The 72,089-nt window shown below is 42.3% G+C and overlaps 1 protein-coding gene and 1 long non-coding RNA gene across 7 annotated transcripts; one reads left to right on the forward strand and one right to left on the reverse strand.

The window, feature by feature from the left end:
* Window positions 1-24,882: 24,882 nt before the first annotated feature.
* SLITRK2 (SLIT and NTRK like family member 2) lies at window positions 24,883-33,511 on the reverse strand. 4 transcript variants are annotated; one of them, XM_074962641.1, is made up of 2 exons: window positions 33,494-33,511; window positions 24,883-30,192 (listed from the first exon to the last, which is right to left on the reverse strand). In XM_074962641.1, the coding sequence occupies exon 2, from the start codon at window positions 30,145-30,147 to the stop codon at window positions 27,571-27,573; it is 2,577 nt and encodes an 858-aa protein (XP_074818742.1). In that variant the 5' UTR covers window positions 30,148-30,192; window positions 33,494-33,511; the 3' UTR covers window positions 24,883-27,570. The 4 variants fall into 4 exon arrangements, with proteins under 4 accessions (XP_074818742.1, XP_074818743.1, XP_074818741.1 ...); XM_074962642.1 differs by lacking the exon at window positions 33,494-33,511 and adding an exon at window positions 31,338-31,519; XM_074962640.1 differs by lacking the exon at window positions 33,494-33,511 and adding an exon at window positions 31,346-31,456.
* Window positions 31,237-52,553, forward strand: LOC141993215 (uncharacterized). Of its 3 annotated transcripts, none has more exons than XR_012640800.1 (5): window positions 31,237-31,689; window positions 38,994-39,432; window positions 39,697-40,156; window positions 45,455-45,735; window positions 51,279-52,553. It is a non-coding gene; the product is annotated as an uncharacterized LOC141993215 (long non-coding RNA). The 3 variants fall into 3 exon arrangements; XR_012640801.1 differs by having other exon boundaries at window positions 31,239-31,689; window positions 45,573-45,735; window positions 51,279-52,551; XR_012640802.1 differs by having other exon boundaries at window positions 31,240-31,689; window positions 38,994-39,103; window positions 51,279-52,550.
* Window positions 52,554-72,089: the final 19,536 nt, after the last annotated feature.

The raw sequence follows: 72,089 nt of genomic DNA on the forward strand, positions 1-72,089 counted from the left end.
AATGATATTCGCCTTTTTCCCCGTCACATCATATTTTTGACACGTATTCAATTTGTGATCCATTATAACCCCCAGATCCTTTTCAGCAGTACTACTGCCTAGTCAGTTATTCCCCATATTGTAGTGGTGCATTTGATTTTTCCTTCCTAAGTGTAGTACTTTGCACTTATCTTTACTGAATTTCATCTTGTTCAGACCAGTTCTCTAATTTGTCAAGGTTGTTTGCAATTTTACGCCTGTTATCCAAAGCGCTTGCAATCCTTCCCAGCTTGTCACCATCTGCAAATTTTATAAACATACTCTCTGCGCCATTATCCAAGCTATTAATGAAAATATTGAATAGTATCATACCCAGGATAGATCCCTGTGAAACCCCACTAGATGTACTGTCCCCATTTGACAGCGAACCATTGATAGCTACTCTTTGAGTTCAGTCTCAGCCAGTTTTGAACCTGCCTTGTCATAATTTTGTCTAGGCCAAGTTTCCTTAGATGCTCATGAGAATGTCATATGGGAGTGTGTCAAAAGCCTTACTAAGATCAAGATATATCAAACCTACTTCCCTTCCCCATCCACTAGGCCAGTAACATTATCAAAGAAGGAAATTAGGTTGGTTTGCCATGAATTGTTCTTGAAAAAGCCTTGTTGACTATTGCTATAGCCCTATTAGCCTCTAGGTGCTTACAACTTTACCAATGTGATATACGTCATCATGTGCCAGCATGACGAGGGAAACTGGACAGTCTCTCCGTAAAAGAATAAATGGACACAAATCAGACATCAAGAATTATAACATTCAAAAACCAGTCGGAGAACACTTCAATCTCTCTGGTCACTCGATTACAGACCTAAAAGTCACAATATTACAACAACAAAACTTCAAAAACAGACTCCAACGAGAGACTGCTGAATTGGAATTAATTTGCAAACTGGATACAATTAACTTAGGCTTGAATAAAGACTGGGAGTGGATGTGTCATTACACAAAGTAAAACTATTTCCCCATGTTTATCTCCCCCCACCCCCCACTGTTCCTCAGACGTTCTTATCAACTGCTGGAAATGGCCCACCTTGATTATCACTACAAAAGGTTTCACCCCCTCCCCACCCGCCCACTCTCCTGCTGGTAATAGCTCACCTTACCTGATCACTCTCATTACAGTGTGTATGGTAACGCCCATTGTTTCATGTTCTCTGTGTATATAAAATCTCCCCACTGTATTTTCCACTACATGCATCCGATGAAGTGAGCTGTAGCTCACGAAAGCTTATGGTCAAATAAATTTGTTAGTCTCTAAGGTGCCACAAGTACTCCTGTTCTTTTTGCGGATACAGACTAACACGGCTGCTACTCTGAAACCTACAAATTTATTGTTTAATAATTTGTTCCAGTATCTTTCCAGGTAATAAAGTTAAGCTGATTGATCTATGCTATAATTTCCTGGATCTTCTTTATTCCCCTTTTTAAAGCTAGGTACTATGTTTGCCCTTCTCTAGTCCTTTGGGACCTCACCCATCCTCCGTGAGTTCCTGAAGATAATTGCTAATGGTTCTGAGATTGCTTCAGCTAGTAGGATTAATTTCATCAGATCCTGCCAACTTGAATACATCTAACTTTTCCAAATATTCTTTAACTTGTTCTTTCCTTATTTTGGCTTGCATTCCTTCCCCCTTGTTACTATAAATTGTGTTGAGTACCAGGTGATCATTAACCTTTTTAATGAAGGCTGAAGCCAAATAGTCAACTTACTCTCTCTCTCTTCTTTAGAATAACGTATTCTCTCATGGGCTATATATCATAATCAAATAAAAAGTGTTTGTGTGTGTGTGCATGTTTGTGTGTATAAAACCCTATTACAAAGCACACAGTTCCCATGACTTTCAAAATGTCCCTTTTTTGACAAGGGACCTCTAGATTATAAACAGTGGGCCTGAATCTCCTCGGTCTCTGAGACAGGCAGTGAAGACAAGGTTAAAATGTAAATTTTCATCATGGCAACAGGCTAAGAGCTGAGGTCTCAAGGTTCTGTAATAGGCCCTGTGTTGTTTAATATATTTATTAATGACTAGGAAAGTGAGTTAACAAAATTTGCAGATGACACAAAGTTATTGAGGTTAGTCAAGTCCAAAGAAGATGGTGCGGAACTTTGGGGGGTCCTCTCCAAACTAGGTGAATGGAAAACAAGATAGCAAAGGGACTTAAATGTGAACAGATGCAAAATACTTAAATAAATACAAAAATGCAAAGGCTTCTAAGTTAACTATATCAGCTCAAGAAAAGGACCTGAGCATTGTGGTAGAGAGGTCAATGAAGACCTTGGCTGAATGTACATCTGCAGTCAAAAAAAGCAAAATATGTTAGGATGTGTAAGAAATGTTATAATTAAAGTTGGTTGGAAAATTTGAACAAAAACAAAAACTATTTGTTGTCACTGATGCCAAAAGATAAGCATAACTTTAAAAGATATCATCAGAAAGGACATTTATATGTCTCTAACTATGAGGGCTTAAGAGACATAGTATTGAGGGCAGATTAGTTTACATCTGCCTAATGCAAAGTTTGTAGCACTTACCTCTGAAGCATCTTGAACTGGCCACTATCGGATATAGGATACTAGGTCTAGATAGACCTCAGATCCAATCAAGTCTGGCAATTCCTATGTTCCACTCTCTGGTACCTGGGACCTATTGTGTTGCTCAGTGAAGTCAATGGGAAGACTCCGATTTTTGACTTCAGAAGGTTCTGGATCAAGTCCTTCATTCAGTGCTTTGTACTAGTACACAGGGGGGATAAAATGCCATCCATTTTGATCAGCTAGAATTTTACAGCCATTTTGACAGTTCCCCACTTCCATTGGTAAGAATTCCAGCATGGAAAGGACTGTAGGGCTGTGGCTCATATCAAAGGCAGCATGGGGCGGTGGGTGTATGGGTGTGGGGGAGGGAGAGAGGGGTTGAGGAAAACTGAATTCTGGCAGGGAAGATGGACACAGATAAAGACTCTGAAAAATGAATAAAAATATGCAAAAGAATCCCAGGTAAATTTCTGCTGCTTCTCAGAGAAAGAGAAAAGAGCTATTTGAGGGTAAATAATATCTTTAGGATGACGTAAATGTAACGTCAGGACAACATATGAACTCACTGTATGGTGGGAAGAGCTGGGCTGTTTATTTTATTCTGTGCAGAAGAAGTTGTTGAGAAGTGACATATTTTCAGGACGTGATTTGATATCACATTATATGGTGTTCTGCACACAGCTCACACAAAATTGCCCTTTCCAAGAGTTCGCACTGCATGTATGATGGGGGAATTCACAATCCCTTCCCCTCCATAATGTTCTCGGATTCTGCCTTTGTGTAGGAAATAGAGGGGGATAAATTTAATTCCCCCAATCCAGAAACAGGCTTCCATCCCAGTGGGCTGTAATACAGGATGGCATGGCACACGCAAGGCTCCACTTCCCCAGAACTCTGCTCTATGCTAGGATATTTGAAGCCGGCATGGGCCCTTGCTCTATGGCACACAGTGGATGTGTAGGTCTTGTACTCAGCCACTCTACCCGTACCTTCTCCTTGCATGATGAGGCTCCCGAGGCTGAATATCACTCCCTATCTGAGACTCTCGTCCTTTGTATATACCTTTGATTGTTCTAATTAAAAATTAAACCATTTAAAAGATGAGAAGTGTAGACTTAGATGGTAGCTGGTTTTATGGGACTACATTCTAGTACGCTACGAAACATGATGGGGGTAGGACTAGATGACCTCCCGAGACCCCTTCCAAACCTGATATTCTAGGAGTTAAATGATGCCCTACTGATAAGGGCAAGGAACTTTTTTTTTTTAAAGATGGAATAAATGTATGTCCAAGCTACAGGAATTGTGAACTGTTCTTTGCAATAAAAGATTCAGAAATCCACCAAATTTGATGACAAATGTACTGCAGTTGCTAATTTGCACTGCTATGGGCCATTCCCTTTGCCCTTGTAACACTTTTTGTACTAATTTCCCAGAGGAAGAAAATTCAAGTGCGCACAGAATAGACAATACTGCATTTTGTATTGAGACCTTCCACATGACGATGCAGGAAAAAGAGACCAGAAATTCCATGAGTGCGTAGAGAATGCTGCAAGAGACTTGAGTTGTAATGACAATAATCACCCTCATGCTCCAATTCCAAAAGAAATAGAGGGTTTGTGTCCTGCAACATGAAATTAACCACTCGACCAGCATCCTATGGGAGACAATGAAATACTAAGGGCTTTGTGGTGAATCTAATGGTGCAGTCTTTTTTTTCCACTCTTCTCAATCTGTGTCATATGCCTTTGCTCCTATTCTTGCTTCCTATTACTTTTCTCTTCTATTTTCTTTTATTGCACTCACATCATATTTTTTCCTAAGTACTTACCCCATCTATATCCTCTCTTCTTTCACTTTCCCTTCCTTTTATGGCATGAACAAAGTGGGCAGTGGAAGAAACTCCCAATTATCTTAACTGTACCAATATAGCTCCACATGTTGGCAAATTGAGTTCTCCTCATCAGGGCATGTGTCTAATTTCTAGGGGATTTCTCCCTCCCTGAAGTTAGCTTTAATTAATCAACTCTTTGTAGGCGTTTCCTCTGCTTTTGAGTGACATTTGCTGTATAAATTCCAGTTACTGTAACAATCCTAGTAAATTTTTCTTACTCTTCCAAATATACAGAGGAGTCAAAATCATAATGGCCTCATTCTGTCATATTTGCTTGAAATGTGTATTTGTGTATTAGGTGGTTTTACTCTGACTAGATTAAAGTATAAAAATTTAGCTATGGTTCCTCATTGTTCAGACAGCTTCATCCTACTAATACTTAAAAAGAAAAAAACAAATAAAGCGAACAGTGTCAAGAATGGAAATTGCCTCAGACGTATGTTAATATTATTTTCCTTATCGTTCTCTTTAAAAGATATTCTATTTTATTGGCCTAACAATACTTTTTATCCTTCTGTGCTAATGGAATTTTTATAAGGAATGTGAAGTCTTCGAAACGCAACTAAATAAACTGAAAATACCGGAATGGCGGTGCTGACAAATGGCAAACTGCACGTAGCTCGTGGTACTGCTAAGCCATCCAGGACAAGACAGGCTCTGCATACTCCACAGCAGTAGATCAGCCATACCGAAATGCCGCTCCTTGACCTTCAGTGACGGAACATAATGCAGAGGGTTGTGGCCCCCCGTTCAGAAGCCAATGACACAGGATAGATGTACGTTTTGCAGTACAGTATATCCTAACACAAGAGCAACTGTATATTTTTTGAATGAGTCTCTTTGTCATAAAAGACAGGCTTAGTTGTATGTTGAGCGTTGCATGGAAAAATAGGTGGGTAAAAGCATTTAATAGCAACAGGTTATTTAAGAAGTAATATGAGGACATTCAGGTTTTACACACATCCACCCTCACCCCGCCTTCTATCGGTTAAGGTAAACAGAAAATAAATAGTTATTATTCCCTATTTGAAAGACAGGTGCCTTTGGTACCTATCATTCACTCAGACACACGCATTCAATTCCATTCAAATCTAGGAGGCTATGCTTACACAGCCTGCAGCACCAAGCCCCCCAGCCCAGATCAACAGACGTGGGCTTGTGCTACCATGCTAATAGTGTGTAGCATTGTGACTCAGGTTGGAGCGCGGGCTGTGAAGCCCACCCACGCCTCCCTAGGCTTCAGAGCTTCACAGTGCTGTCTGCCCCGCTATTTTTTAGTGTAGTAGTTCAAGCCCCGTGAGCCTGTCGACCTGAGCTAGGAGCTCACGGCCACGGGCTGTGGAGAGATACCCAGAACAGTGTAACAGTCCCCGCTCTGTGTCAGTTTCTAATGGCTTCTTTCTTGTGCACACAGCTGAAGAACAAAAAACTTTCTGTGGCAGAGGGATGCTGGGAAGTGGACGGAGAAGCATCGTTCCAGGAGTGGGGTCTGGAGAACTGATACCCTCGAGAGGCATTAGTGTTTGCTAGATACTAGCAACAACAGCTGCAGCCATTGCTCCCACCAGAGGCACTTTGCTGGCATGATGGTATGGCAGGACAGGGATGGAGCTATACTGAGGAGTCCTGCCCCATGGGAAGTCTGCAGTGGTGGCCCCAGAACAGCTCTGCTGCTGCTGTGTAGCTCGAGAAAGGATTCTGTCCTTTACCTACCTACCTACTCGGGCGGAGGCTTTGCCAAATCAGGGCCCTTGAGCCTGTCAGTGTTGGGGGAAGATTTTCACCTACATGGTTTTCTATGACGCCATCACTGTGTATCTAAGGGCTCGATCCTGCTCCCTTTGAAGTCAGTGGCAAAACTTCCATTGACTTTAATGGTGCAAGTGGGGTTTAAGTGGCTCATGAGCTTGCCCATGGGCTCTCCCCACTGGGTGAATTTCACCCTTTCTGAATAAAGTGCTGGGTGTGAGAAGAACATGACAATGGGCTGATAGGTTTAAAAACAGGGTCTGTCCCTAAATATTGAATATTTGTATGTCTACCATGCAGTCTCAAATAGAGAGTGACTGATGTTAAATCAGAATGGAATAGTGGTAATAAAGTCTTTCTTTTCAGTTCTATAGCACCTCCATTTGGGGTCTCAGGGTTATGTAATGTCTGCCAGGAGATGGAGTTTAATAAATTGTGTAACAACCACACTAGAAGTCAGGCCCTTTTCTGAAAAGAATTGAGTGATTTTTCTAATAAATATGATGTAGATACAAAGCATTTAAAGAAATGTTTCAAGTTATTAACTTTCTATATTTAAGGTCATTGCCATGAGAAGGAAATGAATGGGTTGCATTTTTTGCCCATTTACCAAATTCACTTGCTATTGTTATTTAAAATTCCTGCAAGAACAGAAATCACCCAAGTTATTTTTCTTATAATCCTTCCTATCACACCAATAGAAAAGATCAGATTGTATTGCTCACGGTGAACTGCCATATTTGATCAGTTTGTATCTGAATATGTCCTTCAGGCAGAGCTTTGCTAAACATATAAAACATAAATGTTGTATGTACCAGAAAAATGTAGCATGGAAATATATAACACAGAACAAAAGAGGGACTCAACTAAAACTGTTGAAGGAAACACACTTTATCTCTCTGTCTCCTTAATATAGAACAGGAGTCTAAATATATATATATATAGCTTTATTATTACTTCTAGTGTGTCAACTAATTAAAAAGAATGATTATTTACCTGCTACAGAAACTAATATCACTGGCTTTCTAAACAGATAAAGATTAATCATGTGGGGTCTATGACTAAGATATTAAATAGCTGATTTGGGAAAACACTTTTGTTACATACATTGTATTTCCAAACAGCTGTTCAGTGTGGCTCATTAAGGGTGCGAGCGAACAAGGCAGTTGCTCAGGGCCTCTCGTCAACTCCTGTAGAGCCAGAGCAGGGGGGACCATTGAGAGCCATATGGGCCACAGTTCAGTGGCTCCAGAGGTCCCAAGCCCTTGAGAAGGGGGCTTGGCAGGGATGCGGACTCACAGGTGTGGATCTCCACCCACAGATTGGAAGAAGGGCAACAGAAGGTTGTTATAATCCAACAGCCTTTCCATGGGTTAGGAGGACCCGATTTCCCCCTGGGAAGGTGAATTTCACTGAGAATGCAATTGCAATGCAACCTGACAAATCCCTGTACATTGAGGCTTAAAGAATCTAGTGTGCTTGTGTACAGTCCCTTTCATAAATTTATAACTGAAATGAGAACAGGTCCTTAAATACTGAGGCACAGGAAGGGATCTTTCATTTTTACTTACACGCACAGCCGCAAATCTGGAATCTGTCAAAATACTAAAAGTCATTCATGCCTGGGAAACGTTTAGCCTAATAATAATAAAAAACCTCATTAGAAAAAACCACCACATATTATACTCTCTCATAACTCACTGAGAAAAAAATTAGCTGTTCGTGCTTCGACTGCTAGGGCAAATTAGACAATCAAGAGTCTCTTACAAAGTCCTAACCAAAGCCTGAGGAGATAGTGAATCATTCGTACCCCAAAACGTATTTTCCCTTTTCTGGACTGCTGTCTTAGGGAAGTTCATTGTTCAGCGCACTCAGGCAGACTCCAGCAAGTGTCCTCAACTGATTGGGTTTTTACCTTGTTCCATTTATAGAGAAGCTTGTTAAAAGTGAGGAGTGATTTAGCTATGTGAACAATAGCAAAGTGAGTCTAACCTTTATAAGCACCCCCCTGATAAATCAAAACACAATTGCTGGATAAGCACAATAATGTATATTTTGCCATGTGCTATTGTTGGACGTGGCTGGCATTGGCTCAGTGATTGACATTACAGTATGCATCACACAGTTGCATCTCTCTCTAAGTGCCTGAGCATGAACTGGCAGGGTGGAAGCAAGTTCAGTCCCTTTGTGAAAGCAACTCACAGGGCCTCTTCCAAATGACTTTCTCCCTCTGTCGTCCATCTCATTCAGCAAGTTGAAAATAGAGGAGACACAATCACCAATGCCACTCTAAGCTCTCTGGATCTTTCACTTTGTGCAAGACTGTTCCCAGCACCATCTGTAACAGCTGAAGGGCATGTGGGTCTGTTGCTGCTACCGGGGCATCCTGTGCCACTGAACTGTATCTGGCACATAAAATTATTGTGGGGACTGCAAAGCTCGGCCCATGGGCCCGAAAGAATCCTGAGTTGCCTTCCATGCTGATGGAGCAGGTGATGGCCCCAGTCCTAGTGATCTATGAGGGGTTCAGAACCTTCTCTAGAAAGGTGGCCCATGTTGAGAAGAGGGCTGAGCAGAGGGAGTAAAGTGCATACTGTGGTTGGGAAAGGTGTATCTGGGGACAGGTATCTTCAAGCTGGATGTGTGTATATGGAGGAAACTCAGGGCACATGGGAGTAGGAATGGCCCTTTTACACTGCTGGTGATCTGTGGAGCGCAGGTTCCGTTCTATCATCCCCAAATTCCCTGCTCAGAAAAGGATTACATATAAATAAGGTTATTTCCATCTTCTTTCTGCCAACCCTAATCTGAAAAAGAAAAAAAAAACAATCCCCAAACACAGAGAAACAAGCTGGGGTGAAGGCATGTGGTGTAAATGGACAGCAAGCTCCATGGGACGGTATCTGCCCTTGGGGGTCTTCAAAGATGAGGAAGGAGGATATCTACTGCAGGGAAACTGCAGTGGCTCTTGGCTCCCTGTCACTTGCAGGAGGAAGAGCTAGTGAGAAAGCAGAACAGCCAGGGACAGAGAAATGACGGAAAGGAGAATCTCATTTCCTGGGGATCTCAACTTATTTGTGCTCTTCCCCAAGAATCATGCAACAATTGCAGAACAGGAACACACCCTGCTGCCAATGTCTTGCTCCCCTGACAGGCTTCTTCTCATCCCTCCTCCACAATGGGGTGGCAGCAGCAACTAAGAATCATAACTTAAGAGCTCCTCACCCACCCTAGCTTTGGAGTCGAGGCTGCAGGGTGGACCCTCAGTTGCCTGCGTGAGCTGGCTTTATGGCCTCTTTATGCCTTTGAAGCTGCACAAAGGGACCCAGAATCTTGCCCATAATGGTTAGCAAAGTGTAAGCTATTGGTAGATGAACATAAGGAAGGCTTGCCACAAGCCCAGCTATGAGGAGATGATGGGTCTCTCCACAATAGACACATAACATCTGTCCAGGTCCTGCCAGGACACAGAGCTGTCATACTGTACAGCAGTGGCAATAGTCATCCTTTATTTCTGAGGCTAAGGTCAGGTTTCTGCCATCCACAGCTGCACCTGTGCCTCGGAGCCACAGAACTCATTTCACAAACACAATGAATTCCAAAACCTGATCAATTTCCAGAACCAAAGCACATTGGATAGTTTGGAAGCTCTTTGAGGGATACAATTTCAGAAATTGTTTCTGCAGTTTGCTCCACCCCCTGTAATTATCAGAGGCAGGGGGACATTTTTAATAAAAATGAGGGGGGTCAGGGGAGGGAGAAAATCAGTAAATATTACTTTCTAAGACCTTGATCCTGCAAAGACTTACTCCCACGCGTTACACATTGGGAGCAGCCCTGTTAAAGACAGTAGGTTACTCAGAGTACATAATGCTATATCGGTCTGCAGGCTCCAATCCCAAATAGGCTTAAGAGCATTCTCAAAGACCAAAGCCCCAGCTCCACCAACCAAGCATGTGCACATATACATAGAAACAGCCAAAAATGTGACATGTAAAGAGTTTTGTCATTTGTAAGAACACCGTCTACATACAACTAGCTGAAACGCGTGTCTTTGAAGCACACCTTCAAACATGTACCTCTTGCACCTTCTCTGGGTAGCCACTTTGTAAAGCTGTAATATTTGGGCCAAGCAATCCACAGAACCCCTGCATCACAGAAGAGGAAGGAGGCTGGGAGGATAAGTGGATGTTTGAGATCAGCTGTATTCAGACTCTCTACGGGACACAAACAATCATCCTGCTGCCTTTAGGAGAAGGGGATGGGGGGCACTGGAAAAAGACAAACAGACAAAGAAAAAGTGCCATTGGATATGTCTACACTGCAAAACAAGACCCATGGCAGCAAGTCTGGGAGCCTGGGTCAACTGACTCGGGCTGACACTGTGGGACTAAAAATAGCAGTGTAGACATTGGGGCTGGAGGCCTGGGCTCTGAAACCTGGCAAGGTGGGTGAGCCTCAAAGGCTGAGCTCCAGCCTGAGACTGAACACTAGTTTTAGCCCCATAGTGCAAGATCCGCAAGCCCAAGCCAGTTGCTCCAGGCTCTGCGACGTGCTCCCATGGCTCTTTTTCTGCAGTGTAGACATACCCAATGAAGTCATGTCTACGTTACAAAAAAGGTGTGTTCTTAACGTGGGTGAGCTAATCCATGTGAGCTAACTTGGGTCTAAAACAGCAGCGAAGACACAGCAGCTCAGCTTTTGCCTCAGATTAGTCCTTTGCGTTAAAGCCTATAGGGAACTTGGGTTTCAACTTGAGCTGCTAACTAGAGTTGAGAGCCAAGTTGCTGTGTCTTCACTGCTATTTTATGCCAAGTTAACTAACTCCATTAACACACCTTTTTTTTGCACTCTAGATATATGCTATGAGGCTAACGCTCATGTGTTTGTAGATCACCTTTCATGCAAAAGGCTTGAAAAGAGCTTTAAAAACGTTACTGCTTGCACGATCTTTGTATGTGTATATATCTGTGTGTGGGTAAAGAATGATTTGGCCCCAAACTGAAGTGCAGCCACTTTTATGTAATATATTAACAAATATTTAACAGTACATAGCAACACCATACAACACTTTATGACAGGAGGCGAAGAATAGTTATTTTTTTATCATGTTTGCTACGGTTAGCCAAAAATGTGTATTATAAAGTGTTGTGAAGTTATGCTACCTGAATGTACTATGCTCTCCACACAATTCAGTTCACCCATGTCAAGTATCCCACAACGCTTTGCAAAACTGTACTCGGCTTTAAAATTAGAGAATAGAAAGCCTGTCAAAGTCAAGATATATGAATGATGCATCCTACTACAAGTTGGGATGTACCTCTACGCCCAACTGGTTTGGAATGTAGTATCCAAAACAGAGATAAGAAAAGCAGAGAGCAAAACAAAAAGTTAAGGAACTGTTACAAACTGGTGGGTTGGATTTTAGATACAAAGAGTTTTGTATGTTGTAAAATCATATTATAAATACTACTAATTGAAATGTGTGTCTTTGAAGCACACCTTCTGCATAAGATGAACACACGGTGAGAATCTGCCTTCCAGAATTATTAAGAGGAATTATGTCTCCTTTTCATATTACACTGCTTTGTCTTTAGACAATACATTTGACTAAGTTCAGTTATTTGATCTCTTGAGCATTTTAAAAAGAATGAAATGCGAGTGTAGTCAAACAACTGGCAACATCTTTTAGTCAGCATTATGACAGTGTAAGGGCCAACCAACTGCATGATGGTAGGCACTGTGCTAACATACGAGGCAATCCCTGCCCCAAAGAGCTTACAACCTAAACAGACAGGACAAGCAAAGGTCACTAACTAAATCAAGGGCATCATTTCCTGTAGCACTTACCTTTTCTCTAGAAATAGCCCAGCCAAATATGTGCTCAGCTCAACCTGTGCTTATCTTGGAAGATGGCAGGTTGAGGCATTATTGCATTTGAAGTTGGTTAGGTAAAGCAAACCCTAAATCTGCCTCGTCCTTTTAATAGAACAACCTTCTTTTAGAAGCTCATCCCATTAGCCTTGCTCGGGGGAGGGGGGGGAAGAGTCTGTGGTGTGGTGGAGCTAGTTATCTTAAGAACTATTGTGTTTGCCAGAGGGACTTAAAAAAAACAGATGAAAAGAGGAGGAATGAGAAGAGAAAGGGATAAACTAGTAAGATGAGGGAACAAAGAAAGAAGTCAATGAGTGCAGCCTCCTCTTAATAAACAGATTTAGGAGGCATAGTATGCCACAATGACGTACCACTGGAATTAACGAAGGAGTCCAAATGGATTTAGTTACCCACCTTGCTTAGGTGCCTTTGAAAACCCCACCACTAATGCATATACCCATCGGAGGAAACGCCAGGAAATTCAGCCTTTTGTACATGAGGCTTTAAGACCTATATGGACCCCACTTACTTTCCTACAGTACTATATGAAGTAGCATCTTCCCCTAATGGAGGGGAAGGCAAGCCTGTTTCCAGTTCAATGGCCCAAATATAAGTCTCCCCCTCTTGTTTTAAATTCTTTGTTTAATTTGCCAGGCAAATGAGTCTAACTACATATTGAGAAACAGGTGGGTGACATAATGGACCAACTTTCAAGCTTACACAGAGCTCTTCTTCAGGTCTAAATACAAGGTGGAACAGATTGTTAAGCATAAGGAGCTAACAACATGTTGCAAGAGACCATTCAAAGTTAACATTTCTGCAATTGTGGATAGCAGGTTAGTGTTGTAATGAGCCATAAACCCTGTGCCTTTACTAAGTCCATGTTTTTTAGTGTCCAGCAAAAATGAATTCAAGTTCCCAGAATCATCTTTTGAAGACGGTGTGCAGGTTTCCTTTGAGGATAGGGAATAAGAGGTCAGATATGGAGTGATCACCCACCTTGTCTCTCAAATACCCTGGGACCAACACAGCCACACCACTGACAATCTAACTACATACAGTCAGACATAGATTGGTGGCAGAGACTATTAAAATCAGTCGCAGAATGGCAAAAAAAAAAAAAAAGGAGGAAAGAAACATAACATCCATTGTCTGTGAATGTCTGTATAGGCAGGTAGTCCTTCAATTTTATCTGCCAAATAACCCTTCACTGTAATTGCAATAATCTAATTTTCTTCCTGTTCTGTTCCAAACAGTGTCAAACATTGCCCCATTTGGCCTAGAGAGCTCCATTTCTCTGCTGGAAGCTAAACGGACCATATTATATTAGAGTTATCAAGCACAAGTCAAGCATTGATTCCAGTGGGGAAGCTCTGCTTAAAAATTGATGGTGCAATAAGACCCACTTTATTCCAGGAACAGAAATAGTCCAGAGCTCTCTCCATCATCAGGATGCACTTCAGGAGCCAGAGAGTAAAGAAGACAGAACTCATCTGTTCTTTGAATCTTGTGGTCACCGGGGAGTCTCATCTAAGACTCAGATCTATAGGAATTTCCTGTTCATATATTTGGGACAAATTAGACTTTATCTTACACTAGAAATGCCGGTTCTTTGAGCATTCCCATACTGAGTTCCAGAGACTAGATTTTTTCAGTCTGGCATATTTTTTTTTTAACATAGGTTTTGCATGATATTGAGGGTGATTTGGGGAAATAAAACCACTTTGGTCTAGGACATATCATGCGTGTGAATAAGTCATAAACTAGATACTGCGTCTCTGTTAAACCCTAATCTCCATTCCTCCAGGTGAATTCTTCTGCATGCCTGAACCTAGCCGTCCCCACCTGCAGAAATGGAGTGACATTCTTCCTTCCTTTACTCCCCTCTCAGACATACAACCCAAGTAGCAATCTAGCCCTTACAATAGACACAGGGCCAGAGTTTGCCACCCTTACTCTTGCTAAGTAGTACTTGATTCTATGAGTAGTCGCACTGATTTTCGGGGGGCTACTCACAGAGCAAAATCCGACTCAACATGAGAAATACTGGCAGAACACATTGCAGCACGGACTGTAATCTTACAGCTATTTCTACTGTGGCAAGAGCGGCAGCATCTTGAACGCTCAAGCAAAACAGCAGCACCGGCATTCAAAGTATTGTAAACAGGCGGCTCGTCCTTATCTCAGAGGATCCACCTTTGGACTCCTGCTTAGTGTGCCTAACATTAGGCACCTCTTCTCTCTTGACAGTTTCAACAGTTATCTTAGGGTTGGCCCCTGCAGAAGGGCCTCTTATATTTTACCTTTCCTTCTGTCGTGTTGACTGTCTACGCTGTGTAATAAATGAAATCAGGAAGATGTGGACAGCCTCTTAGTACTCCCTCTGGGTGGGATATCTTGCACTCTTAAGAGTGCTGTTTGAACCTTTTTTCTTTGCTACATACTTACCACTTAGGATGAGGTCCTTAGCCCCATTCTTTTTACCAAGCTATCAGATCTCCAATGAGATTAGCAAAGCCTGAAAAATGTGAGATAGATCATCAGAAGGCATAAATCAGCCTAATTCCATTGAAGACATTCGACTATACTGCCTTACAAGCAGTTGAGAATCTGGCCCTGTGTTTTTTCAGTATTTACGAGTTCATATTTTATGAATGGATACAATTTGCCAAGGACATTATTGAACTGAAATCTCAAACAATAGCAAACAGGCCAGTAATGTTATTCTGAAATCTCACAGTGGTGGGAAATTAGTGATATTCAGCAGTCTCTGTGCAAAGTTCTGCTAATTTTGCAATGTTTAAAACTTTCTCCACTTTTTCTGTGGCTTTTTCACTACGCTAAACTCAGAGGATTAACACAGCTCTAGTCATGATGCTCTGTGTTTACCAAGTGAATGTTGGTTAAAGGGGAAAAAGTGGAGAACTTCAAACTTTCATTTCAATGCTACTTAGAGAATAAACATCTATTGGCAGGGTAAGAGCCTAAAAAGGAAGAAAAGAAGCTTTCTAAGCATTGTGGAATAAATCAAAAGGTTCGAATGAAAGTACTTAATCTAGGATTTCAAGGGATTCTCAAAACTATTTTCAATTATTCCTGATTTGCACTTCTTGTATCATTCCAGAATGAGCAATGGTCTTTTTTCCCCCTAGCACTTTCCTTTATTTAAAGGAAATAAAAAGAAAGAAGCTGATTTCAATGATCAGCATCTCAACATGTGGGGAAGTAGGACTTCAGTTTTCCCTGTAGAAAGTACTGAATAGGGCCAAAAAAAGTCAGCCAGTTCTTCACTAAAAAAAAGGGAGAAAAACAATATAGAACGTTTGCTGAAATTGGACTTTTGTTATCTGTAGTGATATAGGAACACTATTTACTGTGAACAGAGCAAGCCTGATTCTAGAACACGGCGCAACTAGCTGCATGATAACAAGGTTATATGTTAGGTGCTAAAGACAACCCTATCGTTGGTCACAAAACAATAAGACAGTTGTAACTAAGCTTGGAAAAACATGACACACTGAACATGACTTCACCCATGCCACAAGCTGCGCTTAGATTCCACAGTGTTTGCTCTGAATGCATCTTTAATGTTACAGGTGGTGCTGACATGTGACTAAAGAATCAGACCCAAAAGTAGGGGGGGTGTGTTAAATACCTCAAATCTCTAAATGCGAATTACAAGCCCCAAATATACAACAAAAAGATATACCCTGCTATCTCAGGAATTCACATTAATGACTGCAAGGCCCTTTGAGAATTAATGACTTTTGTAAATAACTGCATGACAAAATGTATTGACAAGAGGCAATTTTACTGCTATAAACCACTCATTTGCATCTTAAAGAGGACTAGCTGCTGAGGATCCCAGGATTTCTACAGTAGATTTCAGAGGCTCAAAGATCCAAAAGCCCTTGTAAACTTTCAGGTGTACAAATGACCAAAGTACAAATGAATGATATTTTACTGCATTGATAAGAATGTTGGTAAGTCATTTAAATAAATGTTTATTTACTTAGAAGTAAGAGACTGGAAGTCAAAGTATAAATCGCATGTAGAAAGTAAGTCAGATCTTGAGATGTTGTAAACTGGCAGGGGGGCGAATGAAGTCAGCCCAACTGAAGACAGACTGAGCTACACCATTTTACACCATCTGAGGATCTATTTATTTCACACACACACACACACACACACAGACAGACACAGACACACACACTTCCTTCTTGTAAAGGGGGGGGGGGGAAGAGAGAAACTGGAAGTCCCTTCATTGAAATAATTTTTTTACAGCACTGCAAATACAGAGTTGACATTCTCAAACAAGTCATCCACACTTGTTATTTTAAGGGCTCAATCCTGTTCACATTAAAGTCAAGGGGTCTTTTAGCCTTAACTCCCACGACAGCAGGATTAGACACAAATGTCAAACACCCATGCACTGCACACTACAAAAATATTTTACAAACACAGAACAACAACTTCACCACAAATAGTGGTTTACCTCGTAAATTCAAATTCCCTATTTCTTTTGTCACTGCCCTAGAGATTAGGTGAACTGGGGTGGGGAGGAAGCAAACAAACCCATAGATAACAATAATCTCTCACATTAACTCTTTACAGTGAAATATAAAATAGACATCAAAATAATCCCTAACTATTTTCAATACTTGATCAAGTGTTTTCTAAGAGCTTAGACAGAGTGAGTATTTGAATAAACAATTTGAGCGTTTATATGAGCCTTTGTATTCTAAACATTTCTGCCAGTATAGAAGAGCTACTTACCAGGACACCTTGCAGTGTTAGAAATATCTTGTGGTGCAAAATGTATCATATGTATTTTATACAAACTGCCTCTAAATAGCTTCATCTTAGCTGGAAAGAAACGTGAATATAATAGTATTTAGCTTGTTGCAATCAGCAGAAAAATCATTTCATTTACACTACCTAACAATCTCACACACACGGGCCTAAAATCTCCTATTTCACCTAGAGATGGGCCCAAACCAAAACCATGTACCAAGCACCCTGAAACTTTGGAGGGGCTTGGAACTGAACCTGGAGCAGAATTGCATGGCTGGCCAATAACTTCATGGGCTTGATCCAAAGTCCACTGACATTACTGTGGGTGAAATCCTGGCCCCACTGAGCTGAATGAATCCCATTGAATTCAGTGGATCCCTGAATCAGACCTTACATAAAGAGACCACCCCAAAACCCTAGATCCACTTAGCCTTGCTCTTTTTCGAAAAATCAAAGTCTGGATCTGAATTTTGTGGCTTGGCATCGTCTCTCACCCCAGGACTACCTTAACTTTGCTATTAACATATAATTTGCACCACTGTGTCTATTCATGCATGTACACACGGAAACTATTGTTAGTGCAGAACTGCTGATCAAGAGGTGTTTCACAATTTGTGTGTCTTCTTCAAATATGATTGAAGTCTGGCTGGGGATACTGATTGTCCAAAGATGGATTTTGGTTGGGCCTTTTTGATTACTTGACAGCAATGTACAAATCTCCAACAGTGTGCAGCTGGGACCTCATCACTAAAACACACACAGCCCCCTCTGTATTCCTTGTATTCAGGGATGAGAGAAAAATGGGTAAGGGGGTTGGGATACAAAAATAAAGCACGCTTTGGGGCCAGGAAGAGAGGAGAGGTTATTGTGGATGGGGATGAGGAGGAAATAAGGGGCCAAACTCTGTCCTCAAAAAGAGTCAAGCTGCCATTTCAGCAACAGTCTCTCTCACGCTGAGCTACTTTTAACTCACTTTCCAGCGTGAAAGTTGTGTTCGGCAGGTGACGATACTTTATACAGAAGAAAATTAGCTGAGAACAACATTTAGGCTATTTGCTGCTGAAAGGACTCCATAGGGCAGGGGTTCCCAAGGTTTTCACTCAGGTGACCCACCTACAGCATTTTGTCCGTTTTTTGCAACCCACCCAAGGTCAAAATTAATGGGGGTGGGGCGTGCACCTAAAATCATAGGCCAGCACCCTTCTCCTCCTCCTCGCCCCAACAACCCACAACAGCACCCTCCAGCCCAACAACCCTAGTCCGGGCTGGTGTGTAGGAAAAGCCCCAGGGGATGGGCGGGAAGAATGGGACAGCAAGCCCACCCCAGACTCACCCAACAGTGACAGCTCCTCTCCCTGTCATGATGGAAGGGTGACCGGTCCAAACCTGAGGGGCACTTGATCCCCTGCATCAAGTGGCAACACTTGGAATGGAAATCTGGGCCCCAAAGGACAGAAGCCACCACTGTGGGGTTGGTAGGTCAGGCTCACTCTCCAACCCTCCCCCCGAGGTCTCTCTTCCACACCGGGCCTGCAACCAATCTAGTACTTTCTTGTGACACGCTGCTGGGTCAGGACCCACCATTTGGGAAACACTGCTTTAAGGCAGGAATGGGAAGGATCAGGGTCTAGTCTAGGGCACCTAAAACAGAGAGAGAAAGCATAAAAAAATCAGCATTAAAAAAAAGCTGCAAAAATGACTCTATTACTTTCCCCCATATTTTTTCTCTCCTTCCAGCAGGAGCGACTTGTCTCCATGAAGAGATACCCCCACACACTCTTCTTAATTTTAAAAAAAGAATTAAATGTGAAATTAATCCACCACATTCTAATGCCAATATAAGACACACTAGGGTATGAATTAATAGGCTAAGGGTGTATAGTGGATAAAGGCATAAGTCATCTGAAGTGCATCAATAATAATATACTTTCTACCAGTTGATCAAGACAGCTGACGCTTCAAACAGTGAACACTTACTGTGAACTGCTCATGAGGATGACTCTACAGACCAAGAATTATTCATAAACATTATCTGGTGAACAACAGAAAGCTACGAAAATTATAAGCTGCCCATGAACAATGTGTAAACATGGCATTGCAGGAAAAGAAGCTACATTACTAAATGAGAATTATCCATTCAGCTCTAGTAAATAGCTTAGAAGTTAGACTGTACAGTAAATATGGTCTAGGAATACATAAACAAGAAAAACTACACCATTAATTAAAGTGTAAACTGTAGCATTAGGCATTTCCCCACTGTTATTGTCTATTCACATGTGCTGTGGTTCCATGCTGTAAATCGAGTATCGTAACTTTAAGGCTTAGATTTCTAAGCCACTTAAGAGAATTGAGTGTCCAAAGCCCTTTCAAAATACCAGCCTAAATTTATTCTTTGCCTTTAAAAAATGTTCTCAAACAAATAGACATTGAAGCTGGCTGTTTTAGCATTCAACGCTAAAGTGCTTAGCTTCCTGCTAACCTCATTTTCTAGCACCTTGGTAGTTCAGGCAAACAGAGTCTATTTACAGCCTTTCCTAAAAGCATCTGAAAAAGAGTTGCTGGATTTTCTTTTGATTCACTAATGCTCTTAATCAGCCCCTAGAAAACCTTTGGAAAAGCAGAGAAAATTTGAAATAGTTCAAACCCCCCCCCCGCTATTGTAAAGAGCCACATCAACTGAATATTACAAGATTCTTCTAGGTATTTATCAGTGTGTTTATGCTTCAAGTCAAAACACGTTTGAGTGGATGCAAAAGCTCAGCAGAACACAACAGTTAGATCTGATGAGAATGGCAAAGCTTAGCAGAGCTTGTCAGTTGAGAGCTTTGCTCACTGGAGTGGATCAATGAGTTTCTGAAACTCATCTGAGTTGGCCAAGGGTCAGTTTCCCTGGTGATGAGGAACTTGGCCACTTGTGAGGGAGAAAAAAAAGACAAGAGAGAGGATAGATTCCACTTGTCCTGAATTGCAAGAATGCAACCTTATTGGTCAGGTTTGTATAACTTTTACTGAAAGAGATAATGATCTTGAGCTCACATGCAAAATCTGCCCCTTACAGAACGGTGCTGGGAGCGTTAAGGATCAGAGAAACGGATAGAAATAAATAGAGAAGTAAACAAGCTACAACATCTGGTAACAAAAAGTAGTGAGAATCTGGTCTCAGTGACTCCTGTCTAAATCTGGAGTAACTGTATTGAGTCTAGATTTACATAAATTGAAGCGGAGTTCAATTGTTTGTTAGCTTGAAACATGCATGAGGGGTTTTAAGCGATGCATTTTAGAGCAGTAATATAAATATATTTCAGTTTGGAGCCCAATTGAGCTTCCCTTGTCAATTAGAGTTTTAAAATCAATTTCAACTGGAGCAGGAGCAGACACAGTCCAGATTTATTTTTATTTGCATGAGTTTGAGCCATTGCAGTCAATGCACTCTGACAAGGAGAAATACAAAGCTGGCTTAATGCACGACCCAAATATCCTCATCAAACCTAAGAATTTCAGCTGATAAGTATTAATTCAACAAACTGAAGGACCCACAAAGCAGCGTACGACGGGGTGAAATTAAAGGAAAAAGCTAACAAAGGTAGTCAAAAGTTTCTCTCTACATTGAGGGGAGATGGCTGAGGTCAAACAGTAAGCAAATTCTTCATCCCGCCCACACAGAACCCAGCAATTCAAAGGAAAAAAAAAAGAAATGAATCAAATGATAGGAGACCAATGCTTAACCATAAATGCCATTTTAAGATGCCTTCTCCGTGGCATAATAATGAGGTTTTCAGCACTTCTGGATGAACATTCGCTCCTGAAAAAGGGAGGGAAGGAGCCTGCTGTCCTTTGCAAGTGCTTACTTGAAGTACTATGCATACTGATGGGATTCACCCTCTACAGAGGGCCAAATTACACTATAGCATAGTCTCTGGTGCTAGCTGTTTACACAAGGGTGAATTTCAGCCATAGAGCATTGTTTTAAGTTACATGAGTCAAACTGACATGGGCAGTCTTCAGAGCCTTTCAGGTTTAAAATATTTGGGACAAAACCCATTAACATTGTTTTTCCCTCCTCCCTCCCCCTACAAGGTTCTGATATGGTGTCATGACTGCCTGTTATTGGCCAGATTCTGATCATATTTCCACCAGGAATGAATTAAAGGTAACTCCACTGACATCATTCAGACTCATAGCTAAAGGACTTACTCTGGATTTACACCTGTATAACTGAGGTCAGAACAGGGCCCAATACCAAAAGTGCTATGATCTTGTCTCTGAATAACATTGGTGGTTTTTTTTTCCATTTGTGGGTATTAGAAAATTTACGTATTCATCATTAATCTTCACAGTTCTCACAGACTCTTTTCTATTAACTTAAGATGCCCAACTAATGAACTGACAGAAGACTTATTATTGAAACGGAGGAAGCAAGAGAAACAAGCTAGTTCATGCAAGCCACCTCAGTGGAGTGACACTCAAAATGGAAATCAAAACAATTTTTTTAAAAAAAGTGTCTGATATAATATCAGTGGTCTCGAGAGAAAATATTTTACAGCCTTCTCATGGAAACAACAATCTCAAAAGGAGATAGCTACACCAGGTCCATATGCAATCACTGTACCAGCTCGAACAAAACCAGCATTCCTCAAATGGTCCCACTGCCTGCTACTTAGAGGCTAATTAGCACCCAGCACTTCTGCACTCAAGAGCAAGAGGCATGGTGAATGGAGAAGTCACAGGGAATCAATGCTGCTGAAACACAAGTCATAGCCAGAGAGAAACCTGCATCTGGCATTGCAGACATTTCAGAATAATTTTTGTACAATAGTTATTGCTACTGCTTGCAAAGACACAAGTTAATCACCTCCATTTCAAAATGGTAACGCCATCTTATGCTCATGATCTTCACTTTCAAGGTCAGCAAAGTACGGATTGGTCTCGTTTCCTAACAAGTAACACATATTAATTTGATCACAGCAGGGGAGAAACGTACTTCATATGCCCTTATGAAAAGCTGGTTTCAACTAAGGCCCTTAGAAGTGAATGGACTACAGGATCTATTACATAGTTAATCCATGGCATTTTTAAAAAAGTATATTAATGAGTGACAAGGAAATATTCTAACTAGGTTTATTCTTGGTAACTGTATTATGGTTATTAGACATCTACAGCCAAGCTGTAACAACAGTGCTATATTTGTAGACATGTACAGACATAGGGTAATAAACAAGAAAGCGATAAAAACCTTGCTAATCCCAAACACTTCAATTACGTGAATGTACTTTAGGATAAATGAAGTCTATCTGACCTCTAATTTCATCTATCCAGATACCAAACACTATGTAATGAAAGCCATTACTGTAGTCAAATGGGTGACTTTGTTCATAATCTCAACAATAAAATTAGACTTCATGATTTCTCATATTTCAGACATTACTAATATTCTTGAACTTCTCTGGTCTGTAATATGATTAAAAGCCAACCGCTCCTCCATAATTTCTTCCATTCAAAACGATCTACTCAGTATATTCACAAACATGTCAATAGTCCACTTCCAAAAAGGAAAAAAAAACCCTCTCATTAATCCACCTCTCTTATTATCCAGGATTAAAAACAAAAACTTAGTCAAAATGATTGGCCCCATGCCCAGAAAAAACGATGAGATCGATAATACAGACTTAATAATCCCCTTCCTAAAGAATCATTTTTCTACTTCTACAGAATGCTTTGAAAAAAGAACAGAAAACAAAAAAAAACCCCTGAGAAACGTCACATCTCCCAGAAAAGTTTATTACTCTGTATTTTTTGGTAAATAGGAATGCTTCCACTATGTTAATTGACATTTGCCATCTGCTATAGTGGTAATATGTGAAATCACAAACTGTATCAGTGATTAGCCTGGAAGAGCCTAAAACATTTCATTAACATTTCCAGTATCTCATTTCACTCATGAGCAGTTTAAAATTATGGCATTTGTATTCTGATGCAAGGTCAATCTTCTTTTTGAAAGTGTTTTATTTTTGCAATTCAAGTTGTTTACACCATTATCTTGACACAAATAGTTACAACTTAAAACTAAGAAAAAATGGGTTTCTTGGTTTCTTTTTTTTATAAACTAAAAACAAAGAAAAAAGATTGATGTGCAATTCTCTGTAGCTACAAAAGGAATTTATAGGTGCTTTTCATCCCAAAGCACCCACATTCGACAGGGATCACTTCAGCCACCAACAATATGCATCCACCTCAGAGGTGGAATAAGGCAGATGCTTAACAGTGCACAGCAACAACACGCAACAATTTAGGGACAGAAACAAAGAATTCAACATCCAGAGGGCATTAGGGAGGCAGAATGTAGTTACTATGATTTAAGATTACTAATCTGCCAAGCCTCATGCAGAATGTCCCTCAGCAAAGGCAGAGCAGTTCTTAGATTGGGTAGCACATGTTAAATCCAGAGCGGATGCAAGAGCACTGCTCTGTTTTAGAAGCCAGCCAGCTAGCCTCTTCTTCTGGCTGAAGAGGACCACACAGCGGCAGGGGAAGGGAACTGCTCCGTGCAGCTCCTTCTAGTGCTTAGGCCCATGTTTACCATGACGGTTAGGCAGCAGCATCCAAGAAAGACACACACTGCTGCTGTCAAAGGAGGCAGAAAGAAGGGGAACTTGACTGCCCAGGCTGAATCACTCCCTTTGGTGCTGAAATTCAGCGTCAGGGAAATAGGGCACAGGAAGAGCTTGTCTGTGAGGAAAGGGGGACAGCAGAGAAGGATACATCTGAGGGGAGTGCTTGAATCAGTGCAGGGAAAGAGCTTGCAGAAGGTGATTAGGCAGCTTGGAAGGCAAAGAGAGTCGAGGCGGTGAGGAAAACTGCGAGGAGAATAGAATCTTTGGGGGGAAGGAAGCAGACAACCTGGAGGCTTTAGAAAGTCACAAGCAGCAGAGGGTGGCACATTGAGAGATAGCATACCGTGGCCCTTCTACCAATCTTTTCTTTTTGAGGGGAGAGGGGGGTTTACAATGTCAACCTCTAGCAATTACCCAAACTAGAAGCCGGCCAGAATAGAGCACTAGCAGCCCTGCTCTAGTGAAAAGTGCCATGGACACCACTGACTGCAGTTCTCTCTCTCAATCTCCCTATCGAGAAAACGAGCATTTACAAATAAGCAGACAGGAAAGACAGGTGTGTCACACATGCAATAGAATTTCTCCTAGGAGATGCCCGCCTAGGAACCATAGACCAAATTCTATCCTCAGTTACACCTTTCCTTATACCTATCCCCCCATGCACAGGCCTGTAAATCAGGGTAGCGTTCGGCCTCATCTCATCAGGTGTTCATGGTGGGTCAACTTCTGATAACCTTATTTAGATCTTACTTTACCAGTAGCCCTATTGATTTAATGCTCTATATCCAGAGAGACAAACGTAGGCAGTCTTTTTTTTTGCACTGCAAATAGCTACATAGTTTTAGTACTGTGCCACCCTATCTCACCCATCATCTTTAATCTGGGGGCCATTCTGTCATGCGTCATAAATACATCAATTTACCAGGAAAAGAAATGCTTTTCATCTTATTTTATACAGAGACCGTCTTCCACTGATTTGGTCACTCTTTTTTTCACAGGTGAGCTCTGGAAAGGAGCCATCAACCAGGGAGATCTTTTCAGATTGCTGCTAACTATGAGGCTGCTACCAAGGCAGGCATCATCTCCTAAGAGCAAGAAGCAGCTGCCACTGCTGCCTAGCAAGGGAGGCCAACAGATCTTCCACAGGACAGCAGCTGAGAGGCACAACTTGCTCTATCAGAAGCAGCATTTTAACTGTTAAAGAAAAAGAAATCTCTCAAACCTATGCAAGCTGTGAATAAAATTAAAGTTTAATAATATATAACAAACAAGATCCTAAAATAAAAATTGTTTTGAAAAGTTTGCACTGATAAGGCAAATCAAAATGCATTTACTAAATAAAATACATTAATAGATCTAAAAAAAAATGTAAAGGAAAACAATACCTGAAAAATCTCTCTTTGCCATCGAGGCGAACCATGTGCAAAACTCAGGGAAGCAAAACAAACATAAAAATTGAACCATAAATAGCTACTAAATGAATTCATAATCTGCGTGCTACCATGTTGTTCTTAAACATTATAGAATTGAAAACCCAAATTTGCAGAAGACAAGGAAATTTAGCATTGGTTCTGCTCTGTTTGGAGAAGGGAGGAAGATGATTTACTAAAGTACTCCAGATACAGAAAAGTGCCAGTCTTTGCAAACGGTACTAAAAGGGAATTTAGAAAGAGTTAATGCAGCAAACCCCGTCACAAAACGGTCACTTTAAGTAATCCCTACACCTGATTTTCCTAGTTTTCTCAGCAATAAATACATTTAGTTGTATCCCGTGTCCCAGACATAAGACAATAGTATTGGAAGCTCTCAAATAAGTACCTCACCCAAAGATGGATGCTATTCCAGGCAAATATTCCAACTTCAACTAATATGATAATACTTCTCCTCCTTCTTGAAATGAGACCATTTTGAAGACTGATTCTTCAGTGGTTCATTGCAGCACTTCAGTTTTAAACCTGATCTAATGAGCAGCAATAGAAGTTACGGCCTCTAAAGATAAGCAATTGACATGTTAGCATATTAATGTACTCATATGTCACATAACTCACTAGAAAACAGTTTGCAGCATGACCCATATATTTGACCCTATACATGCAAACCTTGTTTACTTCTTAAATATAAAGCTACTTCCTGCTGGCAAAAGTCCTGATTAAAATAACACAGATTGTAGTAATTTATAACGAAAATCTATTGCTTAAAATTCCTCAAAGTTGCAGATAATATATCATTAGTTAGAGTAAAGCTTTAAAAATCAGTCAGCAGAGTCCACTTCAATCTCTGCATGATAATAAAGGATTATTATGTGGAGTAACCTATTTATGAAAAGGAAACAGTGTGCTTCTTTCAGACCCCATCAATTGCTTTAATAAGGAATTGAAAAGCCTGGCCTACTTTATATGCAGATCACCATCCCAGTTGCATAAGGATTTACAATAGACAAAACAAAACTTTTTGTTGTAAATAAGGGCTGTTTGTTGAAATCACACAATGTTTGGATCTAAAAATTATTTACAGGCTACTAAGGCTCTATAAAGTTTGTGTATCTCACTTGTTAATTAAAATGTTTTCAATATTCTTCAGGAAGGAAAGAAATGTACATTTTAGATGTGAAGGTAAAGATTCAAGTAACACAAGCCCAAGTCTAAGGCAGAACAGAAAACATATTGACTATGTTTACTGATGTTCTTATTAAAACCCATATTGAGATTAAAAGGTAATTGATTAATAAACCCCTCTAAAAATTTAAACTACTGTATTTAGTAGGAGTTGTTTATCAACTGGGTTAGGATTGCTGCACTGTTACTTTCTATTTAGACAGGGAAAACATGAAATTGTTCACGTTGCTGAAAGTTAGTATGATGTATCTATCAATCTCTAGCAGACTGAGGGGACCCAGGTTCTAATCTCATTTCTGAAGTTTCTTCGCAAGTTTGTTTATTCATTTACGTGTACGGCTGTGTGTTTAATGAGGTTGTGTGGCGGCCCCTGCTGGTGTGCATGCTTATTTTAAAAGTACTACACCTGGCAAGAAAACAAACTGGTAATTCCAATTAAGTTAGAAAAATAAACTCTGTTGTTAAATGTATAAAAATATCTAATTTAATGCAGAAAATATATATTACAAGTAGAGTAATGTTTTATTTAGTATGAAAAAATCTTAAACCACTGAACATTATTGGCTGTGTTAGAGCTGCAGTGTAATGAATTGAGAAGGGACATTAATTGTTCAGTTCACTATGATGTCATGTTAAATGTCTTTTATTAATGAACTGTTACTCCCATCTGAGGCAGCTGATTACCTCTAGTCCATTGCTAAGTCCTCTTAGTTGATTTCAATGAATCACTTAAACCAAACCCAAAGGGGGGGAAAAAATCCAAATAATTTACAGTTCAATCTATAAAGTCCTAGAACTACATTCCCTTAAAGAAGGTCTGGCTTCCTATAACTCAAGCAAGATGGTTTGATTTAATGCAGCTGACATATAGATCTATTTTACATTTTTTTAATTTCAAAAATACAACACATTAAAATAGGTTCAATTTATCAAAGCTAAGAGCAACAATTAAGTAATAATGTACTTAAAGTGCAAAGGCACTTTAACACAAGAAAGTGATGCCCAGTGGCTATACTTGTAATTGAAACAGCAGTATTGTATATTATTATTTACAAAAAAAGTTATAGTCCAGGAAAAAGATCTTTGGAGATCTTCTACATAATACATTACCTTTCCACTTTAAATTGAAGAGAAAAAAAAGTCCCCCTTCCTCCCAACTCAAAAAAAAAAAAAAGAGAATTATGCAAAAATCTATTGTCGAAACATTCATTTGCAGAGACAGTTCCTAAGGGGAGGGAAAAAAGAAGAAAGATGTAGAAATAACTTAAAGGGACCTTTGCAAAAGCAACACTACACCCTCAGCACAGTATAAGAGGGTTGTGTTTGCTTGTTTTCAGAATTTAAAAAGTGGAAATATTGAGAATGTGACAAGTCACACTGATTCAGAGCTCAATACCAATCAAGTCTGACTTTAAGACCCTTTTAAAATGCCTCCTCCTCCCCCCCCCAATCCACCCTCACAGCTGACTAATTGCAGTTTGTTTTTCCAGAACTTCGAGGTAGTCTGGTTCCGTTTGTAGCTTTCCTTGCAGCAAAGGATGCTCGGGTTTAGATTGTTCTGCAAAATATTTCCTGGGTGTTCCATACAAAACAGTCTTATTTATCCTGTCCTGGTTTTGGCGTCTGGATTCATAGGAAGGAGCAAACTGCCTTTTGGGTAAGGTGCAAAAGTTATAATGAACAACCCCTCCACTGGGGAGTTCCTTGACCTTCTCTGCAATGTTTTGATACAGCAGCTCTGGCTCCCTTGGCGAGGACTGCTTTTCCAGCAATTCAGCGGCACTGATTGTAAATGCAAGGCTGGCGGAGTCTTCCTTTTTGTGGTCAAGATTGCTATAGCTAAACTCATGGAGATTCCTGTAGTATGCAACTGGATCCCCTTCCTTTTGCATGTAGATTGGGTTTTGGCACATCTGCCCGACAGGAGGGGGGATGTAGTTATAAACATGCCCTTCAGTTTTATCGTGGCTCTCCATGTTGTAAGACCCATACTGCAGCTGAAATGAACTTATGTCTAAGTTGTTTGCACTGTTGGGCACGCTTGGCACTCCCTTTCGGCGTTTCAGAACAAAGACAAACAAGCCTGCCCCAAAACAGACAGACAAGATAAACACAACCAGCAAGCCTAAAATTAAGACAGAGAGTGGAACTTCTGTGTGTATTTCTGGATAGGAGCTGGGCGAGATGCTAAGGGACTGTGGTGTGTCTGTGTTATGACTCATAGAGAAGAGAGTAGAATCTGACAAGTTAGGGTTCTCTGGACAGATGGCCTCTTTGCTCAGGAATTTCAGATGTTCTCCTGAGTGCTTAGCTGGAGACTCGCATATGACCTCATTGATAACTACAGGGGGACTTGACTGTTGATTGTTCTGCTCAGTGACATGCTCTATCCAGTTCCTGAGCCCCATTATGTCACACGTGCAATCCCAAGGATTTTCTTGGAGGTCTATCTGAATTAAAGCCGAGAGCTGGTCAAGGATGCCTCTCACAGGCAAGTGTGAGAAGTGGTTGTTCCTCAGATTGAGCCTCGTGAGGGAAGTACCACCAAACACATTATCAGGCAAAGACCTCAGCAAGTTGTTGTTCAGAAATAATAGATGAAGGTTGCTCAGAGCATCAAAAGTGCGTGGCAGGATTTCCTTAATGACATTATACTCTAAGTAGAGATACTGCAAGCTCTGCAGTCCATTGAACATAGAAGGGTACAAGATTTCAAGGTAATTGCCATTGAGATAAAGTCTGCGTAAACTGGTGAGGTTTGTAAAGGCACCTTCCTGTATCACTGAAATCCTGTTGTTTCCTAAATGTAACAAATCCAGAGAGCTGTATTCAAGGAGATCAGTTTTATAAACAACCTGTAGATAGTTACTTGTAAGGTAAAGTTTCTTTGGACTGGTGGGTTTGGGGTGGAGATCTGAGATGTTACTGATCTTTTTCTCTTGGCAGTTAACATTTAGACCATTGTCAGAGCTTTGTGAAGTGCAGACACAGCCACTTGGGCAGGTGATGGGCACAGGGGACTTGGTCTGGTAAACCATGATAGGTCCGAAAATTTGCCTGTCTTTTGACACCGTGACCCGAGGCGTTGGACGGTTCCTCGTTTTGGGTGGCCGGCTGGCTTTTGGGGCTCTGGTGGGGCTGATGGCAGGGTTGGCCGTGGGTGAGAGCCTCTGGATGTGCGTGTCTGAGTGGGAAGGGTGCTTTTCCCTCTGGTGAGAGTCACTGGAACTTTTCCGAGGGCAGAGGTCTTGCCGGGTGAGCTGGGTCACGTCCTTCCCATGCAGCCGGAAGGGCGTCTCACAGACGATCTCCCCGACAAAGACGGTGATGGTGTCCAGCCAGGCTTTGAGGGGGAGCAGGTCGCAGGTGCAATTCCAAGGGTTCTCCTCCAGCTGGATCTCCATGATCCCACCAATGTGCTCCAGGACGCCGGCGAAGGGCAACATCTTCAGCCTGTTCCCCCTCAGGTCCAGGTGGGTGAGCAGGACGAAGCGGAAGACGTTGCTGGGCAGGGACAGCAGGAGGTTGTCATTGAGGATGAGGACTTTCAGCTTGTTGAGCTGGCTGAAGGCTCCGGCCTCTATGGCGCTGATATAGTTGTAATCGGCCTGCAGGTATTCCAGGCTCTCCAGGCCCAGGAAGGTGTCCTCCCGGAGCACCTCCAGCCTGTTGTTGTTGAGGTGCAGCCTCTTGAGGGTCCGCAGGCCACTGAAGGCCCCGGTGCGGATCTCCTGCATGTCGTTGTTGCCCAGGTGCAGGGTCACGGCGTTGGAATAGTTGACGAACTCATTGGGGTGCAGGCGGGTGAGGGCGTTGCCACTGAGGAACAGCTGGTAGATCTTGGAGGGGGGCGGCTGCAGCAGGCTGACGGTGGTGAAGCCTTTGTTCTCGCAGTTGATGTTCAGCACGTTCTCCTTCTCCTCGCAGGGGCAGCGGCTCCGGCTGCAAATGTCTTTGGCGGGCTTGCGGCTCTCCGTCGTGGGCGAGATCCCAGCCACTGTCAACACACTGAGCAACCAGACCCCCTTCAGCATCTTTAGGCGCCGCACGGGTCCCAGCTCCGGTACCTGCAGACAAACCTGCAAGCAGGTGGGGAGGGGGAAGGAGAACCCCAGTTAAGTAAGCCAGGAAAGGGGGGAGCAACAAGGCAGATCAGGGCAAAAGCCCCCCCACACACACACATACCCTCCTCCCACTGGCCCTGGGGGCAGCTCGCCCTGCCCCAGCCCAGAGCAGTCCTGCTAACCCCCTGCCCCCCCGAGTTACCCCAAAACTGGCTCAGACCCCCCCCCGCCTCCAAACAGCTGCAGGGGACCCCCCCCCACACACACACACCCAGCAGAGCCCCTCCCGCTGCAGAGCCGCCTGCCTCTGCTCAGCCCCGAGCGGCCCCGCTCCCGGGCGGCTCCTTGCGCCCCGACTCCGAGCGCTCCCCCGGCCCGGGCGGCGCCAGCGGAGCGCCCCGGACCCCCCGAGCCCGCGCTCTCCCGCCCCCCCCGCCCTGGGCCGCGGTACTCACGCCTCAGGACCGCACCCGGCTCCCCGCCCGCGCACCGACCCACGCGCTCCGCATCCCGCCGGCCGCCGGGGAGACCGGCCGCCCCGCGCCGCGCTCCGGTGCCGGCGGCAGCAAGAGGCGGCCGCTCCGCATGGAAGTTTCGCCCCGCGGGCTGGGCAGGGGGAGAGACGCCGCTCCCGTCCCGGCTGCAGCCCGCGCCCCGCCGCTGCGCCGAGCGGTTTGAATCCCGAGGCTTTTGCAGGCTGCCCTTGGACGGAGCCGGGGCTGACGTCACGCCCGGGGATGGGGCTGCCGGGGGGAGGCACGTCTCTTCCCCCCCCCCCGCTCCTTCCCTCCCCGCCCCACTCCCGCCCCGCAGCCTCTTCTTGCGGGGTTCCCCCCCAAGCCCGCTCCGCTGCCTCGGGAGCGCTGAGCTCGCCGCTACACCGGCAGCGTGGCCCTCCCCAGCAGCCGGGGGAGGGGGAGGCAAAAGCCGGCTTCACCTGGATCCTGCCAGGGTTTGGCCCCCGAGTCTCCCCCCCCCACCCCTTTCCACCCCCCCCACCGCAGTCGCACGGTCCAAAGCCAAGAGCCGTCCAGCAGCTTCGGCTGCACACCAAAATCTGGCGGCCGGAGCAGAGGGTTCCGCAAAAAACCCGGAGCCGGCATCCGGATCCAGCCAAATTTTGGCCCCGACCCTCGCCCCCCAACATCCCTAGCGCCTACCTCCGTACCAAGGCTGGGAGAGCTGCAAAGCCACCTAAGGGGGTCTGAACACGCCCGCCTCCCCCTCCGCGGGGGTTGACAGTGAATGGAAGAGGTGTTTCGAAATCCCTTACGCTGCTTGGAGTGGCTCAGCCAAGAGCTGACCAGGCTCAAACAACATATAATGTGATCATTCACACCGGCTAGACTATCTGGGCTGCCAAACTGCCAGGGTTACGGCATGAGATTTGGCTGCCGCTAGAAAAGAACGAGATGTCAGAGCCGGGTTGCTGGGGCTTCACTTAAGCACAATGCATTGGATACAGTTTTATCTGATGTAAAAGGAGGGCTGAACTTGCTGTCTATTGAGAAGGTAAAACTTTGGGGGGGGGGGTCTACCGGGGGGAAGGACAAGATCATTCATGACGATTGTTTTCCAGTGCTCCTGTGCCAAGATGCAGTATTACCAGAGTTTTATAGCGGGGGATCTCTATTTATGAAGTTAAACGTAGAGATTTTCTGGCCAAAAATTTGCTGGACCTGGCAACACCTAGGTGTCTGCTGTACGAGGTTGTGCGGCTGTTTAACCAGGTTGTGTGGGAGCTCGGATTTTAGGAACAGCAACATGTGTTGCCTATTCTGCTGGGGACTTGGGGGGAGGGGGGTCAAAAACAGGATAAGAGCCATGAGGCTTCCAGCACTGGATAGATGTCTCTGAGATGGTGCTGAGCAGGGATGCACTGGCTTGGCGTTGCAATCTGAGCAGCTGCACTTATTCTCTATTTAGGTATTTTAGGAAATGGGGAGGGGGAGCCTGAAAAAAAGGATCAGGGTGTTGGAGTCACATTTTTGCAATGCTGCTGCTCCAGCCCGCAATAGGGTCTGAATTTTTGGGTGCCCTAGGAGCTGTTACATGTTTCCCCCCACACACATACAGTACAGCGTGGGGCCAAAATTTGCCAAGATCCATGTACTGGATCCAGAATTTTGCAGTGGGATGCATCAACGTCCAGAATTTTTTGCAGCCGTTTTTTGCTTGTTTTCTCATTCGACATTAGAATTTGAGGGCAAAATTTGGCTGGATTCAGAAGCATCTATATGCTGGGTCCAGGTTTTTGTAGTGCTCCTGGTCTGGATGATTATTTTTTTTCCTGTAGGCATGTTTAAATTGTTCTCTATTTTGAGGATACAATTTGGAGACTTTGGGACTAAAGATATGCAGGACCCACTTTTTCCCTGGGGGGAATACTTTGGAGTGCCAGTGCCCGCACACACAGGCATCCCCCCCCCGCCTCCTTCCTATACACAACACTCTAACATCCTTAACACTCTCTTGAGAAATGCACAACTCTCTCTAACAGACTGCAAAAGCAGAAGGCAACAGTAAGTCCACTGCATTTCTTTCTGATGGCTTTATGTATGCATGTGCGGTTTTGTGCATGAACTATTTTGACATGTAGTGTGTACTGGTGTTAAAGTATCCTGTCCTGGACTTGGTTTGTGGGACTGTATATGCTGGGCTTGCATACGTGTGTCTTAGAACCAAGGTGCATTTATGTCAGTTGCTAATGATGTCTGTGGAAAGAGTATTCACACACTGCGCATCTCAGCAGCAATTGCCAGCTGTATGTGGGATGGAAGGAACAGCATGTCAGGGGATGGCAGGAGTAATAAGCACAGAGAAGATGCTGATGCCATTACACTACAACTACATATGTACAATGATCACGGTAGTAGGAGGAGTAAAGGGGATATTTAGGAGCAAAGTTATGATTTTCTCAGTACACCATAAATGTTTTATAATCCCTTTACTTAACAAGTAAATGGTAAAAGCATTTGCTTTTCTGCCTGTTTCCCCCCCCCTCCCCTTGACTTCATTTAATTAAATCCAGATCAATTCCAGGCATTAGGATTGTGTGGGAGCCTCAATCTGATGGTGGCCTTCAACAAACTTCAATTTTATACTTACATTCTCGGTTGTCAAAGGAGTCAACAGGCAGAGAGGCTGTAGTGGTTTAGGGAGATGCTGGTTTCTGCCCAGAAATGCTGGCTTTCCAGACAATTTTTGTTATCCCCCACACCTCCCCCCACACACACTTGGAGGAAAAGACTCATAGATCAGGTCATTTGTGATCATCTAGTCTGATCTCCTGCCTAACACAAACAATAGGACTTACCTGTATTAATTCCTGTTGGAAGTAGAGCACATCTTTTAGAAAAAAAAAATTCAGTCTTGATTTAACAATTTTGTGTGATGGAGAATCTACCTTGGTAAGTTATTCCAATTGTGAATTACCTTCACTGTTAAAAATTTGCACCTTATTTCAAGTTTAAATTGTTCTAGCTTCAGTTTCCAGCTACAGGATCTTTTTATATCTTTGTCTGCTACATTGACGTCCCCTCTCTTATCGAATCTCTGTTCTCCATGTAGATATTTTTCAAGTGTAGAAGGATAGGAATGAACTGAAGGACTCGCTTGATCCAAGCCTAGACAGCTTCAAATAGTGTGAGAGCACCTTATGCAGGTTAAATATGCTACAGCAGATGGAGGCTCCTGCATGGTCTTAGAGCCTGCATGGTATCCCTTGGCTATTAAAAAGAATTGAATACAACATAGGGATACAAAGTGCTGCACAGATCAATACCCTTACAGAACTCCGCTAACCATACTGTCTTCCCTTTCATATGTGTGGATATCATGGGGCAGGTTTTCTAACTCCATAGAAACATGGACTGGGGGAGACTTTCTTCAGTCATAATATCAGATTTTCTGAAGGAAGAAAAGTTGGTGAGGGTCAAACACCTTTCCATATACAGGTGGTAAAAATTTCTGGCAAAAATCTCATCATCCAGTAAAAGAGGAATGAAAAAAGGGAGAGACCTTCTCTAAGGTCCTGTGGTGTGAGATGCAAGACGAGAATGGGAAATCTCTAGAAAGTTTATGCTCACATAAATTTGTTAGTCTCTAAGGTGCCACAAGTACTCCTTATCTTTTTTCTAGAAAGGTAGAAACTCAGCTGAATTTCTGTTAGGTGAGCAATAGCTACCTTTACTCATCAGTTGGAAACCATTGCCCCAAGGTGAATGTGTGCTGGAATGGCTAGGTGGTCTGAATGCATTTGTCAGGAATGGGTACATGAAATGCTTCACCGTCCTGTTAGTTAAACAAGGGGTTAAGATTTGAGCAGTGAAATGATGTCTGCAAAGCATTTGCATCCTTGCATTCTCCTTGTTGCTGAAGTTTTAACATCTATTTCAGTAGCTCTTGGTATTCCAGCCCATCTCTCCTTGAGCTACATAATCTGAGGACTGTAATCATCTCACGGACACAAACCAATCCACTAAGTCTCAATGAGGGAAAGTGGCAATTTTTCACACTACTTCTGTCCCCAAATGGTGCTAGTGCTTAGGGTCCTGAGATAAGCTCATAGACTTCATTACCTCTCTGTGTGCACTCCCAGAGTCATCTGACTGTGTGTGTTTTCTTAGATATGTCCGGGTGGTTGGACGGCTTGAGACATTGTCACTCTGTGAGTGTGTGTGTGTGTGTGTGTAGTCATTGCTACATTGTGAGATATTTTTATTCTTTACTAACAGTGATTATTAAGAAAATAAACAGTTACTGTATTTAGCAGTAAACAGGCAAAATAATTGTGTCTTGTAGTATAAGGCTTTATCTCAGCCAGCAGCAATAAAAAGCATGTTGTAAAGACGAGGGAGAAAGAGGAGGATCCTGCTGCACCGGCTTCCTTTGGGGAATGGAGGAAAAGGGATGGGAATGCGACAGTCAATGTGAAGGGCACAGAGGGGAGAGAACAGGCAGACTCTGCCCACAACCTGGGTGCCTTGATTTCTTTTCTTCCTCACAACTGATGCTCAGCAGCAAACCGGGGAGTGTGTGCACCTGCGAGAGGCAGAGATGCTGCCTCCACCAAAGAGCCACCAGACACCCCAGCTGAGGTGGTGGACAACTTACCACACAGCCCAGTGGCTACCTGCAATGTGGGCTGCTGGGTTGGAGTTTGCCCAGTAGGCTGAAATGTTTAACTGGCAAGGCTATTGACTAGAATTTCTTAAGCCCTGTGATGCATTTATTTAATTCAGTTCCCCTGCCCTCCCCAATACCCTAAGATCTCTGTGCTGTATTGGGATTGGGTTTATTAATATTTCATGACCATTTACTATGTAAACAAAATAACTCAATGATACAACTTAAAACAAACCTGCTATCAACTCCTATTCCCAGCTCCAGGCTCCTGCAGGAACTGAAATCCTAACCAGGAATTTACATTGTTTTAAGGGCCACTCTCTCCTCTCTAGAGCTGAAGAGGTCACTCCCATCATCACCATTGTTTTGCATCATTTTTGTAGAATACTGATTTTTTTAAGAATAAAAATCATATATTTTCTGAGTTATAACAACAAAATCTGCTTCAGTATGAAACTGGATATACAAGCACTTGGGGGGAAAAACAACAACTCTCCAGTCTGCTAATGCACTGGGTACATCGATACATTCAGTACCATGTTATTACCAACACATATTTCCTTAGCTTGAGCCCACTCCCTTCAATCTTTACTTGAAAAAACCTCCTCCTCCGTCCCCACCCGTTGATGTGAGGCCCAATTCAGCACAACACGTGCTTAAATGTATGCAAGTTCATATGTCCATCCATATTCAGCAAAGCACTTAGGCCTGATCCAAAGACTATTGAAGTCAATGGAAAGAATCCAACAGACTTCAATGGGTCTGGGATTATTTCTTTAAACAAAAGCTTAACTTGAAGTCTCATTGAGTTAAACAGGCTAAGTATCTGCTTAGATGCTTTGCTGAATCCCTTAAATGGGAGTTTTACCCTGATAGGGACAGCAGGACTGGTTTTTCTAATGACAGATATTCCCATGATACACATCAATGGATTTATTGTTTCTTTCATTGTGAGAGGGTAACTATTAAACAGCTAATGCAACTACTTAAAATAAATTAACAATAGGATTCCTTTTATGTATAATCTATGTTGAATATATTGTAAACATATTTTTAAATGTGAGTGTCCAGTTCTGCAAACACTTACGATGTGAGTATCTTTAATCATGCAAAGAGTCCCACTGAACACAATGATCTTCTTGCATGGTATATACTTTGGTACCTCAGCACTCATCTTTGCATGCTTCACCTTAACATTAAAGGTCAAATATGCAGTAGGTTATGCAGGTACTGTTAATATTCATTGGTCCAAATCTGACTGTGAGATATGTCTTGCTTTATTATACAGTAAACACCATAGCTAAATATGTTCCCTTATTATTTGTATGGCAGTAATGCTGAAAGAACCACAATCAGGATTCAAATCCTAATGTCCCAATGGCATATATAGAATGGCATGTGAAACAACAAGAGCAAAGGGTGAAATTCACCCTGTACAGAGAGCCAGCCCAACAATTATACCCCACCAAAGTTCCCAATTAAGTCCTCAAAACACAGCTTAAGCGGGACTTCACTGGACATTAGTCTTTGTGCTGGCTTTCCGCACAAAGGTGACTTTCACTTGGAGTGACTAATTCATAGTAAATAATGTATTCCGCTAAGTTAGCTTCTTTGTCTTGTTTTCTTGAATTTATTTAATTGAAATTACTCACCAGATAATTTCTATGAATAATCATGGCCTGTGGATTATATTTCAGCACTTCACTGTGAGCATTTGTATTCAATATGCCAAATGTGAGCGCTGTCATTTAGTTCTCAGTACACACGAAGGTCACGTGTTACTGCTTTTGCACCACAGTTAGTACAAAAATTACCCAGATTAAGGTTTCCAGCATGAGTACTTGGACATGCAAATTCAGAATGTGCTTTCTGCAAATAGAAATGACTATTCATTTACAATTCAATATGTCTAGGTGTTGGGTGAGGATTACCACACACTCAGATTCATTAATTCAAACCCTTATTTGAACCAAAAGTATGGTCTTGTGTTTGCAATTGCTATAAAAAGCAATGAATGACAGATCTATAGAAAAAATATTGATCAGTGGCTTCTCTTGGGGCTTAGACTGGTTATGATGGATTTCTCCTACAAGTTTCTGACTATGCCCTTCCACTCTAGCATATTTATACCTTTCAACATTATCTGACCATCATAATTTGTATAATACGCCTGTGCAGACTTCAGTTTACATACCTTTTGCTGTCCACGTTATTTTCATTTCATCATGTCACCATACGCCATATTGGGATTGTCCTGCTTTTCCTAATTATAGGGACTTTTTGGCATTATATTTTGTGTATTAAGAGGGTATGATTAACTTCCTTATCTGTGTCCTCCAACACAGTAGAAAACACCACATTTATCCTACATAGCTAGAAGCATCATTTAAGCAAGTCCACATGGAGCAACACTCATGTCAAACAAAGACTAGGCCAAAGTCAGTTAGCCTAGCATAAGTCTGACTTTGGCCTGTAGAAACGATCCACGCTGATATTTCCAACACATGCACATTTCTTCAATTAAACTCACTCACAACGATATTTGTAGAAAGCAAACAGAAAAAGGGGTGCAAATGGCCAAAGCAAATTCAGTATGGTTAACTTGAGCAAATATTTGCAGGGCTGGGGTTTTATTTATTTTAAAATATTTGCCCCTTTCTAAAACTACTACTGTGTTCGCAATCCCCTGCAATATCAAGTCACAATGGGATGGGTTAAATAGGGAGCATTACATTTTAGCTCTGCAATTTGTGAATGTTGTGGTTTCAAATCAGACTCTCATCATTATTTCTAAGGCTATTTCTAAGGCCCTGTTTCTTCAAACACATGCATGAAGACAGTGGGACTACTCATCTGTGTAAATTATTTGTGCAAGATTGAGGTCTTGGTGTTGCTGGTTTCTGTGGAGCTTTTCGGTGGCAGTAATCATAAAACACAGTGCTGACCAAGAGGCCACCTAGAATCAGTAGTAATGAGGAAGCTATGCTGAAAAGGCAAGCAATATCTCTCTGAAAAGGGGGCACAGTAACAGCTAAGGAAGAAAAAAAATCAGTGCTCATCTCTGTTCTGGTTTTCACTGGACAGAAAAGCCATATCTAAGAACACAAAGATTTTCCCCTCTCCCCTGGCCACTGGAGACAGTTTGAGTTTAAGCTGCAGCCTCCTTTCGTACAAACCCTGCTGCCTTTGAACAACATTCACCTAGCTAAAGAATACCCTACAGTATTTCTCTTTGTAGAGGACAGGCTGCTGCAGATATTGAGTTTGACATCTGAGGATGTATAATTCAGAGTGGCAAAAGGAAAATGGATGAGGCATTTAAAGCTTATCAGAATGGCAGTTGCATTGATAGTGTGTGAAGAAGTCAATGGAAAATGGTGAAAAAAACCCAAATATATATATTTGTATGAAAGGAGCACTCAGAGGTCCCATTGTGCTAGGCACTGGACAAACACATATAAAGATAGGGGTGAAAGCCTGGCACTATTGAAGTCAATGGCTAAACTCCTATAGACTTCAGTAGGGCCAGGATTTCATCCCTGGTCTCTGCCCCGATCTATAATATATATGTATCCCATGATACTCTTGGCATTTCATACCATCTATCAAGGGCATGTGTGTTTAAATGACTCCCCATCTCCTCATATTTCACCTTCCCTTTCTACCTTTCAACATTTCCCCCCCTGCAGATGGATCACTGAAGGAGACTTTGATGTCATAAACCCAAGATTATGACTTCATGATGAAGCAGCGAGAGAAGCCAGGATGAGAGAAGGAAAATAGAACACATTCATCTTTGGTAACCAGCAATGATTAAAAGGGGAGTCCGGAAAATTTGACAAAAAACGGAATGTTATAAATTTTCCCCCGAATGTCTTTGCTTCCAAGCTACTGTGCTGATTGACATCTGGTCTTTCTAGCTATTCAAGTAGAAGCCAATCGGGATCAAATTTATCACTGGTGACATCAATAGAGTTTCACCAGGATGACCTGGGACCTTTATGCCTCTAGGGGGAAGATACCGAGAGATCTCAAATGCAAGAATCACAGCACTTTATATGCTTCTTCAGCCTCACCTACATTATGAAAGCTTGCTGTGTGCTCATCTTAATTAGCTGTTTTACCAATGTAACTATCTATCTTTTAAAAATACATTTACATCATCAACATGCCATGGGGCCTAATTTTGCCACCCATACGCTCGTTGAATAATACCTTATTCTGTGAATAGTTTGAATGGGCTACTCCTCAACAGGAGTAGAGGTGGCAAAATTTGGCTCGAAGTTAACTCCAGGAACAATCTGATTGTAATTAACAAAATATGTTTGGTGTTAATTTTGCTCATTTTCTTGTTGATTTTTGATATTAGTGTTATTTATTCTTGTGTTGCAGGAGCACCTAGGAGCTTCAGTCATGGACCAGGCACCCATCATGCTGGGCATTATACAAACAGAACACAGAGATGGTGTCTGCCTCAAATAGTTTACAATGATATGCTGAAAATTTGACTTTTTTTCCCCCTTTGGCTGGATCTTAAATAGAGAAAATGTTGGTTTGTTTTTATTTTAAACAAAAAAAGTACAACTAGATTGACAACTTGCATGCCAGGGTTTTACCTGATGCAGTTTGAGACAGCTGAGATGGTATATCAACCACCCCTCTTGCAATGAGATTTATAATGGAAATGCGGACAAGACACCTATCTTTGGAGATGGCACCGTGCACTGCTTTAAAAGCTTGTTATGAATGTTAACTGGTTATCTGAAGAGTTTTCTTTTTCCACCTGTAGGCAGCCCAGGGCACAGGCTCGGTAATACCATTTAATGAATGCATGAAAACACAGGATGCTTATGTGAGTATTAGAATGGCTGGCATTGCTGCAAACAGTGTTGCAATTTTATTTTCAAAGTTTAATCAATAATAAGCTGTTTGATATTGCTATGTACTTGGAGAAGAGCATTTCCTTAGGATGACAGCTAAACAACTTTCCCACGGTTTCATGTCTGTGTTTGGGTTTTAATCAGTCTGCTCGGGGGATTGTCATGAACGTCAGTACTACACAAAATAAATAGAAGGCAAGCCACAAAATGGTCATGCAGTTAGGGTGGTAATTGTTCACCCAGCATGCAGGTAGCCCACCATATTCTGGCTTTTGCAAATTGGAGCATTGGTGAAATTCACAGTCATTTAATTCCCACTTACCGTAAGCCCTAATAGCTCATGCAGAGAGGGCTTTGATGGCTTAATTGGTGCATGGGCCTTATGCTGGCTTTCTGCACGGGGTGACTCTCACCCTGAGTGACAGCAGGCAAGGACAGCAGGCAACCTATAGGCAGGGCACCATGCTGCAATGCAGCCCCTCAGCCTATAGGCTACCTCATAGCCTGAAAGAGTGTCTGGTGCAAAGTACCTTCCACCTGGGGTGTCACAGTAGGACCACTGGATCCATCTAATCACAGATTCCTTGTCTCTGCCTTCAGATCTTCCCTGTGCCCAAGACTTTTTAGGGCCCACCTGGATCCCCTCTCAGTGGTGCCCAGGGGGTCCAGAGAATCATCTGAGCAGCCAGCCTGTGCGGCACTCTCCCCATGCACCACAAAGCCCACCGCAGAGGCTTTGTGGGCTCTCTGTGCACTGGGTGGATGTCACTCTTTCTGGGAACACCTTTTGTTTGTTGTTGTTTGTTCAAAACTATACCAATTCAGAGAGCTGACCCTTGACAGAGTTAACCTTTAGCAGGTCACCAGCACCGAAGAACACATTTCCTGCAGTGCCAGTAAGAAAGTTCTAGATAACAAAAACCAAAAATGGCTTTGTCCTCTACATTGCAAAAATCTGCACAGAAGCTGGGCTGGCTCCACAAAAAAGATCTCTAGGAGCCTGCTCAGTGTGGAAGACAAGATGATTTATTAAATCTGGCACTGTGAGGGCACACGGTATCAGCTTGGAGATAACCTTCGGCAGGGAACTCTCTCACAGACAAAGCATAGTAAGTGGTAGGCGCTTGGAAGACAAGAAAGCAGAGGCATTTCAGGTAATTTGCCCTGACTGTAATGAACTGCCATTAACATTCATGCCCTCCTACTGATGTCGATGGAAGCTCTGTGCATGGCACCATTGCGGGATATAGGCCTAAAGGCATAGGGTCTGGTTCTGCTCTCAGTTTCCAAAGCAGCTTCACTGAAGGCAAAGGAATTACATCAAGATACAATCAGTGTGAAATCAGGGTCTCCCCTTGGCGTGTGCTTACCTCTCTTTAATGCTAATAAGAGTAAAGAGAAAAGTGAATGAGACTACGAAGCTTTAGTTACTGTAGTTGCTTTAACTTTCATCAAGAATAGATTGTTGGAATTCCCAGTTGCTGTACTTCTAAGACATTGCTTTAGGTTTTCATACAGCCGGGGGGACAGACATAAGATTCAAAATAATTCACTCAGGATAGCAAAGGAAAACTTCAGTTTAGTTAAAAGAAACGAGGTTCTCTTACTAAAAATGAGTAAATCACTGATTCCTTGGGATACCTTTGCTCATGTTGAATAGTACCTGATGCATTGATTAGTGCCGATAGGGCCACCTAGTGGAATAAGGTACTACTCAATATCACAGTCTGACCCCCCAGGTCTTGCTCCTTAATCAAAACTCCATTAAATGAGACCCATAGTTTGTAGCAAAAGACATTCTATGCTGCATTAAAATGCATTGGAAAGGCTGGAGCCTAAGTTTTAAGGGTTAATTGGATCCCACAAAGAAGAATTAACTGAGCTGTTTTCTCTCTTTTTAAAAGAACCTTTATAGTTATTGTAATCTCTACTTTATTTCCACACAGGGCAACCAAAATACAGGATATTTTTCACATTTTAATGGGTTTTTTGAACAAAATGGTTTTAACAAGTAATGTACAGATTTTGATTTATCTATAATGTACATACTGTAGTCTCATTGCATGATGATTTATACACCAGATCTTCATAGGCATGCATATGAGCTTGACTATTAACCTTTAGTTATGTTTTACTATGTGCTAATGTTATTCGCTTCTCCGGTGTTAAAGGAGAATTTGATTTTCAGATGCTTACCTCTTGTTTGGAAAATAATAGCCTAAGGCACTGCTATTCAACAACTACTCGGGGGAGGTTGAAGTTCTAGCCAACCAGGTTTTTCAGGCTCCCATTGCTCACCCGCTGAGGAACTCTACTCTTGATTCAGGAATATAAATAATCTGCTTCCTTTCCACTGAGCTTGGATGTTTGTCGTTGGCTACATGAAAACATGAGTCCTTGTATCCATGTATGGAAAGTAGTCAAGTGACCTGACTCCCTGTCAAGAGAAAAATCACTTCCACACACCAGAGAGAGCTCTCAGAACCTGTCTAACCCTGCCGGCACAGCCGGATCACTTGATGGGAACATGCAGTTTGTGATAATAGATTTAGATCACGGCTGAGGACTGCCTTTTCAGGAGTCTGCCTTATGATTCCCTGTTACACACCTTCCCAAATTTCTTCCATCAGCATAGGGTTGAGGAGGCTGTTATCTGTTTTCGCTGCCTACCCTTGCTTATGTGCAGCACACATAGAGAAGAGAATAGCTTGCAGATTGGAAAAATCATCTTTTTCCTTGAGCTTAAAGCTGAATTGATTGTTTTTTGGAGGGGGATAGATAGGAATTAAATTCCTAGTTCTCCCCACCCCACTGCAGCACCTCCCAATTTCCTCCCACATCCCTGTGTGTGTGTGGGCGCACGCGCACATGGGGGGGGGGAAGGGACCAGGGCGCATATGTACTGTTTCTATAAATCTGTAGCGAGAACCCAGGCCAGAGGAAGCTGGGGAAAGCTCTAGGCAGAGGCAAAGATAGAGTAACTTCAAGACGCATACTGTTTTCTCCATTCTAATACAGTTCCTGTTCAGTGTCAAATGAAAGCAGCTTTCTGTAGATCCTTTACTATTGTCATAGGGGAATTTTAACAGGAGTTGGACACCCGTTTCCATTAGGTGCCTTTGTAAATCCCAGCCCGAGTAGTTTATTTTGTATTTAGTGAGATGTGTGTTCTTGTTTACCATTGTCGTTATGGTAACTCCCAAAGGTCCCAATCAAGTCAAAGAGAAAATCTGCCATGAAACGTATAATAGATTCTGATGATGTTGAAAGACGGAAGTTGTATATCAGGGATAACCTCATAAAGGAAGAGCCTTTTTAAAGAGAAATCTACCGCACTCTATCTGGGTAACCAATACAATAGAAACGCTACACTCATAGTTCTGTGCACACTGCTAGTGTAAACCCATCCTTGCTTGGCATCCACAAACTCCTGAAACCAGCATATTATCTTGTGAACAGGCAGAATGCCATCCCAACAGATGAGCCCAAGTAGGCAGCCAAGATATCATGTAGGATCATCAAGTGTGTTTGTTAAGGTCAGGGCTCCTGGAAAGCCAAATGGCAAGGGGAGCCTGTCTAGGGTTCTGTGCCTCCCATAGGTTTACTGGGTTGACCATAACCACTCCAGCTCTCATCTGAATTAATGTCAAAAATAAAAAAATAGTTCACACGGCTCTTCTGTTAACACCAGGGGAGTCACTGTGCAGTTAACAATAACTGACTAAGGGAATGATGAACGCAAAGGACGAGTGCTGGTGTATGTTTGTGTGGTGGGATAGGATTGGAGAAGATGAGAAGTCTTGATGCACAGAAATGTAAAGGAAACATCATGGTAACACAAGGGAAATATGTTGTTTGAAATTAGGGATGGTAGCAAGCAGGGGGAGTAGAGGGAAAGGAGTCCCAAGACTTCTCCATATAAACTCCACTCTCTGTATTGGTGCCGATGCGTATCAAAATTCTTCCCTCCACATTCTTTGACCTCTTCAGAAATAGACAGCCAGTGCCAAAACGCTCTTTTTTAAAGGTTGTGTGTGCTGGGTCATTTTTGAATAGCTAGTTAGAAATGCTGACATCTTTACTGATGAGAGCCCTATGGAATTAACAAGTCAGCACAGAAACATACAGTCGCTTAATATTTGGAGGCAAATCATGGCCCGCTGCTACCCTGTGTGTGGAGAACTCTGCATCCAGCAGAACCAAATACATTTCTGCCATGTAGGCAGGATGGGAGGCAAATAGCCTTGTGGGAGGATCCCTCCCCAGTAAACATCAGTCCTACTCAGGTTGTTTGCAGCAATGAGAATCTGCCCTATTATGGCTAAGTGCAAGGATTTCCATTTTTTCAGGGATGTTAACATCAACAAAGCCGTGGAACTATATCTTGCACCAGTCAGTAAAACGCCTGCACTGCAATATTTTTCCCATTGCAATAATCAGTGATTGTATTGCAATTGTATTTCTACCATCACTCAAAGACAAATCAGGATATATTGCAAGTCAGGTCACTGGTGCAATCATATATGGAAGGACAGTGGAATCTCATTTGGAAAAGAGGGATGCATAGCCTTCTTTTGTCCACGTGAGAGGAGGATGAAAAGCTTCATTTGAATTTGTGTTCAGGCATCACAAGAGTCTCCATTATGTTACATGTTCAGGGCTTTAACCTATGACCCCCATTACGGGGGCCAAATACAGACCTTGCTGCAGTAGGACACACTGGAGGGATTCCGGATGGCAGAGCCAGAATTCCTCATGGAGACTGTTAGGAGACACATGGTATACAGGCAGCTAATGCAACCCTTGTAAATGGAGCAGTGTGGAGGGAAGGTGTAATCTTTTCGGGAAGCTAATGCTGCTAGTGTCACGAAGCTTGAAGCAGTACTCAAGTATAGCAAGTGCTGGAACCAATCTGGACCCCTGCGCAAGGAAGCAAGAGGGGTGGGGTAATTCTCCTTAGGGTCTCTACCTTATTAGCTATCACTTGTATTGTGGCAATGCCTTGGAACACCCATCAAGAACCAGGGTGCCATAGTGCAAGGTGCTGTACAAAAATATCCTTGCGCAATTCTGCGGCCAAAGGCACAAAAGGAGCCTTCTAAATTTGATAAACTGGTGACAAAAATTGCAATCCTCAGGATGTTTTTAATCAGTAGTAAACTACATCACTTTGTATCAGTAAGCAAATAGTTCTTTAATATCTCTCTGGCTACTAGAGAACAGCTCGTCGATATTTGACTATGCACAAACATATCAATATTTTCTTACAGGTGGACTGGCTGCACAGATTTCAACTAAACCACACACTGAACTCTGCACATAGTATTCATTAGCAAAGGGATCAGCCTACATTGTTGCGTGGTGCATACTAACTAGATGTTTCCATAGTTCTAGGGCATGGGAATTGCCTCAACCTACTCCACTTATGCTCATGTTCCTCCCAGCTCAGCATTTGGAACCCAGCATTCTGCATTGAACAGTTCCACTCTGCACAGTTTCTAATGGTGCATTTGGCTACTCAGTGGCACACGCGGGATTTGCACATGTTGAGGTGGGTTACATCAAGTGCACTTATCTAAAAATGTAACTTTGGATTGAGATGCTAGTTGTGAAATTCAAGTGATTTTGTACATGGAGCAGAAATGGCAGACACACACAAATCAGATTTTTCTTTGGGTAAAAGTACTTTTTTTCTGACTGCTGCCTTGAAGTTTGGGGTGGGGGGAGTCACTTCCCTTTCACGAACAGGATATTATAGACCTGCAGCTATACAATATCCGCTCTTTCTCTCTCTCTCACACACACACGCGTGCAAATAGCCAAGAAGAGAAAATATCCCCCCCTCAAAATAAATAGATCTCACATTACATCCCAGACCCCTTCTCCCTTCCTCTGCCTGTCTTTTGCCTGTAGTTCTTAGTCCTAATATAAATGCAGGTTATCCCCTATTAATTCAGTTTATCTGGTTGAGGTCAAGGGTCAATCTTGACCAGTAAATCAAAATAAAAGAGGTGAACCTGAGCCTTTACTAGGGAAAAGGTTGTAGTTAAGTCAGGATCCACTAATATGCATTAGTGAACCCTGACCAGAGGTGAAAGTAAGCCGGTATGCCCCGGTACAGCGTACCGGTAAGAACCGGTGTGCCGTACCAGGACTGGCTTTCCGAGAGGGCAATTTAAAGCCCTGGGACAGGGGCGGAGGGGCTGCGGTGGAGATTTAAAGGGCCCCGGAGCTCCAACCGCCACCACTGCCCCAGGGCCCTTTAAATCCCCGCCTGAGCCCTGCTGCCCAAGCCCTGGGGTAGTGGCGGCGGGGCTCAGTGACTTAAAGGGCCCGGGACTCTGCTGTGGTAGCGGCAGCTGGAGCCCTGGGCCCTTTAAATCGCCCCTGAGCCCCGGGGCTCCCAGCCGCCTCTGCAGCTGGTAGCTCGGGGGTGATTTAAAGGGCCCCAGGCTCCCAGCCACCACTACCGCAGCAGGAGCCCTGGCCCTTTAAATCAAGATTTAAGGCCACGCCTCTTCCGGTTGAGGCCATGTCCCCTGCTCGGGACTCCGGCATACCGGTAAGTTCTCTAACTTACTTTCACCCCTGACCCAAGCTTGTGTTCTTCTCTTAATATAAACACTCTATGTTTTCTACTTAAGCCTGTACATTGTTAGGGTCAGGGACCTGCTTCTCCCTAACACATACTTGTAGACAAAATCAATCATTTTATATTCTCTAGGACGTAATAGATGAGAGACCTCTTAGGACACTTAACATGTCCTAGGAAGTGGTGCCAGCAATCCAGAAGGTGATACACTTCCTTTTGACCCAGTGCTTAATGATATCCCAGCAGGGTGTTAGGGTGAATTGTGTTACTACAAATGCTGTATTTCAGATCAGACATAAAAGACTCCAGATTTCTTTTTCACAATAATGGTGGGTTAGTTCTGGTATCCTGGCAAAATTCCAATTAGGTAATTACATTCTGCCTCCTGAAAATTCCCCCTTCACCTTCTGTCCTAGAATATTTTATGATGTTGCTATGACCGCTTTAAAAAGCTTACTTCATTTTACTTCAGAAATGGCTGTGTTCCAGTGGTGAGTGAAGTGTCCCCTGTATGCATATGTCTAAATGTTCAAAAGATTTTCAATCAAGTCTCTAGATCTAAAAGTTGACACCTACATTTTTGCACACTTACTTTTGAGAGCCATGTTTTTGCATACAAATCGACTGAACTCTGGATGTGAAAACTGGGCCAAAACCTGCTCGCTCCTTGAAGTCAAGGGGACTACTTGCATGAGTAAGGCTATATCTACACTAGAGAGCTTATAGCGGCATGGCTGTACCAATGCAGCTGTGCCGCCTTAAGATCTCTCGCGTAGCTGCTCTATGCGAATGGGAGAGAGCTCTCCCTTTAACATAATTAAACCACCCCCCAAAAGAGTGACGGTAGCTATGTCTGTGGGAGAAGCTTTCCCAGCGACGTAGCACTGTCCACACCAACGTGTTTGTCAGTGTAATTTATGTCACTCAGAGGGGTGTTTTTTCAAGCCCCCGAGTGACCTATTGACATAAGTGGTAGTGTAGCCATAGCTTTAGGCAAGCAATATCAGAAACCGTATTTGTATGTACAAATGAGCTAGTGCATTTTGTGCACCTAGAGTGGTTTACCACGTTACCAAAAAAAAAAACAAAAAAAACAAGCACTCTTAGGTGTGCAAATTTGGAGACTTCTTCAGAAACTATGCTGCATAGTTTACAATTGATTTGAGAGGGATTACAGAGTTTATAATCTATAGGGAGGCTAATCCAGAGGATGACAGTAGCCTACTATGTGGAAGACCTGGGTTCAAATCCTGTGTTCTACCATGCACTTCCTGTGTGATCTTGGGCAAGCCACTTAGTCCCCCCCGTGCCTCAATTTTCCATCTCTAAAACTGTAAACAGGTGCTGTGGGATGTTGTACACTGATATTTTAGATGACATTAAAGATGCGATACACTACAGATTGTGAAGATCTCAGTAATGGAGACCCTATAAGTACCTAAGGGATAGATTTGTCCAGAATCTTTGGATTTGGAAACAAATGAGCCTATGTAAATAAGAATTGGTGCTATTATGATATACAAGTGACATGGAGCATTCAAATTCTAGAAAAAGGCCGGAATGGGAGTTACTTTTCCATGCATAAAATATATTGGGTAATGATTATGTAGGATGAGCAAAAAAAAAAAATTGTGTTTGTGCCTTGTGTTGAAAAAATTCATCATGTTCATCCCTGGACAAGTGTAATGCTGCAAATGTCAATGTCTGCAGGGTCTATCTGCCATATAAATACCAATCAGATACATTTACACTTCTAAGGAGAAGATTTAGCTTGTGCATTTGACTTTTCATGTTGCTTTCAACATTTGTTTGTGATTTCTCACCTAATTTCAGTTTGTGCACTAGGATCCTGATCCAAAGTCAATAGAGACCAGCGCAAAGATTTCTGCTGCTTTGGCCGCCGACTGACAAATAATCAAATCTGTGCAAGTAACTGTTTTGTGCTCAGGGGAAAGTGGTGGCGCGTCATTTTCCCATGTAATGCACAAATCAAAATGATGAGGGACCCTTGGTATAAAATTTCCTGTCCCTTTAATTAGTATTGTAGCATCCAAAAAGAACAAACTACATAAAATGCACTAGTGAAGTCAGTACAAACTAAAATTTCATATTGATAATGACTTTATACTGCTCTATATACTATCCACTGACATGCAAGTACTATATTTACATTCCAATTGATTTATTTTATAATTATAAGGTAAAAATGAGAAAGTAACTAATTTTTCAGTATTAGTGTGCTGTGACACTTTTGTATTTTTAGGTCTGATTTTGTAAGCAAGTAGTTTTTAAATGCAGTGAAACTTGGGATATGCAACACAAATCAGACTCCTGAAAGTCCAAGCATTAGTTTGGAAAGGTTGAGAGCCACTGGTCTAGTCTGCTGAGTAGACAGCCCGCTTCACGACAAACTGTCCAAATGCAAAACAGACACACAAGACAGACCACACGTTTTTCATTTTCCTCTGTGAAACAAAATTAAAGCAAACAAACCAACTGCCTGAAGCTCAAAATGTAATTTACATGAAGAAATACATGGTAGAGGGAATTTGTACAGTTCTAACTAAGACCATTTTGTCTGGTTTCATGTGGATCAGCTTGAGGTCTGAATTTCCTGTCATTTGTTTGTCAATATTTGTTATCTGAACATAACAGTTAAGTATTTATTTAAGGCTAAATTCCAACCTGGCCTGACAGCAAGGTGTTTTATGAGAAATCATTCTTTCTAAGATTGGGAGTAGCACTCCAATACATTTAAGCCAACTTTATTATTTTTACTCTGGGTATTCAGATATATACTAGTTTGATGGAGCTACTATGAGGATAGCCACTCAGTCAATGCAAATAAATAAATAGGGTGAGATCCTTAGCAGGTGTACATCAGCACAGCTTTACGTCAGTCCGTGGAGCTACTCTTATTTAAACCAGCTGAGGATCCATCCCTAGTTTTTATGAAGCTGTAGACTGGATTCTGTGCAGGAAGATTTCATTTCTAGGGAAACATTTTTATGTGTCAGAGTAACAGCCGTGTTAGTCTGCATTCACAAAAAGAAAAGGAGTACTTGTGGCACCTTAGAGACTAACCAATTTATTTGAGCATAAACTTTCGTGAGCTACAGCTCACTTCATCGGATGCATACTGTGGAAAATACAGAAGATGTTTTAATACACACAGACCATGAAAAAATGGGTGTTTATCACTACAAAAGGTTTTCTCTCCCCGCACCCCACTCTCCTGCTGGTAATAGCTTATCTAAAGTGATCGCTCTCCTTACAATGTGTATGATAATCAAGGTGGGCCATTTCCAGCACAAATCCAGGTTTTCTCCACAAATCCAGGTTTTAATAGCTAAGCTATTACCAACAGGAGAGTGGGTTTGGGGGTGGGGGGGGGGAGAAAACCTGGCTTTGTGCTGGAAATGGCCCACCTTGATTATCATACACATTGTAAGGAGAGCGATCACTTTAGATAAGCTATTACCAGCAGGAGAGTGGGGTGGGGGGAGAGAAAACCTTTTGTAGTGATAAACACCCATTTTTTCATGGTCTGTGTGTATAAAAACATCTTGTGTATTTTCCACTGCATGCATCCAATGAAGTGAGCTGTAGCTCACGAAAGCTCATGCTCAAATAAATTGGTTAGTCTCTAAGGTGCCACAAGTATTCCTTTTATTTTTATGTGTGTTTCTCTTTGCATTTAAAACATATCTATAGTGCAATAAATGGACATTAGAATGAAGCTGAGTCGGGATGTCTGTGTGCATTTATTTCACTTCCCACTAGGATGATTACTGTGTGTAAAAAGGGTAAAAGGGCCAGATGCTCAGCTGGCATGGCTCTAATGAAAGCAAATGAGCTATATCAATTTACGCCCGCTGAGGATCTGTCCAGAAAGTCTAAACTGTATAGGTTTAGCATGAAGACTGCAAAAGTGACTAATAAAATGTGCATTAAATTAGAAGCTGTGATGTAGTTTTGTGGAGCTAAGATTCTGTTATGAGCTTTGCAGTATGTGTATTAATAAAATAATGACACACATAATGAGCACAGCCTAAACACCAGTACTTGAGTAAAATAAAGTCTTAATAAACAACACATTCCATTAGCTCTTCCTTTTACAACTAATATACTTCCAGTTCATTAAGCTATTGCATGCAACTCCTCCTCCTACAAATAGATCCCATAATTCAGTCTTTTCCAGAGTTGCACATTCTTTTAGTCTACAGGGTACATTATCAGAACACATTTTAACAAAAAGCCTTCTGTTTAGTGGGGTTTAAGAAAAGCTATAGGAAATGCATGTGGTTTTATTTGTCAGAGGTCATTTGTTTGCTTCACTGTTGTTTTCATTCTATTTGTACAATCTCTAAATTATGGTTATTATGGAAAGCCCGTGGTTATTCATCCTAAACCACTTCAGATTAATTTCCTTATTTTATCTCAGACTTTTCAGCTTGTGTGTGTTTGAAAGTATGATCTAATACTACCAACTGTCCTTTCAGAAACAACCAGAGAGACTTTTACAGGATCCAGTCATATACTCATGTGAAGGGTAGTAACTTCCGCTGGCACGAAGTGGAAAAGCTGCACAGTGAACAGAAGTGTCTGCACGCTGGATCCCTGAAGCCAAAAGATGCTCCAGGGCAGGGTCCAGCTGTTGGAGGGTGATGATGAATCTTTTTGGATGTGACAATCACAAAAATCCATCTTGGGGCCTACATTGAATCCCCATCAACCCCTGCCATTCCTGCCTACAACATATTCAGATGGAGTACAGTTAATCATAGAATATCAGGGTTGGAAGGGACCTTAGGAGGTCATCTAGTCCAACCCCCTGCTCAAAGCAGGACCAGTCCCCAATTTTTGGCCCAGATCCCTAAATGGCCCCCTCAAGGATTGAACTCACAACCCTGGCTTTAGCAGGCCAATGCGCAAACCACAGTTGAAAAAACACATCAAGAAAAATGAAGAGGCAGCTTGTGCTTACTCACAAAAGCAAACCTCTTCCAGGCTTTTATCAAGAAGTGACCAAGCTCAGCCTAGAAGTTGTTGTCATGGAAGGTCTTTCAAAGAACTCCCAGTCCCTAGCCCACACACCTCCTCTGCATATACTCGTGATTCATTAGGTGGGTAATTCTAGCCCCAGTACAGCCCAGTGCGTTGCACACAGTGTGGTAGGATGCATCAGTGAGGAAGCCAGGGACGGTGCTAACAGCTTGCTGGAGAAACCAGGAGTGGGACCTGCCCTCTCTGGAGAAATTGCCTAACCTGTGAGTTAGGAAAGAAGACTCCACCACCTAGGGAATCATGAGTATGTGGAGAAAAACAGGAGGGCAGGCTAGGAGTTCCTGGAGAGAGCTTGCACAGGGAGGAACTGCAGTATGTGGTTGAGGGCACCTGGAATGCAGACCAGAAGATGAGGAAGTGACCGCCAGGCTCCAGGAAGTTGTGCTGGCTGTACAAAGCTGCAAGTCATCAACTTTTCTTTTGGGCCTGGCTGAAAGAACCTGGGTCTTGATTTCTCTGCTTTAGAGATGGGCAGAGGAAAGCTCTTTTGGGGCATGTATGGACCTGAAAGTCACAGATTGCTGTATCTTTTTTCAGTACGGCAACCCCAAGCATTCCTAAATTATGAGTCAGGCCCCCCAAAAAACATGTGATTAGTTTAAAAATCATAAGATTAAAATAATGAAACCTGAAACATTTTGGGTTCTTTTCATCTGCCTTTTAGTTTTTAAGCCTTCGGGGTCACACGTTCAAGCTTTGCTCTGCAAACAGGAGGGCTGGAAACTTTTTTTTTTTTAAATGACAACTGAGAATCTCACATAATCCCATAACTCCAGCAGCAGGGGCTTGAAGAGAAACATCAAATACGGTGAGACTCGCAGAGTTGGTGGCACTGCCTTGTTTGTCATATCTAACAAAGGCAATTGGCTCCATGTGCATGTTTTGAAGAGGTTGTGCAGCTGAGGAGAAAAAAAAAATGCCACCCTCACCAGCACACACATTTCTAAGTGGATGGACTGAATTCATGGCCAAGTCTAACAATTGGTTATAAACCAGCCTCACCATAGCCAAGCATGCTTGCTGCAAGCCAGCTCCAATGGAGCCCAGATATATACAAATCAAGGGTCATAGGAACTCACAAGGTTCAGAGTTTCAGTGCTTAACAAACTCCTCTAGGCCACGCAATCCTTCTCTACTCGGTGCTGCATCCCTGAAGTAGAGGGCCAATGGCCTGCTGTCCAGCTCTAGCATCTTTGGTGGATGGACTATTCTGTTTTTCTGTCTTGTATATTTCCCCTCTACGGAGTCCCAACTTTCTTTTGTTCTCTGATGGAAATTAGCAAGTTAACCTTTCACAGAAGCGAAAACAGAAGATGCATAACCTGGTGCATTTCTCCACTGCTACTATAATCAACACCCCTCCCCCACCCCCACACCTTTCAAGATCCCTGGGTACTGCACATGCCTATCACAATATGCAGTGTGCCTCATCAGTGCATCAAATGCCCCAACAACAGCCATGCGGCCCAAATGAGACAATCCCTACTTTCTCATGCAGAAAGAGGATAAAACACAAAAACACCCTTGTCACCCACGGGTGAACACTTTTCACATGATCACACCCTGTCGGACACCTCAATGCTCATATTCAAAGAAAACTTGCACAATACCTTGAAAAGATGAGCTTGGGAGCTTAAATTCCTCTCTCTGCTAGACACCAAAAAATCAGAAACTCAGTAGAGACGCTGGTTTTATGTTTCATTACAACAACCTGTAACCCACTAACTTGCCTTTAAGTCTCACCAAAGACTTTACTGATATCCATGTTAGAGACGAGTGCATACAATCAGATGTATCTGATATTGAGCTATTCAGTGCAATATGTTCCATTCACTTAGGGTTTTTAAACTACTGCCACTATTTAATGTGATCTGAGCCTTCGATATTTTATTATCAGTGTGCAACTTTCATACTTAACCCATGAAAAAAATATTGCTGATCTGAAATCACAAGGAGGAGAAAAATGGATCAAGAGATCTACACTTAGTTGGGACTATACCCTCCAAAAATCAGTAATTTAAAGCAGTGATAAAGGGCCTCGGACGTCAAAACACTCACACAAGTGAGTAAAAGTTACTCACATGAGTAGACCTTTCCTATCAATGCCAATGTTTGTCGTAGTGAATTAATCCAACACTGTATTTGGCCCAGTGTCTCTTGACTCTCACGGGTTTCAGAGTAGCAGCCATGTTAGTCTGCATTCGCAAAAAGAAAAGGAGGACTTGTGGCACCTTAGAGACTAACCAATTTATTTGAGCATAAGCTTTTGTGAGCTACAGCTCACTTCATCGGATGCATTCAGTGGAAAATACAGTGGGGAGATTTATACACACAGAGAACATGAAACAATGGGTGTTATCATACACACTGTAAGGAGAGTGATCACTTAAGGTGAGCTATTACCAGCAGGAGAGCAGGGGCGGGAGAACCTTTTGTAGTGATAATCAAGGTGGGCCATTTCCAGCAGTTAACAAGAACATCTGAGGAACAGTGGGGGGGGGGGGGGGAAATAAACATGGGGAAATAGTTTTACTTTGTGTAATGACCCATCCACTCCCAGTCTCTATTTAAGCCTAAATTAATTGCATCCAGTTTGCAAATTAATTCCAATTCAGCAGTCTCTCCTTGGAGTCTGGTTTTGAAGTCTTTTTGTTTTAATATTTGTTAGTCTCTAAGGTGCCACAAGGACTCCTTTTCTTTTTGACTCTCACAGTATGGTTTTTAAAAAGTTGCTATTATCTTTTAGCTCTGCTTTTTATCAGAGAAAGTTTTAATGAGAAAACTTAGCAGATGCATGTCTATTTTTCTACAAATTAGAGGAAGTGTTTTTCTTTTGCAATGGGTTTTCTTTATCTTGCACTGGTCAGCTACCATGTAGCATCCATGCAAGGTGTTACCTTCTTATCTGCTTCATTGGCACATACAGCATTTAGATTCTATACAAATAATTTAAATGGGCATTTAAGAGCTGATGCTTCTGTTTATAGGTCCAGGCTTGCCAAGTGCTATAGCATAATGGTTGAGCATTTGTATGTTGTCCCAGTTGCAAGGCAACTTATGGTCAAAACTGATAAATTTGACAATGTAAGCTTGATGGCTGTGTCACCTGCAGTAACATAAATGATGTGTTCTTCCTTATTGCTACACCTAACTGCCTTCATTTTTGTGATCAGCATTCACTCCTGCGCTGGCTGCTTTTAGACTAATAGCCCTAGCATAGTTAGATACAGTACTTACAGCAGTCTTTTTTTAACCAAGCGAGTAAACTGGGGAGTCAGGGCTAGTGCTGGGTAAGCAATGGTGCTTTGCTATAGGGCATATGTGATCTATTTAATCGAAATGGCCCTTCACTGTGGGTGGAAGGCAGCCTCCTTTCTAACTCTCTTCACAGTGCTCAAAGAGATGGAAATCATGGCTAGATTATGAAAAGGTAGAGCCATGGCTTGTTCTAATCGCACTGTGGTTTGAGATACTTTCCCCAGATCTTTTATGGGCAATGCAGATGTGTGTTTCTTGGATCTGCACTTATTCTCTGCACAGCTATGGGTCCAGGACCATGGGGAGAAGATATCATGGGAAGCCTACAAATGTCCCAGCAACCAGAAGAACCTTTCACAACAGAACCAGCAGCTCCAGCAGCAGATGTGAGGGTGAACACACCTCAGCCCTTCCCTACCTCTCCTTCACTAGAACCAGCACATCCACTCTGGGACTTAACATCCTCCACACACATGGCCAGGACCAGCTCAGAGGATGATTTAAAGTCAGCCTGTGAAAGATTCACCTTCTCAGGAGCAGCTTTCAAACCATCTGTCTCCTGATACCGTAACTGATATCTACACTTGGACATTTCAAATTTTGAAGTACAAACTTTAGTCCAGTCATATGCCTCACTCTTCCACAGCAATCCCTTCAGTCATCCCTGCTTGCCTACTATCCCTCGCTCCATCCTTCCCAGTCTCTCCTTACTGACTGTCCTCATCCTGTTTTTACCCTTTTACTTATCTGCCTCCCCACAAACAAAGCACACCAAGTGCTAGCACTCAAAATACCATTTTTCTTGTTAAAAATTATACCCAGAACTGACACAATAGTTGCCAACCTTTGCCATGACCCACCTACTGTTATCTTAGATACCCTTACCATATCCAGTTCTGGTGTCCACCCTTCAGAAAGGATGTGAATACATTGGGAAGGCTTCAGGAAAGAGCTACAAGGTGATTCAAGGTCTACACAACATGGCTTATAGTGAGAGACTTAAGAAGCCCATTTCATTTAGTTTATTCAAGAGAAGGGTAAGAGGTGACTTGGTTATGGATGATGAATATCTTCATGGAGAAGATATTTCTGATAGTAAATGGATTTTTAGTCTAGCAGAAAAAGGCATCACAAGATCCAGTGAGTTCCAGCTGGAAGATGAAGCTAGATAAACTCAGACTAGAAATAAAATGCTTTTTTTTTTAAACAGTGAGGATAACTAACCGTTGGAACAACTTCCCTGAGAGTGTGATGGATCCTCGACTACTTGAAGCCTTTCCATTAAGACTGTATATCTTTCTCAGATATATGCAATAGCTCAGACAGAAGTTATGGGTTTGATGCAGGAATCAATGGATGAGGTTTTCTGGCCTGCATTATGCAGGATGTCAGGCTAGATGATCAAATGGCCCTTCCTAGCCATACAGTCTATAAATCGGTATCCCTTTTCCCCCACTTTTGACACATTTTAATATCACAGGAACCAGGTCTTTCTACAGGCCTGGAAATACCTATATATTTGGTGTACTGTTGCAATCAAATAACAGTCTCATTGATGTTAATAGGAATTCTGAGCATGGGACAAGGGCAGAGTATACAAGAATTAAAGACTGTGGACAGAAAACCTGCCTTGTAAATTGCAAAGCAGAATTTTGCTTTGTTTTTCCAGATCTGTGCCTCTACACTAAGAAAAATAATGGCCAAACCCATGACTTCTTAGACCCATTGTCCTTTTAAATCTCTTTTTTTTTCATTGCAATTGAATACATTTTAGAATTATTCAATCACTCATGATGGATATTGGCATTTAACTGTAAATAAAATAAAACAAAATAAAAAAATTGGACGGGATTTTACCAGCTCTCTACTTGTAAATAGTGTGCTTTATAGTTTTGGATGAAAAGCTGTAGTTTTATGTTTTTCAAGCATATTGTCTACTAAGGTATTGGTTTTATTTTCTAGTTTAATTTGTTCTTTAGATTCTGTGGTCTTCAGTCAATTCACTGGCTGATTGAATTATTATCCCAATAATGAGATTATACATGATTAGTGTCAGTTACCTATCTGATCTTTTAAGTAGGTTAATTGGCAGCTCTGAATAATTATCAGCAATCTCACCTTGCTGACTGAGACTCTTGGAGAATAAATGAAGCACAAAGATGCGGTGCGGGGGGAGGTGGCGTTTGAAGGGAAACGGTTCTGGATTTAAACTTGAAAGTTATTTAGTGTGAGAAAAGCAAACTTTTTCATTAATAACTTTTACATAAAATGAAACAATTTTGGAGTATTTTAAGTGTCCCATCAAAATTTTGGCCTTGTAATGTATATTTTTGCCCCGCAACACTGATCAAGAGTCTTTCTCAACACAACAAGGAAACCATTGAGAGGTAGATAAATAGGCCCTACTCCTGTTATCAGATTTGCATTGTGGGATCATTGTCAAAGTCAAATAGGGATCATATAGGTGTAAAAGTAAAAGTGTGCTGGAGTGATTCCTTCTGGTTTTTTGAACCTCAGAAGTTCATGTTTTCTCGCTTTTCTCCACAACTATCAGGGCTAAAAACTTACCTTTTTAAACTGGAAACTGAGATTACCACATATTCATATTTCTCCAGGAACTGGGTTTAAGAAAAATAAATATCATGAGAACTGGCAACACTTAAATATGTGTATGTTGTTCCTTTTTACTTAGTGCAGTGTAGAAAAAAACTAAAGTTATGTTTCTGATTGATTTTTACTACAAAGAGGAAGATTTGGAATGTGTGAAGAAACAGAGTAGACTTTGGAGAAGCCAAGGAGAAAAAAAAATTGGTAGACCCAATCCTGCAGTCTTTTCTCTATCAAATCTCTGAGGAATGAAGCCGAACGTATGATGTTCTTGTTTCTTGTTAAAAAGCACATTTTTTTCTCCTACATTCAATGTTGCAGAGAGGTGGCTATTGAAGAGCAAATAGCATCAGTCACATTCTGCCTCATGGTTTATCAGGTCCAGAATCCTGCTTACTTCAATGACAAAAGGGCAACACCCTGCTTTCCTCAATGGATCCAAATAGCCTTAAACTCAGCAGAACCTGTGTAGATCTGTTACATGGGTGGGTGTCAGGGCCGGGTCACGGGCAGCCGGTGTATTGAATCAGAGTCAGACATCTGGAATCAGAGCACTGGGTCAATCTGGGGTCAGGAACCAGGGGGTCAGAGGCAGGAGTCGAGGCCAAGTCAAGAGCCAGGGCTGGGAATTAACGCTGAGATCAGGAACCAGAAGTTAGAAGCAGGAGACCAGTTAGCTGAGTTAGAAACTGGCTGTTGGAGCCAGGAGATAAAACCAAGGTCAAAAACCAGAGATCAGAAGCAGGGCCTGTAACAGCAGCTAACTGGGTTTCCATATAGTTGCATCCGAGCAGTGCCATTGATTTCAACAGAACTACTCACATGCTTGAAAACTAAACACACGCTTAAGTGCTTTGTGGGATCAAGGCCATATTGAGCAATACTGACCTCACTGGAGTTACACCTGAGATGAATCTGCCCCCTGACCTCCTACCCCCTTTTTCTCCAGGGCACATACCTACACTTCCATCCAGTAAACAGTGTCATTTTCTGGTTTCTAAGCGCTCCTTTTATTTGAAAACTTTATGACTTGTTTAGTATCTTATAACCATGGGTTGATTTCCTTCATCTTGGTTTTCTCTCAACAGGACTTTCTATTCCTACCCAAAGGAATTCAGTTGTACTGTACAAAATTTAATCAAAGCTAAATTGTTGGAGCTTATGAAAGACAGCCATCTCTTCGTGCTACTTCATCTACCTTAAGAAAAGTTGCTGAAGATCTGATGCCAGGTGAAGCTGCTGTCTATAAATGTCAGGAGATAAGAAGGTCTTTCAGCTCTCTGCTTGTAAAAAATTATACTAGTATGTGGTCCTGGTGACTAAAATTACAGGCATTTAGACTGTCAGGCAGGGAAAAACTAATAGTAAAATAGCAAAGCGATGCTGTCTTGGTAATAGTTATTAGGTCTTTTATTTCTTAAAATAGCATGGTTGTATAAGGTTATTTTCTAGCAGGTATGTTAGAAAGGGGTCTGCAGTATTTTGCAGCTCATTAATTGTTGATTACATAAGTGGTTTTGAATGAAGCACCATTGGAAAGTCCTGCCACAGAGCCAAGCTGACAGGATTTCTCTTTCTTTTTTATTATTATAGTCAATAGCTGATTTGTGAAGAACATAATTGCTCTTTGTTCTCATGTTAGGCATTCATTTTATGGAGCAGGCTAACATTTTAGATCAACAAAAGTATTTCTAACTGAAAAAAAGAGCACCAGGCAAATCATTACAAGACTGACTGATTTAGCACCCATGGTCAACCAAATATCTTTGGCTATTGACCCTGTAATTCCTGGTTGAGGTCTTTTTATTGAAATCTACATAGAAGTTGATATAACATTATTATACTGTCTCTCTTTATTAGGAATTTGCCCATGAAGTGTTTGTATGAGCAAATACGTTGTACAAATGCGTCCTACATCTTTTTTTCTTCAACCAAAGCACATAATCGTCTATCTAGTACGTACGGCTTTTGTATTTGTATCTCTGTGTAAATTAACAACTGGTGGAGTACACATGTTCTTTTCAGAATGACCATTGCTAGTGACACGGCAGTAGAATGTGTGTCCTGGACAAACTGTTCTGTACTATAAATATGCACCTAATGTATACGTTCACCTGAAGAATAAGACTTACATTGTGGAAACGACACCTGAAACCACATACGCTATGTGTTAATAATCATAACACTTTACATTTACGCAGAGTTTCCCATCCACAGAGCTCAGTATTCTATTCAGAGATTTGATAATTTAAAACACACAAACACCTCTGTGAGAGGACAGTATTTTACACCTATTTTACAGCTGAGGAAACTGAGATGCAGAGACGTTAAACGAAGAAGCCTGTGACAGAACTAGGGTTAGAGTCTCCCTATTCATACAATCCATGTTTTAATCATGAGACCATCTTAATTAGACAGGGACAGCAGGACTTGGGGGTCGGGGAGGGAAAGCTACTGCACCCACAATGGCAACATTGGCGGTGATCGATGTTTCTTCTCCCCTCCACAATATCTCATGGATGAAAAAAAGTTAAACCTGGAGGAGGGGTTAGAGTAGCCACCGTGACACACGAGATCAAGCCAGCAGCCGGGAGCAAGTAAGAACGGTTCTCCTCTTCCTGCCTTCCAGCCATCCTGCGTCCAATTGGAGACACCCATCTCAGGGGGAAGGAGCAGGAGCACATACACCAAATGCTTGGCTAGGGGACAGGGCACCAGCACCTGAGCCATAGGGCACACAGGGTGCCAGCTGCCAAGGGTGTGGGGAGGGCAGTAGAGCGTGCTGGATACCAGCTACAGAGAAACTACCACAGAAAGGGCAGAAGGGACTGCTGGGATGCCCCTTCCCATCCTGGAGCCAGGTGCACTCCTTCTCCGCTCCCACCACATCTGAATATCTCCCCTCACTCCCTCTCCTATTCCTCTGCCCCCCATTCAAAGCAAGCTTCCTCCCCTCTAGCACCCCCCCACTCCCAATATTAGATCTCACATGGGAAGATCAATACCTAAATGACTTTTGAAAATGGAACTTAAGCTTCTAAGTCACTTAGGCCAAGATTCAAAGAGACTTGGGCACCTAACTGCCACTTCAGGTGTGTAAATCCCAGAATCAGGCCCCACTGGGATTCACAAAACCTTCTCTCAGCTGCCGCCGAATGCTGTAGGTGCCTAAATTCACTCAGCGTTTAAGTTTTTGCACTAAAGGCTCCCTAGGCGCCTATGTGTCTGCCTCTGAACAGGCAGCAGGGAGGAAGAGGAGGAAAATGACTTCATGCCTGTTGAAGCTCTTGCACTTTGGATAAATAAGCAGTGTCATGAGGGGGAGGGAAGGGGGAAGAAAGAGAGGGAGCACAGACATGCAAGGATGAGAATGACATGACTCCACAGCCTGGTGGTTGGAGCACTCACCTAGGAGGTGGCAGACCCAGGACCCAGTCCCTGTACTCCAATGACTAAGTATTCAATGCAAAATGGAATAGCTTCAACAGGAGAGATCGAGGGATTCCACCCATGAGCATATCCCACAACCCAGAGGCTAGACATGGCAGATCCCTGTTCAAATCCCTTCTCCACTCAGGCAGATGGGGGCTTGAACTGTGTGTGTGTGTGTGTGTGTGTGCGCGCGCGCGCGGGGGAGGGCGTCTCCCACTTCCCAGGTGAATATCCTAACCCCTAGGCTAAAAGTTATGAGGGAGCGGCTCATCATTCCTCAGCCTCTTGCAAAAATGGCACAGCTGCTTACTACCAAGAAGGGGTTTGTAGCTGAGAATCTCAGGCAGGAATAGGTGCTGAACTCCCTTGGTTCAGGGGAGACACCCCACTCCTTGTCATCTCCCATTGGCTAGCTTAGGCAGGGAGCCACTTAGCATGCTCGTTTTTGTGAATCCCGTTCTTAGGTGCTCCCTCCATTCATTGGATAGGAAACCTGAACACCCAACACAGGCTTTGTAAATCTCATTGACTTTTAGGCACGTAAGAGTTAGGTGTGGGGGTGCTGAGCATCACAACACCTACGTTCCTTTGAGAATCTAAACCCCATGTGCTTTTTTAAATGATACCTTTTTGTTCATTCACCCCTATACAGAAATGACTTGATGGCAGTTTGATAATAGATACTTGATTACCTCTAGCTACTTGTCTCCAGGGCATGATTGCACTTTACAGACTCAGATTTCTGGAATCTTAAAAAGAATACCTTCAGATATAAAAGGTTTCATTTCAGATGAAAAATAGCAACAAGTAGAACCTCAGTTAACATAAGCACTTGGATCCAAAAAGATGACTATGCAAGAGAAGTGCCTCTCTCTCATCTAGCATTCCCTCATTTAAATGTCTGAGATTTCAGTAGGTGTTACAGTCCCAGTTGTCTATCTGTTGCAAGCCGTGAGTGGTGAATGGTGATGTAATATCTGAGTAAGAGATAGCTATTAATGCTTAAGAGCCAAGTAGGAGACAAGCAACACAATGAGTTTAATCAGTAACTCCTTTTGACTATGACTTTGGAGAGCCTGTTTTCCCTCCCCTGACACGACCAAATTATTACTTTAACAAAATTGTTAGGAAGTGGGAGCAACCCACAGACACACATGGTATACTTAGATAAGGATAGCTTATTTGGCATATGTGTTTCAGTTTCACAATGTTAGTGTGCAATGACATTCATAAGAATAGGTTAGCAAATGAATCAGGCAATATTAATTTGATGAAGGGTTTTTTGTTTTTTTTTTTACCATTAATGATATCAGTTTACTCTTTGATGCTCCATGCAGATCACATCTGCTTCTTCATGAAAGGTAAGTACACAAGGCTAGATCCAGGTATCCCATTTATAATAATGATTCTGTAATAAACTTCACTAAACATTTCTTGGTAATTTTTCCAGAGCCCTTTCAGAATCAGAGTCCTAGAGGAAAGCAGTGCCCTTTCTACAGGTACTGAAGATTATGCAACGGAATTCACCCTGACAGGAGAAACATTCCTCAGACTTTGTGTTAAGTTAACTATATCTTACAGTGCAATGTGATGTGATAAAACATTTAATAGATGGTCCGTAGAGTACGCAGGGACCCGATGACTATATCAAGATTAAGCATGCTTGCAGTGGTGATTCTAGAGAAGGGGTTGCAGAGGTAAAAGCAAACTAGGTGTTTTACAAAACAGATAACCAGAGAAGCATTAGGGTTAATATAGAGCATAACCAGCTTTTTAAGCTTATATTTAGGATCCATTACGCCAATCCTGCTCCCATTGAAAACAATTGGAGTTTTAACTTGGGAACAGGATCTGGCTCAGTATTTCAGAAATGTTGTTCTGGGCCAAACTCTCTGAGGAGTAAATGGGTAAAATGCCAAAGTCAATGGGGCTATATCCGTTTACACTGGAGAGATTATGAATTTTAGTAAATGAAAATTCCTCAGGGTCTTGAAAGCCCAGCCAAGGTGTAACAGTTTTAGCTGTTTAAATGAAAACAATTCAAAGTGTACTGTATCCTTTAATATTGTGGTTCCTAGTCATGTTTCACTGTGAACTATTAATTACAGAAACAACACATCAGAACTTGAATCATTGTTTTTAAAAGTAAAAAGTTTGATGAGTTCTGAGCTGAAGTCTAAGGTTAAAGGCTTGGATTTACATGACACTGAAATATTTTACTATACATAGAGGGATAAAATGAACAACCTAGCCTACCAGTTGCTTGAGTACTCAAAATAAGTTTCTTTATGGTTCCCTGAAGTCAATAGAAAAACCCCTAGGGTGAAATCCTAGCCACACTGAAGTCAATGGAAGATTTTACCATGGGCTTTAATGGGCCCAGCATTTCACCCCTATTGAGGTCAGTGGTGCAGGATGTGGCACAATAGGGCTAATGCAAACCTCACTGAAATCAATGTAAAATCTCCCATTTCATCAGTAGAGTTGGAACAAGTTAATCAATCAGTAATCCAGATAGGCAGAATATGCACATCGGATGTGTGCAGAGCCCAAGGGAGATGCTCCACATCACTTAAGACCTTAAGTGGTAGGGGAGCACTCCTGTATGGGTGGCTCTGCACCCCTCCCTTGAAAGCTGCAGAAGGAGTCTCTGCACCAAGGCAACACAGAAGGATGCATGGGGTCCATCACCCTCAACTGGAAATTCCTCTCTCATTGCACTTAATTTTTTCTTTGTCTCTTTTTGCCATCATCATTCTCCAAGCATATTTTAAATTCTAAACTGGAACCTATTTGCTTTATTTCTGGAACAGAATGGAAGCAACAAAAGTATCAAGAGAAATAACAACGGTCACCAATCAGAAGTGTTTGTGAAGAAAAAAAAAACCTGAAAAATAATTTCCCCCAAAAAAGAGGCTTTCCATTAAAAATGAAAGTTTTTGCACACAGAGAAAAAATCACTTTTAATTGCATTTTCCAGTTTGTTGATGAAAAACAGAAAGCAATGTTTTGTTATTTTATTTTTATACATATTTTGGTTTAAAATACAAAATGATTTTGCTTAAATTGATTTTTGAAAACCAGAAATTTAATCAAAAACTGAACATTTTTCATTGGAAATGTTGCCAAAAATAAAATATAATAAAAAAAACACACGCAAAAACAACACACACCTTTTTCTTTAATTTTCCACAAAGAATAATTGGTATTTTTCAACCAGCTCTACGCCTCACAGGTACCAATGAACAAAGAATTCATTACCTGATTTCCTGAGGGGAGAAAAAAAATGTAAGGTGCCATTTTTCCACGGATTGTTTTCTAGTAAGTTAGATTTTTGTGCATCCCAGCTTCCAAGGAGATAAAATTTCCTGGCACAGAATAACTTCCCAAATGGTATAACTATTACTTTTATGAAAAAGGGATGCAATGCTTTTTTCATATAATAGTCCAGCTGAAACATCATAGGACCGCTTAGATTGTAAGCTCTTTGGGGCAGGGATCGTATTTTGCTCTGTTTTTGTAGAGCACCTAGCACAATGTGGTTCTGGCCCATGAGTAGGGCTCCTACCTGTTACGGCAACACAAAAATAATATTAATAAAAAGCCATATTGTGAAGCACCATTTCAAGCAATACAATTGGGACATTTAGGCTCACAATTTTGGTTTGTTAAAACACAGATTTTGGAATCTAATAGCAATAGCAATCATGTCATTAGATTAGAAAAAAAAATCAATGCAGTTGGTTTTTTGTTTGCATTTAAACGTGCCCTGGGGTTCACTGAAACTACAGAGTAGCAGCAACAGCTAACAAGCTGATGGAGCATCATTGTGTTTTACATCCATGCAGGCGATTTTGGTTGAAAAGAGCCCTATCCATATTTTAAAAAGACAATGGATAACAGAAGGAAATAGCTTTAAGCCTAATTGATATGCTTTCCCTGTTCATTCACTGCAGTCAGCTTGACAGATGCAGATCAAATTAATGGCACACGTGATAACCTGCGAAGCAAATATTCTTATTAAAATATTTCCCCAGTGTTCATAAATCAATACTTCCCCAAACTCCATCTCTGCCAATTAAATAACTTTTTATGCTTCCTATTAAATACAGCAAGTGTAGGTTACTATGGTGATCAATAGGAGCACAGAAAAACCTCTGATTCATCATAATTGCCCCATGTTAGAAGGGAAAAAATGCCAAACATCTGAACTGTATCTTTCAGTTTCAAAATGGCTCTTTGAAACAACAATTGCTGTCTGGAGACATAAATCTGTTTGATGAGGCCCATGTAACAGTGGATGAAGCCATCACAAAAATGAAAACATTACAGCAGCCAATTTCTTCAGGTAGAAAGGGACTCTGCTCGGAAGCATCCCACGGCTCAGCGGTGATTTCATTTCATAATCAGAACCCTCATTATTAGTCATTTTATGCTACATATTAAACACAAGACACTATGTGAAAAGAATGGTAAAGGTTACAGATAGACCAGCCAAAACACGACGGGCCAAACTGTCACACGTGCACACCCTGTTTATGTGCAGCCCACCCTTTACTGATGTACAGAGGGGATCAAAGTGCCCACTGTGATGTGCCTTTATTTTTACAAAAGAGCAGTTTATACTGCACTACAAGTTACGTTAGTGACTTTCACTAACATCACCTGCTTTAAAATAGCTCTTATTTCCTAGCCTTTAAATAAGCAATGTTGCTCTGAATCTGACTTTTAGTCTGTCATCTTTTCCTAACATGGTTTGCCTTTTGTCTTTAAATTTCTAGACAGAGCGTTCAAAATCAAAAAGATGTGGGAAATTTACATAGACACTAAAATGGAACCTACTTAATGGAAATCCATAGGGATGAACAAGTAATGTAACACCAGTTCCTCATCTCTGGCCCAGATGTTATTCATTATGTTCCAAGTGACATGAACTCAAACACGATTGAGCAATCCATCTACCACATAATAGTCACCTTAAAAACAGACAGACATTTTAGGAGCCAGGTAATGGTGGATTTAATGTATGGTCTTTTTGATCTACATGTCTGTCTAATACCTGCTGTGGCAACAATATAATCAAACTTTTATCCACAGAGACATCCGTATTCAGTAAAGGATGTAGTTGACATCTTGATAACTGTTGCTCAAAGGAATACTGCACCTGAGTCTCCTCTAACTCACACAGCATTACTCCACCAACTCCCTTATTACACAAGCATACTAGAGTACCCAGCACAGATGCTTGTACATATGACTGTACATTCCAACTTCTACACGTAGTCACACAAGCAACTTGGAACACAAGCAAACCAAGCCCTACGAAGTTCGTGGAAGCAGCCATGCTCCAACCCCCGATCTGGCAGCCTGCTAACAATAGCTTCCTGGGATGCTCAAAGCCCAGCCCCAGTGTGAGGCTCCGCTCCCGCGGTCTGATTGGCAGAGTCTCAGAGTGGCTGATTGGCTCGTTGTCCCTACTTAAGCCCGGCTCAGGAACAGGAAGCTGTCTGAACAGTTGGGCTCCACCCTGCTTTAGACTGTGTGCCTGTGATTCCTGCTCCTCTGGCTAGATTTCCTGGCATCCAGACCTGGCTTGACCCCAGCATTTGACTTGTGGTTCCTGACCTCCAGTTTGCTTCCAGCCTCTGATCCCCATGATGTGCTGACCTGGCCTGACTCTGGGTCCCAACTAATGGTTCTGATCTCCTGTTTGTCCCCTGCTTCTGACCTCCCGGTATTCTGACCCAATTGATTCTTGACTCCTATCTCGTGACTGTGAACTCGGGCTCAGACTACTAGGTCTGGCTACCCGTGATCCAGCTGTGACAATGTGTGTGTAGATAAACAAGTCACTTATTCTCTCTGTATCCTAGTTCCCCTTCTCTAAAATGATTAGTAGATTTCCCAGCCACACAGGTAGGCTGTGAGGACACAGACATGAATGTACTCACACAGCACGGGAAGTAGAGTCACTAAAAACCTGGATCAATTCAGCAATATGTTCTGCTGCTGATATTTTTAATTTTAGGTCACAATTATGTTCTAAAGTCTAGAGGAAGGAAAATAATAAAGAGCAATCACGAGCAGCAGTTGATGGGGTAACTTGATGTCCCAGTTGGAGACTTCAATCCGAGTCATTTCTTACCAGGAGAAGGTTTCAAAGAAACATATAAGGGAGTGGCTCCCAAACTTGTTCTGCCGCTTGTGCAGAGAAAGCCCCTGGCGGGCCGGGCCAGTTTGTTTACCTGCAGAATCCACAGGTTCGGCCGATCGCGGCTCCCAGTGGCCACGATTTGCTACTCCAGGCCAATGGGAGCTGCTGGAAGTGGAGGCCAGGCCAATGGGAGCTACTAGAAGTGGCACGGGCCGAGGGACGTATTGGCCGCCGCTTCCAGCAGCTCCCATTGGCCTGGAGCAGCGAACCGCGGCTACTGGGAGCCGCGATCGGCCAAACCTGTGTATAGGGCAGGTAAACAAACTGGCCTGGCCCGGCAGGGGCTTTCCCTGCACAAGCAGCAGAACAAGTTTGGGAACCACTGGTCTAAAGAACTGTTTTAGGTGGGGAAGCTGCCACTTTTCTGACAGAACAAAATCTAACTACTCCTATGACTTGAGATCCAGGGTAGAGTTGCTTGAGTGGAAACAAAGGTTGATGAACTAAAAGTTTTAAAGCAGTCCTGTTATCTTTTCTAGCATTCCAAGCAAAAGCACACACTGTATCAGGTCCAAGATGAAAACCTTTTAATAGTGGCTTCCAAATTGTAACTTCAGCTGAAAAAGTAAAAGACAAGCATAGATAACTACAAAGAAAGCAGCTCCCACTTAGTCAGTTTGGGACAGATCATGGGGTGTAGCCATCACTCAGTGCTGAGGCTGTTGCGTGCCTCCATGGCACAATGCCTCCTGGAGTGTGCATGAAGTTTGGGTAGAGCAATCTGTGACAGCCTCTTAGTGGTGTAGCATTACTCCTCTGAACATGTGGTCAGCCACTTCTTGTATTATTATCGTTATTAATCATTAGTGTTATCGTAGTGCCTAGGAGTCTAGTCATGGACCAGGGCCCCATTATGTTAGATACTGTGTAAACACAGAACAAAAAGAGCTCACAATGGAAGTAAAGGACAAAAGACAACTGATGTAGCACCCCATCTGTTTGTGTCCAAGGAAACAATCACATAATATTGCATAATCTCTTGGCACACAGGGGCAGGGTGATCATTCTGTCTACTCCCTGCCCTTTCCCATCCCCTTTCTATAGGCCAACAGCAAAGGCTGCAAGTGAGGATTTAACCATAAAGCAAACCTGGAACGAAACAAAATGTTTATCATATTTTAAATGTTATTTCTTGGCCATTCTTGCTAGTTACATTATTCCAAATGGTCACTTGGTTAACCGTGATCTGATGGTGCTCCCTCTAGTGGTGGGAGGCTTGTGAGAGCACATCAGTGATATGGCTGTAGTACTATCACCCAGCAGAGACTAGTTTTTAACTCAACTGGTAGACCTGCTCATTTTAGACCCTTGTTCTCCAGAGGGACATATTTCTTACATATGCAATATTTCATTTTTTCAGTGATGCTATTTTACCATGAAAAAATAGCTTTTGCTTTCTATGTGCTCCTATGTCCGAAATCATGTGTAGGATTATCCTAAAGGGATACACACAGTCTGAAGGGGAGACTCACCCAGGAGAAAAAGATCACCAGCAGTCTCTTAATTGGTATCTCAGATTCAAGAAACGAAGTCATATCTATTCCCTGCCCCCTCTCTTCTTAGAATCATAGAAGATTGGGGTTGGAAAAGACCTCAGAAGGTCATCTAGTCCAACCTCTTGCTCAAAGCAGAACCAACACCAACTAAATCATCCCAGCCAGGGCTTTGTCAAGCCGGGTTTTAAAAAACCCTAAGAATGGAGATTACATCACCTCCCTAAGTAAGCACTCCAGTGCTTCACCACCCTCCGAGTGAATAATTTTCAGAGTAGCAGCCGTGTTAGTCTGTATCCGTAAAAAGAAAAGGAGTACTTATGACACCTTAGAGACTAACAAATTTATTTGAGCATAAGCTTTCATGAGCTACAGCTCACTTCATCAGATGCATGCAGTGGAAAATACAGTGGGGAGATTTTATATACACAGAGAACATGAAACAATGGGTGTTACCATACACACTGTAATGAGAGTGATCAGGTAAGGTGAGCTATTACCAGCAGGAGAGAAAAAAAACCTTTTGTAGTGATAATCAAGGTGGGCCATTTCCAGCAGTTGACAGGAACGTGTGAGGAACGGGGGGGGGGGGGGAGGGGGAGAAATTGTTTTACTTTGTGTAATGACACATCCATCCCAGTCTTTATTCAAGCCTAATGTAATGATGTCCAGTTAGCAAATTAATTCTAATTCAGAAGTCTCTCGTTGGAGTCTGTTTTTGAAGTTTTTTTGTTGAAGAATTGTGACTTTTAGGTCTGTAATTGAGCGACCAGAGAGATTGAAGTGTTCTCCGACTGATTTTTGAATGTTATAATTCTTGACGTCTGATTTGTGTCCATTTATTCTTTTACGTAGAGACTGTCCGGTTTGGCCAATGTACATGGCAGAGGGGCATTGCTGGCACATGATGGCATATATCACATTGGTAGATATGCAGGTGAATGAGCCTCTGATAGTGTGGCTGATGTGATTAGGCCCTATGATGGTGTCCCCTGAATAGATATGTGGACACAGTTGGCAATGGGCTTTGTTGCAAGGATAGGTTCCTGGGTTAGTGTTTTCATTGTGTGGTGTGTGGTTGCTGGTGAGTATTTGCTTCAGGTTGGGGGGCTTACTGTAAGTGAGGACTGGCCTGTCTCCCAAGGTCTGTGAGAGTGAGGGATTGTCCTTCAGGATAGGTTGTAGATCCTTGATGATGTGCTGGAGAGGGTTTAGTTGGGGGCTGAAGGTGATGGCTAGTGGCATTCTGTTATTTTCTTTGTTGGGCCTGTCCTGTAGCAGGTAACTTCTGGGTACTCTTCTGGCTCTGTCAATCTGTTTCTTCACTTCAGCAGGTGGGTATTGTAGTTGTAAGAATGCTTGATAGAGATCTTGTAGATGTTTGTCTATGTCTGAGGGGTTGGAGCAAATGCGGTTGTATCGTAGAGCTTGGCTGTAGACAATGGATCGTGTGGTGTGGTCTGGATGAAAGCTGGAGGCATAGCGGTCAGTAGGTTTCTGGTATAGGGTGGTATTTATGTGACCATCGCTTATTAGCACTGTAGTGTCCAGGAAGTGGATCTCTTGTGTGGACAGGTCCAGGCTGAGGCTGATGGTGGGATGGAAATTGTTGAAATCATGGTGGAATTCCTCAAGGGCTTCTTTTCCATGGGTCCAGATGATGAAGATGTCATCAATGTAGCGCAAGTAGAGTAGGGGCATTAGGGGACGAGAGCCGAGGAAGCGTTGTTCTAAGTCAGCCATAAAAATGTTGGCATACTGTGGAGCCATGCGGGTACCCATAGCAGTGTCGCTGATTTGAATACATTGTCCCCAAATGTGAAATAGTTATGGGTGAGGACAAAGTCACAAAGTTCAGCCACCAGGTTTGCAGTGACATTATTAGGGATACTGTTCCTGATGGCCTGTAGTCCATCTTTGTGTGGAATGTTGGTGTAGAGGGCTTCTACATCCATAGTGGCCAGGATGGTATTTTCAGAAAGATCACCAATGGATTGTAGTTTCCTCAGGAAGTCAGTGGTGTCTCGAAGATAGCTGGGAGTGCTGGTAGCATAGGGCCTGAGGAGGGAGTCTACATAGCCGGACAATACTGCAGTCAGGGTGCCAATGCCTGAGATGATGAGGCATCCAAGATTTCCAGGTTCATGGATCTTGGGTAGCAGATAGAATGCCCCTGGTCGGGGTTCCAGGGATGTGTCTGTGTGGATTTGTTCTTGTGCTTTTTCAGGGAGTTTCTTGAGCAGATGGTGTAGTTTCTTTTGCTAACCCTCAGTGGGATCAGAGGGTAATGGCTTGTAGAATGAGGTGTTGGAGAGCTGCCTAGCAGCCTCTTGTTCATATTCTGACCTATTCATGGTGACGAAAGCACCTCCTTTGTCAGCCTTTTTGATTATGATGTCAGAGTTGTTTCTGAGGCTGTGGATGGCATTGTGTTCTGCACGGCTGAGGTTATGGGGCAAGTGATGCTGCTTTTCCACAATTTCAGCCTGTGCACGTCGGCGGAAGCACTCTATGTAGAAGTCCAGTCTGTTGTTTCGACCTTCAGGAGGAGTCCACCCAGAATCCTTCTTTTTGTAGTGTTGGTAGGAAGGTCTCTGTGGGTTAGTATGCTGTTCAGAGGTGTGTTGGAAATATTCCTTGAGTTGGAGACATCGAAAATAGGATTCTAGGTCAGCAAAGGAATAGATTCCCCCATTCCTCCCAGGATTCTTAAGTGCTGTTCAGTTGTGTCATAAATATAAAGGGAAGGGTAAACACCTTTAAAATCCCTCCTGGCCAGAGGAAAAACCCTTTCACCTGTAAAGGGTTAAGAAGCTAGGATAACCTCGCTGGCACCTGACCAAAATGACCAATGAGGAGACAAGATAGTTTCAAAAGCTGGAGGAGGGGGAGAAACAAAGGCTCTCTCTGTCTGTGTGATGCTTTTGCCAGAAACAAAAAGGAATGGAGTCTTAGAACTTAGGAAGTAATCTAGCTAGATATGCGTTAGATTCTGTTTGTTTAAATGGCTGAGAAAATAAGCTGTGCTGAATGGAATGGATATTCCTGTTTTTGTGTCTTTTTGTAACTTAAGGTTTGCCTAGAGGGGTTCTCTATGTTTTAAATCTAATTACCCTGTAAGGTATTTACCATCCTGATTTTACAGAGGTGATTCTTTTACCTTTTCTTCTATTAAAATTCTTCTTTTAAGAACCAGATTGCTTTTTCATTGTTCTTAAGATCCAAGGGTTTGGGTCTGTGTT

Source organism: Natator depressus, chromosome 9 (genome assembly GCF_965152275.1).
Source record: "Natator depressus isolate rNatDep1 chromosome 9, rNatDep2.hap1, whole genome shotgun sequence".
Lineage (NCBI taxonomy): Eukaryota > Metazoa > Chordata > Testudines > Cheloniidae > Natator > Natator depressus.

Bases quoted from the DNA above. Each gene is read 5' to 3' on its own strand.
- SLITRK2 (XM_074962641.1), bottom strand. From the start codon at position 30,147: ATGCTGAAGGGGGTCTGGTTGCTCAGTGTGTTGACAGTGGCTGGGATC.